At 40.4% G+C, this 72,089-nt stretch overlaps 1 long non-coding RNA gene and 1 pseudogene across 1 annotated transcript; both read right to left on the reverse strand.

Moving 5' to 3' along the window:
* Positions 1–229: 229 nt before the first annotated feature.
* LOC129138608 (uncharacterized) lies at positions 230–54,312 on the reverse strand. The gene is made up of 3 exons (XR_008541920.1): positions 54,204–54,312; positions 22,170–22,292; positions 230–682 (listed from the first exon to the last, which is right to left on the reverse strand). It is a non-coding gene; the product is annotated as an uncharacterized LOC129138608 (long non-coding RNA).
* A 16,682-nt stretch (positions 54,313–70,994) lies between these two features.
* Positions 70,995–71,955, reverse strand: LOC473818 (melanoma-associated antigen 8-like; annotated as a pseudogene).
* Between the last annotated feature and the right edge of the window lie 134 nt (positions 71,956–72,089).

Consider the following 72,089-nt stretch of genomic DNA (forward strand, 5'->3'; position numbering starts at 1 on the left):
CGGTGGCTGCAGACCTCCTCAACCTCCCTGCCTCTCCACCTGCCCAGAACACAAGTACCAGTTCAACACAGTTTTCAATTTTCCCCAGGGTTTTCTCTGTTTTGTTGTTTAGACTTTGTTGCTGATATTGTTGTTTTATTTTTCTTTTTCCCTTCTATATTTTTACACAGTTCATTTTGGGAGTAGAGCACAGCAGCCTGGGCTTGATTGTCACTTTGGCAGCTACAGGTAGGCATTAACTGTTTATTTAATTTAAGTAAGATTTACACCTTTGCCGTATTCTATTCCTCATCAGTGAACATCATATACTACTCCATTTATTTGGGAATTTTTTCTCTGAATCTGTCAGCAAACTTGTACAGTTGCTTCTGTAAATGTCTTGCATATTTTGGTTAGGCTTCTTCTTCTTTATATTTTGGATTTAAATGCTGTTGGGGATGGTATATTTTTCATTTTATGTTCTAAGTTGCTCATCTGTGACAAGTCTCTTGTATTCGCTGCAGTGGTCTTTGTATGCTGTCTTCTGAAGTCTCTTATTCATTTGAACGTTCCATGTGTCTCTTCCTTTGAATTTTCTTGATGGTCATATTTTGAAAAATATGATCTATTTCTTTTCAATCTTCATACCTCTTTTTCATCTTGATATCCATAGCTCTCTTTTTCATTTCAACATTCACTGCAGCTGTGAACGGTAGCAGTGAAAGCATACATCAATGACTTGCTCCTGACGAGAATGGGAATGCTTCTAACATTTCACATTCAAGTATGTTTCCTGTCAGTTTTAGAAAATTAAAGTGCCTTTTAATCTTCATTTGCTAAAAATGTTAATTTGAAAATATCATAAAATTCATTTCAGAGGCTTTTTCTGTATTTTTATTCCTTGCATACGAGCTGCTTGTTCATTAGTCCACTGTTGTGTTGAATATACAATTATCTATTTAGGACATTTGCTGCAATATGAGTGAACACTTGGCTCATATGTTCTTTTTATAAAGGCTGGATGTCTTTATCTTTTTTTTCCCCCCAGTGCAGGAGAAGGAGCCTTGGAGAATTCGTTGAATAATTGCCCGTATTTTGGGATTATTTGGAAGAGTTAATATGGTGATTCGTTTTCCCTGAACACTTGGGGGAACTGACCCACAAAACTGCCTGCCTTAGAACGGTAGAGGGTGGATTGAGCTTTAAATACATTTTCAGTTTGTGGACGTACCATTGGTTTTATCCATTCACCAATTGGAAAAAGTATTGATTGTCAATTTCAAATAAGCTGCTATATATGTTTTTGTGTACGTGATTTTGTGTGTATGAACCTGTTTCCAATTTTCCTTGATAAAACCTAGGAGTACAATTGCTGTGTGTAATGGTAAGTCTAAGTTTTGCTATATTAGAAATAGCCAAAGCCCCTTCTAGAGTGAATGTGTTCTTTTTCTTCTCTACCAGCAATGAAAGAGAATGCCACATCTTTTGTACAATTTGGTATTTTCAGGTTGTTGCATTGTATCAATTGTAACAGGTGGGTAGAAGAATGTTACTGCTGTTTACATTTGTATTTTTATTGAATAATTATGGTAATCATCTTTTCATATGCTTTTTTGTGATCTGTGTATCTTCATTGGTGAAGTCTCGAAATCATTTACTATTTTATTGGACTCTTCATTTTTATGTGGTTGCATGTTATAAGGTGTTTATTCATTCAGTATATGAATCCTTTATCTGACATGGGGTTTACAAGTATTTTCTCCCCATTTTTGGCTTTTTTCCCCATTCCTTTAAGTGTTTTTTTTTTTTTTTAGTAAACATTTTAGAGTAATTTTAAATTTACAGAAAAGTTGCGAAGACAGTTAAGAGGGTTTTCCTATACATCATGTCTAGTTTCTCCTATTATTAACATCATGCAATAATATGATACATTCTTCATAATTCATAAATCAATATTCACCTGCACATTCCTGTCATTGTTTGAGGATCCCATCTAGGATACCATGCTACTTTAGTCATCATGTCTCCTTAGAATCCTCTAAGCTGTGATAGTTTCTCAGACTATTCTTGTTTTTGATGACTTTAACAGTTTTGGGGAGTATCGATCAGGCTATTTGTGGAATTACCCTCATTTGGTATTTGTCTGAGTTTTTTCATATATAGACTTGAGTAATGGCTTTGGGGTAGGAGACCAGAGAGGCGAAATGCCATTCTCATTACACGATATTTTAGCAACATGACTCATCGCTGTTGATGTTGACTGATGAACTGGCTGAGGTAGTGTTGTCAGGATTTCCCTCTGCAAGGTTATTACATTCCCCCCTTTCTGTGTTGTGCTTTATAAAAGAAAGTCACTAAGGGCAGCCATTGGGTAGTAGGGAAGTATGGTCCACCTTCTTGGGAAGGGGCAGTATTGACATGAATGATTTGGGATTCTTCTCAATGGGAGATTTGTTTATTCTCCCCCATTATTTGTATTTATTTAACCTTCAATTTATCTCGGCTGAACTCATGGTAATTTATTATATGTTTGGGGTTATAATTCAACACCAACACCACTTTTATTTTTCTGCTCAGATTGTTCCATCTTTGTCCATTGGAAGCTCTTTCAGTTGGCTCTGATGTCCCCTTCACGTAACTGAGCCATTACATTTGTTTGTAGCTCTGTCTTACTTTATGGTATGACAAGATGATGCAGGCTCATTTTTATATTTCCTGTTCCAGTCATAGAAGAGTCAATTTTCCATGGTTTCTGCTTCCTTTTATGGGAGAAGAGTATTGGAATGTGAGAGGTGGGTGCTTGGCATGCTCATTGTTCCTGAGGATTTGTTATTCCTAGCCACCTCAATTCTCAGAGTAAGGATATATATTTTGGTATATTAAGCTGTGTATATACACATATCTATAATCAGAATTCTTAAACCCAGTCCCTTTGAGAAATAGCTTTAGAAGCCAGACAATACTGCTTCAGTACAGTTTCTTTTAACTTCGGTCCCAGAGACTAACTTCCACAGGTACTTAGGCCAGAACCATATCCCCAGATACTCATTAGAGGTTGTTTCATAGATTTGTAACACAGTTATATTGTTTTGTCATATTCTATACTCCACCTTGGCATTCCTCGACCTCCTAATTTTTTCAATTTTGCATACATTGAGGTTTACTCTTTGTGCTTTAAGGTTTTATGCTTTTTGACAAATGCATAATATATTCCATTTTTTGACAGCATGTCATCAATCATGACATGACAAAATCAATCATTACAGTAGCCTAGAGAATAGTTTCACCTGTCTAATAAATTCCTTCTGCTTATCCTAGTCATACCTTTTCCCCACCCCTGATCCCTGGCCACAACAGGTATTTTTACTGTCGTTATAGTCTTGTCTTTCCAGAACGTCAAATAAATTGCATCATATACTATGTAGCCTTTTTGGACTGGCTTCTTTTACTTAGAATTAAGCATTTAAGATTTATTCATGTTTTTGTGTGCCTAGATAGGTAAATATTTTGGTTGATGAATAGTGTTCTGTTGTTGTTGGACCACAGTTTGTTTATTCATCTGTCTCTTGAAGAACATCTTCGTTGTTTCCAGTTTTGGCCAATTATTAAATAAGCTGCCACACCCATTCATATGCAGGTTTTTTTTGTGGGCATAAATTTGCAAATTAGTTCAATGTATACCTAGGAGTGTCAAGAATTTGTTCAGCTTTGTAAAAAAATCAACTGACAAACCATCTTTGAAAGTGGCTGTACTACTTTGCATTCCCAACAGCAACAAATGAGAGTTCCTTGTTGCCAGGAATTGGTATTGTCAGTATTTGGATTTTGGACATTCTAATAAGTGTGTATCTTTGTTATTTAATTCATAATTCTCTAATAAAGAATGACATTGACTATGTTGTCTTATGCTTATTTTTTATGTGTACATGTTTTTTGTTAATTTGTCTGTTCAGAGCTTTTGCACATCTATTAATAGAGATTTCTTGTTTGTTTTCTTATTTACTTTTAAGCATTTTCTGTATATTCTGAATAGTTCTCATTGTTTAGTTTTATACTTTCTCTGTAGATTTTGGATACAAGTCCTCTATGAGATGTATGTTTTGCAAATATTTTCTTAAAGTCTGTAGCTTATCTTTCCTTTTTCTTACCAGTGCCTTTTACAGAGCAGTAGTTTTGTTTTTAATTTTTAGAATGTCCACCTTTTCAATTTTGTCTTCTATGGGCATGCTTTTGATGTTGTATGTAAAAACCCATCACCAATATCAAGGCCATGTAGATCTCCATTTATGTTTTCCTCCAGAAATTCTATAATTTTACATTTTATATTTGAGTCTGTGAAGTATTTTAAGATAATTGTTTGTGAAAGTTGTAAGGCTCTTTCTAGGTTCATTTCTTTGCATATTGATATGCATTTGTTCAGGTACCTTTTGGTGGAAAGACTGTCATTTCTCCATAGAATTGAATTTGCACCTTTGTCAAAAATCAGTAGACTGTATTTGTGTGGGTCTTTTTCTGGGCTCTATTTAGTTCCATTGATGTGTATCTGTTCTTTTGCCAATAGCATACTTTCTTGATTACTGTAGGTTGGCAGAATAACTGTATATCAAAGCTAACATCAACCATGAGAAACCATTCATATGTCTAGTGATTTCCTTTTATATGATGTAATGAGAATGACATTTTACCTCTGAGATCTTCTCCTAAATGTCCCTATCTCTATTCTTTTTTTTTTTAATTTTTATTTTCAGTTCAAGGGTACATGTGCAGGTTTGTTACATAGGTAAACTGGTGGCATGGGGGTTTGTTGTACAGATTATTTCATCACCCAGGTATTAAGCCTAGTGCCCATTAGTTATTTTTCCTGATCCTCTTCCTCCTCCCACCCTCCACCATCTGAGAAGCACCAGTGTGTGTTGTTCTCCTCTATGTGCCCATGTGTTCTCATCATTTAGCTCCCACTTATAAGTGAGAACATGTGGTATTTGGTTTTCTGTTCCTTTGTGAGTTTGCTAAGGATAATGGCCGCCAGCTCCATCCATGTTCCTGCAAAGGACAGGATCTCATTATTTTTTACGGCTGCATAGTATTCCATAGTGTATATGTACAACATTATCTTTATTCAGTCCATCATTGATGGGCATTTAGGTTGATTTCATGTCTTTGCTATTGTCCATGATGCTGCAATGAACATACATGTCCTTGTGTCTTTATAATAGAATGAGTTATATTCCTTTGGGTATATACCAATAATTTGATTGCTGGGTCAAAATGTATTTCTGTTTTTAGGTCTTTGAGGAACTGCCATACTATCTTCCACAATGGTTGAACTAATTTACACTCCCATCAACAGTTTATAAGCGTTCCTTTTTCTTTGTAACCTCCTCAGCATCTGTTATTTTTTGATTTTTTAGTAATAGCCATTCTGACTGCTGTGAGATGGTATCTCATTGTGGTTTTGATTTGCATTTCTCTAATGATCAGTGATGTTGAGCTTTTTTTTCATATGCTTGTTGGCCGCATATATGTTTTCTGTCTTCTTCTGAAAAGTATCTGTTCATGTCCTTTGCCCACTTTTTAACGGGGTTGTTTATTTTCTTCTTGTAAATTTGTTTAAGTTCCTTATAGACGCTGGATATTAGATCTTTGTAAGATGCATAGTTTGCAAAAATTTCCTCTCATTTTGCAGGTTTTCTGTTCACTTTGTTGATAGTTTCCTTTGCTGTGCAGAAGCGTTTTAGCTTAATTAGATCCCATTTGTCAATTTTTGCTTTTGTTGCAATTGCTTTCAGCATGTTTGTCATGAAATCTTTGCCCATTGCTATGTCCTGAATGGTATTGTTTAGGTTATTTTCCAGGGTTTTCATAGTTTGTAGTTTTACATTTCAGTCTTTGATCAATCTTGAGTTAATTTTTGTATATGGTATAAGGAAAGGGTCCAGGTTTTTTTTTTTTTTTTTTTTTTTTTGAGACGGAGTCTCACTTTGTCACCCAGGCTGGAGTGCAGTGGCGCAATCTCGGCTCACTGCAAGCTCTGCCTCCCAGGTTCACGCCATTCTCCTGCCTCAGCCTCCTGAGTAGCTGGGACTACAGGCACCCGCCACCACGTCCGGCTAAGTTTTTGTATTTTTGGTAGAGACGGGGTTTCACCATGTTAGCCAGGATGGTCTCAATCTCCTGACCTCGTGATCCGCCCGCCTTGGCCTCCCAAAGTGCCGGGATTACAGGCACGAGCCACCGCGCCTGGCCAGGGTCCAGTTTTAATCTTCTGCCTATGGCTAGCCAATTATCCCAGCACCATTTGTTGAATAGGGAATCTTTTCCCCATATCTTGTTTTTGTCAGGTTTGTTGAAGATCAGATAGTTGTAGGTGTGTGGCCTTATTTCTGGGTTCTCAATTCTGTTCCATTCATCTATGTGTCTGTTTTTGTACCAGTACCATACTATTTTGATTATTATAGACCTGTAGTATAGTTTGAAGTTGGGTAGTGTGAAGCCACCAGCTTTGTTCTTTTTGCTTAGGATTGCCTTGGCTATTTGGGCTCTTTTTTGGTTTTACATAAATTTTAAAATAGTTTTTTTTCTAGTTGTGTGAAGAATCTCAATGGTAGTTCAATAGGAATAGCATTGAATCTACAAATTGATTTGAGAAGTATGTCCATTTTTATGACATTGATTCTTCCTATCCATGAGCATAGGATGTTTTTCCATTTGTTTGTGTCATCTTTGATTTTTTTGAGCAATGTTTTGTAGTTCTCATTGTAGAGATCTTTCACCTGCCTGGCTAACTGTATTCCTAGGTATTTTATTCTTTTTGTGGCAATTGTGAATGAGAGTTCATTCCTGATTTGGCTCTTGGCTTGACTGTTGTTGGTGTGTAGGAATGTTACTGATTTTTGTACATTGATTTTGTATCCTGAGACTTTTCTGAAGTTATCAGCTTAAGAAGCTTTTGGGCTTAGACTATGGGGTTTTCTAGATATAGGTCATGTCATCTGCAAACAGGGATAGTTTAACTGACTGCCTCTCTTCCTATTTTGATGCCCTTTATTTCTTTCTCTTGACTGATTGTCATGTCCAGGACTTCCAGTCCTATGTTGAATGGGAGTGCTGAGAGAGTGCATCCTTCTCTTGCGCCGGTTTTCAAGGGAAATGCTTCAAGCTTTTGCCCATTTAGTATGATGTTGGCTGTGAGTTGTCATAGATGAGTCTTATTATTTTGAGGTATGTTCCTTCAATACCTATTTTATTGAGAGTTTTTAACATGAAGAGGTGTAGAATTATATTGAAAGCCTTTTCTGAATCTATGAAATAATCGTGTGATTTTGTCTTTAGTTCTGTTTATGTGATGAATTACATTTATTGATTTGTATATATTGAACCAACTTGTATCCAGGGATGAAACCTACTTGATCGTGGTAGATAAGCTTTTTGATGTGCTGCTGGATTTAGTTTGCCAGTATTTTGTTGAGGATTTTTGCATCACTCTTCATCAAGAATCAGGGTTCTTGCACTGATTCTTATTATCCTTATTATCTTTGTGGGCTTATGTACCTTCAGTCTTTGAGGTTTCTGACCTTTGGATGGATTTTTTCTTTTATCCCATTTGATGACCTTGAATGTTCGATTGTGGTGTAAGGTGAAGTGAGACTCCAGCCTGGGTGACAAAGTGAGACTCCATCTCAAAAAAAAAAAGTCAGCTGGCTGGCTTTGTTTCTGGGGGCCAACACTCAGCACTCAACACCTGGACTGTATGTTCTAATTCTGGGGGACTTGTATTGGGTCCCATCTTTGTTCTCTGGCTCCTCGAGGTTTGGAATCCACTGCACTGTGCAGGCAGAGGTACAACAGCTGTGGTAGAGTGTTTGTGGGTGCCAGGGTGCCTACCTCCCTGCGTGTGTTCACCACAGTGGCGGAGGCAATGCAGCTGGATGGGGGATGGGGGCCCCCTGCTGGAGACTGTGTGCGTGGTCACACTGGAGGTGGTGGTGGCTCAGGGGTGGGGTGCTGGTGAGTGCAGGTCTAGGTGCCTTCTCTATGCCCCACAAGCAGGAGTGATCACTCATGGTGGGGGAGGATCTGCTGTCATATCCCCATTCTAATCAGGAGAAAAAGATAAGACAAATACCACTGGATGGATTTTGTGCTAAAGAGCTGACCAATATTCCTCAAAAGTGTTAAGATCATCAAAAACAGGGACAGTCTCAGGAATTTTTACAATTAAGACAAGACTAAGGAAGCATGACTAGCAATGGAAAGAATTAAACTTTTATTCTGCCCTTCCTGTGTATTTTAAGATTACTCTACAGGCACAGTTGAAGAGGGAGAGCTGTTCCTCACTGAAAAATTTAAGCCAAGCCTAGTGAAGGCTATGCTTAACAAAAGAAACAATATCTAGAACCCCAGTGACTGAACTGATGTAGGTTGAATGAAACACTTTGGTTAAAGGTCAGTGAGGAATCAGTCAAAGGAGGAATGAGACTGTCATCACCTGAACCCACGATCAGTGCTGATATGGTAAAGAGTGAAAAAACCAGAACTCATGTGCTTCATGCTGGGATGCTGTAGGAGACATGGCACCACTGATGAAGTCCTTTTATCAGAAGAGTGAGACCTGCCTCTAACCTTGACACAGAGGCTAACTTCCTATGATCAGAAACACTGGGAAAGAGCAACAAGTTAAATGACACAAGAAGGCAGCATACAGACAAATGAATGGTGGTGAGACATGCTGCAGGACCACAGGCCAGTCTGCTAAAACAAGCCAATAGAATGAAAAAGGACAATGGGATGAAGGCAGACATTGTGGGCAATACGTCTGCTGGAGACTAAAAGAGACCCAAGAGTATGATCTAAAGCAGAACATCCATACACCCTAAGCTCCAGAATGTCCCCTCTGAGGTATGTACTAGTGAAAAGGCATACATTCATTTGGCAAAAGATGTGTCTAAGCATGCCCTCAGTAGCACGCTAGAAACAGCCCCAGTGTTCATCACCCTAGCATGGGTAAATACATTGGAATATATACAAAGGAATACTATACAGCCATGAGCATGAAGAAACCACTGTTACTTCTACAACATGGATGAAGGTCACTAATCTATTTTTGATCAAATATAGCCAGACCCAAAGAGTATCAGCTCAATAATTCCATTTAAATAAAGATCAAAACAGGCAGTACTACTCTATCCACTAAAGTTAGGATAGTGGTTACCTTGGGAGACAGTGACTGGGAGGGGAATGAGGGGGATTCTCAGAGAATATGTTAATTTCTTGAGAGACGATGGGCCCTCCAGGGATGTTCACATGTGAAAATTAAGCAAGTCTATGTTTGTGATCTGTGCACTTCGTCAGCAGGGAGAGGGAGAATTAGAAGACATGAATGAATACAGTGTGCGAATCTAGTGGGTTTGGATCCAAACAGACACAATCCCATATGCCACAATTCCAAATGTTGAAACCCCAAAAGGTCAATCTTTCTAAAGTCTAAATTCCAAAATATCAAAATCCCTAAGCAGAAGATGAGAAAGGTTAATAGAGAATGCTCATGTCAGTGTAACATAGAATTTCAATAAAGCAGTGCCATGAAGAAAACGAATGTGAATATATTCACTGAGGATACCCATGTCCTAAAAGAGAAAAAAAAAAAGCAGCTATATGATGCGATGCATGACTTCAAAATATAGTAAATGATCGTGAAATCTGGCCAGTTCTTAACCACTATCTCCATGCAATTGCCCATAATTTATACCTGTGATGCACTTTTTCTTATGTCATTTTTTAAAGTTTTTGTTTCCTATTTCTTTTCTTTTTTTCACTATGTTAAATTGTCAGCATTATTTTTTACAATGTGTCATATTTCTTTCATCTTGGCATTGCTTCCAGTACTAGAGGCATAAATTGTGTAGAGACTTTTAAAGAGTCTAATTTGTTTTATGCATTTTTTCAAATTAGATTCCACAAAAGTACATTATCACAATGCTTTGTGTGTAAGCATTGTGATGCATGTATAATCTTGCTGAATAAATGAAGAGATGTCTTTTTTTGTTCATGTGCATTTTTGAAAGATAAAATTTCTCAAGATCTTGACTCTAGGTGAAGGTGTGTGCAGTGGTGATCCGTAATGGTTTTTGATTGTAGTTGTAAAAGACTTAGGTTGTTGGTCACAGTATTTCATATGACACCAAACTTATAAAATGAGTTTACAAAATTATCAACTATAGTAATATTTGTTGATACATTTCCTTGTGTGACCTATTTCTTTATGATTATGGTTTGTCCGCTTATAAGAGTTATACCTGTGTGACTGTCATTGGTGTAACTGTTTGTGCTTGCAAATATATGCATGTTATTGTTGTCTATTTCATTATATAAAGTGGCTTATGAAGTATTCTATCATGTTTTTACATTTCTCAAATAAGCCTACATTTTTAAAGGTAAATAAACATCTTCAATGATTTTTAAAATTATTTTTCCCAGAAGTGCATTTTTGGCATTTTGATATTTTGGGATTTCAGCATTTAGGGTTATAGTGATTGGCATTGCATCTTGTGGGATTATGGTGGACTCCTCACTGTAGGCATTGTATTCTGGCCTGCTGGCCCTAGTGTGTGGCCAATGGTCAGCCTGCCCAGTGGGGTTGGCCTACAGGTGACCTTTGGGCCACCCAGTCAGCTAGGAATGAAGGAGATGATTCAGGGCAGGTATATGGGAGTGTAGAGCCCACCCCTGAACAGGAGCGCAGCCTCTGGAGGGCAGAAGGGACCTGCACCATCCATGTACAAGTGGAAGCTTCTCCATCCTCACTCACTCTGTCCTAAACCCCAACTCTCCTCCAGGGCCCTTGTCTGTATTTTAGAAAAGGCGGTGTCCTAATGGAGATGGGGAGAAGACAGGTGGGCCAGGTCCAGTGACAGTCTCTCACTGGCTTCCTTGCAGGCCTCAGCCATGTGGCATGGGGCATCTGGCACTGGGTAACTGTTGATTACAGCAACCCTTCCCTGGTCATGGGGTAGACAGCTGAGGCCAGGGTGAGGGCAGAGCCCTGTTAAATGCAACTGTTGCTGGTTATAAGCTGAGCCAATCACGTACCTTCTCTGCCTCAATTCTTCATCTGTAAAGTGGGAACATAATAGTACAAGTTCAGAGAACTGGTGTGAGTTTTTACCTGATGTCACCCACCTGCATGTAAAATGACTGGCCCAAATGATGTGGTCAGTAAGAAGTAGCTTCTGTTACAGTATGTCTAAAATATGCTTTCCCTCATATTTTAACATTTCTAAACCTGTATATGTCTTCAGATCCACTTGTACACTGATTAATGCATTTATTTTCATTTCCTCCTGAAAATCTGTTATGATGGATGGTTCATCTCACATCTCGGAACTGTGAAGACATGGTATAACTTGTTCCAGGTCTGGCTGGGTAACAGTCAGGGCTACTGGACCAGGGCCTGGATTACTACATGAGTCTGTGGGACTTGGCCCTGGGAAGGTTTCCAACACATCTTCCAGGACCACACTCCCTGCACCCAACCCCAGACCTCAAAGTTTTGCAAGGGACAGTCCTCCAGCTGGAAACCCTGAATGCCCACACTGTGCCTGTCCCTGGACTCCCAGGTTCATGTTTCTAGAGAATGCTGGAGCCACATTCCAAATTCTTCCTGCCATAGCTTGGATTTGCAAGGAGCCTTCCACATAGATATGTAAAAACCATTTTTGCTCACACAATTGTTTTCAAGGTTTGACTCAGCCTAGAGCTACCTACTTAGAAGCTGCAAGCCTCTCTTGAGCCCAAGATATTTACAATTTCCTTTTCTGAATTTCCTTCCAGAAAGCAGCCAGAGGAGGAATTATGTCCCCAGGACACAATTATGTGCTAAACCATGGCTAGGAACTTGTTGATTGCGTAGACATCAACCTTTCGTATGTCCAAGGCCTTGCCCTCTCAGCTTTGTCATCCACTGCACTTTTCTTTTTTGCACACTCAGGAATCTGCCACACCACCTGCCCTTCACCCACCTTCTGTCAGCATTCAATGGGTGACAGGAAACTGCTGCACAAAGTGCTCTGGGGGTCTGTGTCATTTGCTATGTGCAACCCTCCCTTCAATGGGTATTTGGAAGGAGCCCATCTCTCCGATGAGCCAGACTAGACCATGGAAGGGTTCAGACATGGCCCAGGTTCCACAGTGAAGAAGTAAGAGGACCAGAATAGGCTCACATAATCAGACCCTCAGACTCACAACCTCTCTCAAGTAGAATGAGTGTTCTATTGAACAGAGGAGAGGAAGTTGTCTTTGTAGCCAGAAAAGTACTGAAGAGAGTGGAAACAGAAAACAAAAAGCAGGTTGGTCATTTCAAAGTTGCTTTCCATTTAGGACTAAAGTGGAAGAGACTTCCTGATTATGCTGACTCACGTTGATTGGAATTTTCTTTTTTTTTAAATATATATATATTTTTTATTATACTTTAAGTTCTAGGGTACATGTGCACAACGTGCATGTTTGTTACATATGTATACATGCGCGATGTTGGTGTGCTGCACCCATTAACTCGTCATTTACATTAGGTATATCTTCTAATGCTATCCCTCCCCCCTCCCCCCACCCCACAACAACTGGATTAAGAAAATGTGGCACATATACACCAAGGAATACTATGCAGCCATAAAAAATGATGAGTTCATGTCCTTTGTAGGGACATGGATGAAGCTGGAAACCATCATTCTCAGCAAACTATCGCAAGGACAAAAAACCAAACACCGCGTGTTCTCACTCATAGGTGGGAATTGAACAATGAGAACACATGGACACAGGAAGGGGAACATCACACACCGGGACTGGAATTTTCTGAATTATTTTTAACTGGCCCATTTGAAAGTTCAATTTGATTTCATGACAATTAGCGTGAATGACTCCGTTCCGATTTGTTCTTCTGGGGCCTAGTACAGGAGGCTGGTCTGACACAATGGCCTCCCATTAACTTTGTTTCACAATCCCCCCATTTTGGCCAGGGTGAGAGTGTGGCCAAATCAGAGGGCATGAGTGCTACACTCAGTTACCATCAGTTTTGGATTTTTGGTGTTAACATGCCATTTGTATATTACAGTGTCCTTGTTGTCATGTGTTTCTTGGAGCTTTCATCATTCCAGCTGGAGAGAGGCCATTTAGCCTTCAGCAGATGGCTGCATGGAGATTTCTAAGCCTTTTCGAGAGGATGCAGTGAACTAGGGAGAGCACTCTTATGACTGTCAGGAGGATAATGCCAAGAGTTTGGAGTATGCTCTTGCAATGGGAATGACAGAGCAAAGGTTGCTGCCTAGCCAATTGAAGTAGAACATCACACCCAAATGTCTCAAGCCTCTGGTCAGAGATAAAAATTTAGAGGTGTCTCTCCCACCTAAAAGACTGGGCTTCCCCTGTTTTTCCCTCCATATCTTTTACTTTAAAAGGACCATTCAGGCATTTGCCTGTGAACTTAACATGACCCATGTCCTATTTTTCTATATTTATACTGCTCTCTCTCTCTCTCTCTCTCTCTCTGTCTCTGTCTCTCTCCCTTCCCTCTCTCTGTGCCTGACTCTTTGCTTCTTCATTCCTGCCTCATATCATTAGGGAATAGAGAACCGTCCTCCCAACTCTTTGAACCCTCACTGACCAGGATCTGTAAGTAATAAATCTTTGAACTTATTTCCCGTCATGGTGGTAATTTGAATTTTTGCCTTCCATTTGAATATCCTGTGTCTAACCAAGGCCAGGCTTTACCTGGGATGTTGTGGGGAACACAAGATCAGGGTCCATGTGACAGAACCGTGGTCAGGCAGGCATAAACGAAACACAGATTAGACAAGAACCACAGTGACATCTGCCATTATAAACAAATTTCCCACATGAGGGGCTACCTGATCAATGGTTGGACAACTGGGCACAAGAATTATCCTGTGAAAGGCATACTGGAAACACCTACCTTCAGCTCCCCTTCATTTCCAGTTATGCAAACCTTACCAGCTACTCTGGTACTGGAACCTCAGTTTGGCTGGGAATTTTAAAAACAGCCCCTTAGGCAGGCTTCCCATGAATTAAACCAACTGAAATTGAACAGATCAAAGAATGAGCCAGATGAGGAATCTACTTGTTTTAACCAAGCAGCCTGTTTGTCCTATTTATCCACATGCAACTGAAAGTGTTAGCAACTGCAGAGATCCCTCCGTTTTGAGCTAGAAGGTTGCAGTTCTACGATCTACTATCCTATCACAGGGCTAAATTAAAGCAGAGAGTGAGGTCAAGTGGGTCTGGAAGTCTGACTCTATAAAAGGGATTACTAGTAAAGTTTGGATAAACAATTGCATCAAGGATGTTGATAAAGCTAGCTACTGGGTGGATTAAAAATTCTCTTAGGTCATGTAAAAATATGGGTTTGGCATGGCATATCCAACTTTTTATGGAATCTAATCATTGTAAAATTCTAACTACTTTTGACCCTTGAACAACGTAGGTTTGAAATGTGTCGGTCCAGTTATACATGAACTTTCTTCTGCTCATGCCATTCCTGAGACTGTGAGAATAACCCCTCCTCTTCCTTCTCTTCCACAGCATACTGAAAGTGTGGATGATGAGGACAAAAACCCTTATCATGACCCACTTCACTTAATAAATAGTAAATATATTTTACTAAAATATACAAATACGTAAAATATATAAATACAAAACCCTTATGATGATCCACTTTCACTTAATGAATAGTAAATATGTTTTGTCTTACATAGGATTTTCTTAATAACCCTTTCTCTTCTCTAGCTTTCTTTATTGTAAGAATATAGTACATAATGCATTAAACAGAAAAAAATATGTGTTAATTCTTACGGTTTCCAGTCAGCCGTAAGCTATTAGTAGTTATGTTTCTGGGGAGTCGTATGTTATATGTAGATTTTTGACTGCATTGGGAGTCAGTGCCTCCAACCCTCACTTTATTCAAGGATCAGTTGTACAGGTATTATCCTGACAAGTGAATGAGGTAAGCATAAGTAAGAAAAAATTAAGAGAGGTAAGGGTGTCATTGTGATAGAGAGTCTTATTTCAATAAGACTTCAGTAAGTCAATAAGTTTTATTTCAAGTGTGACTTCATAAGAAGTCATACCTTTTTAACTTTTATGTTAGGTTCAGGGGTACTTGTGCAGGTTTGTTATACAGGTACATTGTGTGTCATGGGGGTTTGGTGCACGCCTCATCCAGGTAATAAGCATAGTACATGATAGATGGTTTTTCAATCCTCACCCTCCTCCCACCCTCCAACTTCAAATAGGCTCTTGTGTCTGTGTTCCCTTCTTTGTGTCCATGTGGACTCCATGTTTACCTCCCACTTATAACTGAGAACATGTGGTATTTGGTTTTCTGTTCCTGTGTTAGTTCACTTAGAATAATGGCCTCCAGCTCCATCCATGGTGCTGCAAAGGACATGATCTCTTTTTATGGCTGTGTAGTATTCCATGGTGTATATGTACCACATTTTCTTTTTCCAATCTATTGCTGATGGACATGTAGGTGATCCTATATCTTTGCTTTTGTGAATAGTGCTGCAATGAATATATGCATGCACGTGTCTTTATGATAGAACGATTCCTTTGGGTATATACCCAATAATGGGATTGCTGGGTTTAATGGTAATTCTGCCTTAAGTTCTTTCAGAAATCACGACTGGGTTTTTCACAGTGGCAGAACTAATATACATTCTCACCAGCAGTGTATAAGAATTCCCTTTCCTCTGCAACCTCACCAGTGTCTGTTATTTTCTTCACTTTTTAGTAGTAGCCATTCTGACTGGTTTGAGATCGTATCTCATTGTGGTTTTGATTTGTATTTCTCTAATAGTTGGTGATGTGGAAAATTTTTTCATATGTTTGTTGGCCACGTGTATGTCTTCTTTTGAAAAGTGTCTGTTCATGTCCTTTGCTCACTTTTTTTGGGGGGGGTGGGGTCGGGGAACAGAGTCTCACTCTGTCGCCTTGGCTGGAGTGCAGTGGCACAATCTCGGCTCACTGCAACCTCCACCTCCCAGGTTCAAGCAATTCTCCTGTCTCAGCCTCCCAAGTAGCTGGGATTACAAGCATACACCACCACGCCTGGCTAATTTTTTTGTGTTTTTAGTAGAAGCAGGGTTTCACCATATTGGCCAGGCTGGTCTCGAACTCCTGACCTTGTGATTTGCCTGCCTCAGCCTCCCAAAGTGCTAGAATTACAGGCATGAGCCACCGTGCCCGGCCCCTGCTCACGTTTTAATTGAGTTGTTGTTTTGCTTGTAAATTTGTTTAAGTTCCTTATAGATTCTGAATATTAGACCTTTGTGAAATGCATACTTTGCAAATATTTTATCCCATTCTGTAGATTGTCTGTTTATTCTGTTAATAGTTTCTTTTGCTGTGCAGATGCTCTTCAGTTTAATTAGGTCCTATTTGTCAATTTTTGTTTGTGTTGCAATTGCTTTTGGCATCATTGTGAAATCCTTGCCAGGGCCTAGCTCTAAAATGGTATTTTCTTGGTTCTCTTCCAAGGTTTTTATAGTTTTAGGTTTTAGGTTTAAGTTTCTAATCCATCTTGAGTTGTTTTTTGAATATGATGTAATGAAGTGGTCCAGTTTCAATCTTCTACATATGGCTAGCCAGTAATCCCAGCACCATTTGTTGAATGAGTAGTCCTTTCCCCCCTGCTTATTTTTGTTGACTTTGTCAAAGATCAGGTGATTGTAGGTGTGTGGTTTTATTTATGGGTTCTCTAACCTGTTCCATTGGTTTATATGTCTGTTTTTTGTACCAGTACCATGGCTTCTTGGTTATTGTAGCCTTGTAGTGCAGTTTGAATTCAGGCAGTGTGACGCTTCAAACTTTGCTCTTTTTGCTTCAGATTGCCCTGGCTATTTGGGCTGTTTTTGGTTCCATATGAATTTTAAAAATAGATTTTTTTTCTAATTGTGAGAGAAATGTCATTGGCAGTTTGATAGGAATAGCATTGAGTCTCTAAATTACTTTGGGCAGTATGGTCATTTCAACAATATTGATTCTTACTCTCCTTGAATGTGGAATATTTTCCATTTGTTTGTGTTATCTCTCATTTCTTTGACCAATGTTTTATAATTCTTGTAGAAATGTTTCATCACTCTGGTTAGCTGTATTCCTAGATATTTCATTCTTTTTTTGTGGCTGTTGTGAATGAGATTGCATTCTTGATTTGGCTCTCTTCTTGGATGTTGTTGGTGTATAGAGATGTTACTGATTATGGTACGTTGTGTATCCTGAGACATTGTAGAAGTTGTTTATCAGAACTAGAAGTTTTTGGGCAGAGACTATGGGTTTTCTAGTTATAGAATCAAATTGTCTACAAACAGGTAGTTTGATTTTCTCTCTTCCTATTTTGATGCCTTTTATATGTTCCTCTTGCTTGATTTCTCTGGCTAGGACTTCCATTACTATGCTGAATACGAGTGGTGAGAGTGGTCATCCTTGTCTTTTTCTATTTCTCATGGAAAATGCTTCCAGCTTTTGCCCATTCAGTATGATGTTGGCTGCAAGCTCGTCACAGATTGCTGTCACTATTTGGAAGTATATTCCTTCAAAGCCTGGTTTTTTTTGGGTTTTTAACAAGAAGGAATGTTGAATTTTATAGAAACTCTTTTCTTCATCTATTGAGATCATCATGTGGTTTTTGTTTTAGATTCTGTTTATGTAATGAATCACACTTACTTATTTGCATATGTAGGACCACCTTTACATCCCAGGGATAAAGCCTACTTGATCATGGTGGATTAGGTTTTTGATATGCAGCTGCATTTGGTTTGGTACTATTTAGTTGATGATTTTTGTCTGTGTCATGGATATTGGCCTGAAGTTTTTTTTTTTTTTTCTTGTGTCTCTGTCAGGTTTTGGTATGAGGATGATGCTGACCTCATAGAATGAGTTAAAGAGAGTCCCTCGTCCTCAACTTTGTGGAATAGTTTCAGTAGGTATGGTAACATCACTTCTTTATAATCTGGTAGTATTTGACTGTGACTTTGTGTGGTCCTGAGCTTTTTCTAGCTGGTAGGCTTTTTACTACTGATTCAATTTTAGAAACTATTATTGGTTTGTTCAGGGATTCAGTTTCTTCCTGTTCAATCTTGGAAGGTTGTATGTTTTCAGAAATTTATCCATTTCTTCTAGGTTTTCTAGTTTGTGTGCAAAGAGGTGCTCATAGTAGTCTCTGAGACTTTTTTTTTTGTATTTCTGTGGGGTCAGTGGTAATGTCCCCTTTGTCTTTTCTGATTGTGTTCATTTGGATCTTCTCTCTTTTTTTGTTAGTCTGGCTAGTGTTCTATCAATCTTATTTATTTATCTTCTCAAAAAATCAAGTCCTGGATTTGATTTTTTTTAATGGCTTTTCACATCTCAATTTCCTTCAGTTCAGATCTGATTTTGGTTATTTTTGCTCTTCTGCTATCTATGGGGTTGGTTTGCTATTGTTTCTCTAGTTCCTCTAGGTTTGACATTAGGTTGCTAATCTGAGAACTTTCCAACCTTTTGATGCAATACTATAAACTTCCCTCTTAACACTGCTTTAGCTGTGTTCCAGAGATTTAGGTATGCTGTATCTTTGTTCTCATTAGTTTCAAAGAATATTTCAATTTCTAAGTTAATTTTATTATTTACCTAAAAGTCATTCAGGAGAAGCTTGTTTAATTTTAATGTAATTGTATAGTTTTAAGCGATTTTCTTTGAATTATCTTTTTATTTCACTGTGGTCTGAGAGTGTGGTTGGTTGGCATGTTTTCTTTTTTTTTAAACTTGCTAAGGATTGTTTTATGTCTGATTGTGTGGCTTATTTTAGAATATGTGCCACGTGCAGATGAGAATAATGTGTATTCTGTTGTTTTTTGGTGGAGAGCTCTGTAGATGTCTGCTGGGTCCATTTTGTCAAGTGTCGAGTTCAGGTCCTGAATACCTTTCTCTGTTTTCTGCCTCAGTGATCTGTAATACTCTCAGTGGATTGTTGAATTTTCCAGCTAGTATTGTGTGGTTATGTCAGTCTCTTCATTTATCTCTAAGTACTTTCTTTATGAAACTGGGTGCATATATATTTGGGATAGTTAAGTCCTCTTGTTGAATTGAACCCTTTACCACTTTATAATGCCCTTCATTGTCTTTTTTTCATCTTTGTTGGCTTAAAGTCTGTTTTGTCTGAAATTAGAATAGCCACTTCTGCTTTTTTTCTGTTTTTCATTAGTTTTATAGGTTCTTCTCCATCTCTTTACTTTGACCCTATGGGTGTCATTGTATGTGAGATGGGTCTCTTGAAGACAGCATACCATTGGATCTTGCTTGTTTATCTTGCTTGTTTAGCTAGTTTGTGGATTTTAATTGGGGGAATTTAGCACATTTGTATTCAAGGTAACAATTGATATGTGTGGAATTGTTCCTGTCATCATGTTGTTAGCTGGTTATTAAGTAGACTTGTTTGTGTGGTTGTTTTATAGTGTCACTGGTCTATGTATTTAAGTGTGTTTTAGCAATGGCCAGTAATGGTCTTTCCTTTCCATGTTTAGCATTTGCTTCAGGACCTCTTGTAAGGCAGCCCTGGTGGTAACAATATCCCTTAACACTTGCTTGTCTGAAAAGGAATTTATTTCTCTTTTGCTTATGAAGCTTAGTTTGGCTGGATATAAAATTCCTGGTTGAAAATTATTTTCTTTAAGAATGTTCAATGTAGGCCTCCATTCTCTTCTGGCTTGTGCGGTTTCTGCTAGAAGACCCTCAGTTATTCTGTTGGGGCTCCCTTTGTAGGTGACCTGCCACTTTTCTCTAGCTGCCTTTAACATTTTTTCGTTTCATTTCTACCTTGGGGAATCTGATGACTATGTGTCTTGGGGATAGTGCTCATGTGTAGTATTTCACATGGGTTCTCTGCATTTCTTGAATTTGAATCTCGGCCTCTCTAGCAAAGTTGGGGAAATTTTCATGGATGATATCCTAAATATGTTTTCCAAGTTGCTTGCTTTCTCTCTCTGTCTTTCAGGGACAACAATGAGTCATAGAATTGGTCTCTTTACATAATCTCATATTTCTCAGAAATTTTATTCATTCTTCTTTATTGTCTAAGTTGTTTTGGAAATCAGGTCTTCCATCTCTTAGAATCTTTCCTCAGCTTGATCAATTTAATTGTTAATACTTGTAATTGTATTTTGAGATTCTTGAAGTGAATTTTTCAGCTTTATCAGCTTGGTTTGGTTCTTTATTAAAATGGCCATTTCATCTTTCATCTCCTGAATTGTTTTATTGCATTTCTTAGAATCCTTGGATTGAGTTTTGCTCTTGAAGGTTGATGATTTTCATTCCTAACCATATTCTGCATTCTATGTCTGTCATTTCAGCAATTTCAGCCTGGTTAAGAACTATTGCTGGGGACCTAGTGTAGCTCTGACTTTTTGAGTTTCCAGAGTTCTTGCACTGTTTCTTTCTTATCTGTGTGGGCTGGTGTTCCTTTAGTCTTTGAAGTTACTGTACTTCGGATTTTTTTTTTTTTTTTGCATTTATCTTCTTTTTTGCTCTTAAGGGTTTGATTGTGGTATCAAGTGTGTGCAGTCAACTGGCTTCATTTCTGGATGATTTTAGGAGGCCAAGGCTCAGCTCAGCACCCATGAATTGTGGGCTCTAACTGTGGGGGGCTGAGACTGGGCCCCTAGCTTTGTTCTCCAGCTGCTCAAGGTTAGCAACCTGCCATGCCAGAGGAGAAGAGGTGTTGCTGGTCTGCTGGTCACCACACTCCCATGAGTGGTGCTGGCTAAAGTACATTGTTAGGGAAGTGACATTGGGATCCTTGCCTCCTTACACATGTTAGCAGCCACAGAAACACAGCATGGTACATGCACCATGGCTGAAGCTGAGTACTAGCAGGAACAAGGCTGAGGCATTATAGTGTATACTCATGGCAGTGGCAGCAGCTGTGGTATGACAAGGTATGGGATGTCGACAGGGGCAGGGTTGCTAGAGTCCATGTGTCCGCTCATGCCAATGTTGGCAACAGCAGGGGTGGGACACAGGCGGGCCTGGAGCTGCTGGCTTCCATGAGTGTGTTTGCACCAGTAGAGGTGGCAGTGCAAGGTGGTGGGGCAGAGCTGCTGGTGTCCATGCCTCTGTTCACACCTGTGGCGGCACGGGGGAGGGGGGCTGGTGTTGCCAGCATACGTTTGCACATTCACGCCAGAAGTGGCAAGATATCTAGGTGCCAACACGTCAGCAGGTGGTGTGGTGGGATGTGCTCATGCCAGCAGCAGTGGCATGACATCCTGTTTGCTCATATGCATATCAGCCAAGGAGGGGAGTTGAGGTCTGCCTGCATGTGTGCATAAGCAAAGTGGTATGGTGGTGGCTGTGGGTGAGTATATGCCAGCAAAGTGGTGTGGGGGAGGCTGCAGTGGGGAGAGTGTACAGGTGGGCTGGGACACTTTGATGGGGGCCACTCTGCTGCAGTTATCAAACATGTTCTGCTGGTGAAGGAACTACGATAAAGACCCCGGGAAGCACTGTGGTAGGGCATCCCAGGCTGTACTGCAAGCAGGCAAGGCTAGGCTGGGGCCCTGGGAGATGAGAGCAGACAGGGTGGCACTCAGATTGGACAGGTCCCATGTCACAGGCAATATCATGCTGGTCTGTCCAGGTCTGACAGTCGCCCCAAGGCTAAAGTCTTCTAGAGGAAAATGGTGAGCCTTGTGGAATGGGCATCCCTGGTGGTTCTCCACTGCAGACATTTCAGCACCAAACCATCTGGGCTCTGCACAGGCTGGAGTATTGACCCTACCACCTCTCTAAGTAGCTCTCCCTGCCAGCTCAAGTGCCTGTGGGGGTTGTGGGGTCTCCTGCTGCTAGGATTCCTCAGTTCTATGGCAAGAGCAGACCACTCCCTGCCTGTTTAACTCACCCCTTCCCCAGTTGTCGCTGGTTGCCAGGAATGAGTCCCGGTGCATGGTAGCCTTGTGCAGGGTTCCCAGCTTCCTCCCCCTTCAGCCCAGCATCTGCATCCCATCTCCATCCACTCTCAGTGCTTTCCCTCTGAAGGTCTGCTTGGAGTGTGACAGTCTTCCATATGTCCTAGTCTCTCGGTGGCAGATGATCCTCCTGGCTGTGTCTAGTTAACCATCATGACTGAAACTCTGAAGTCATCAACTTCTTACCCTGGTTTGCAGTTTGAATGTCCCTGGTTATGGCTTCACGGATTGTAGTGAACTCCTGATTGGCTCACATATCAGGCAGGAATGTTGTCCCTTGACACTTACATTGAGGGGTTCACCTCCAGCCTATAGAGGAATGGAGCAGATTTTGTTGTTAGTACAGGACTTGTAGCCAGGTAATGGAGAAAACTAGAACAATTTGGAATCAAGTATGGTCTACAAATAGATAATAATAACTCAAAAACAATGAACAGAGATACAGTCTAATAATAGGTGCACAATAGTTTTTTTTTTTAATTTTCCCAAAACATATTTTTTCTGTCTTCGGTCATCCCCGTTTCTAAGAAAGATAATCAGAGTATGACTATTTTGCTAGCAAAATAAGTTTAGTATCATCAAACTTGGCCTGATTATTTACTTAAGCGCAGTAAAGATTGTGATTAGCCAAATAAGCTCTTTTTAAAGGTTGCTCTGCTGGAGCTTTTAATAAGGATTCTCAGATTACACTTTTCAAAGCCTCTTCATGCTAGGAAGCCAAACCAAGGCAGACTTCAGACTTTGCCTGCTGTACAGATTTGGGTGAATTCCTCTCTTCTCCGGGTCCCCAAAATATTTTGAGGTCCCTGGGCCTTCAGGAAGTGACTTTTTTTTCTCACTCAGTATAAGGCTAGGAACCCTCAAAGCCATGAATTCTATGGACTTTCCCAAATGTGGTGTCCCAATGACTGTCTTGGTAATATAACTAGTATTGCCAACTGTATCCTGTTATAAAGAGAGCAGATTGTGATTGAACTTATGCAAACAATATCGCCATAAAAACTAGAAAATATGTATATTGTTTCTGATTCCTAGAGGGACCAAGTAGACAGAAAAATTAAATGATTTCAATTTTGTTCACAAAATTATACTTTACCAAATTATAGTGAGCCCTAGATACCTTAAAATAAAGAAGTTTCCTTAAATCTGGAAAACAAAACATTAAAATAAAGAGGCAAGAAAATTCCAAAATAAAAAATATGAAAACATTATCCTCATCAGTTCATTTATTCCCGTGTAATTAATTCTTGTTCTGCTTGATGTTGGAGCAACAGTTTCATGAAGTCATCAGTTTCTTCATTAGATTTATGGACATTCTTATCAAGTCCAATGGTATGATCTTAAAGTTACCAGAATCCTGTACTTTTCAGGATCTTTTCCATGAGTCTTTTTGAAGACAAAGCACTTAAGGATTACAGTTGCTGGGCCAGGTGTGGTGGCTCATGCCTGTAATCCCAGCACTTTGGGAGGCCGAGGCGGGTGGATCACCTGAGGTCAGGAGTTCGAGACCAGCCTGGCCGAAATGGTGAAACCCTGTCTCTACTAAAAATACAACAATTAGCTGGGCGTGGTGGCAGGCTCCTGTATTCTCAGCTTTTCAGGAGGCTGAGGCAGGAAAATCACTTGAACCTGGGAGGTGGAGGTTGCAGTGAGCTGAGATCACGACACTGCACTCCAGCCTGGGCGACAGAGTGAGACTCGATCTCAAAAAAAAAAAAGGAAAAAAAATAGGATTACAGTTGCTTGAAAAAGCATTCAAAAATAATTAACTGTGGGTGACAAGACTCGAAATGGTCATGGTTTAAAATCTGATGAGCTCATTCTCAGCAAACTATCACAAGGACAGAAAACCAAACACCACATGTTCTCATTCTTAGGTGGAAATTTGACAATGAGAACACTTGGACACAGGGCGGGGAACATCACACACTGGGGCCTGTTCGGGGGTCGGGGGCTGGGGGAGGGATAGCATTAGGAGAAATACCTAATGGAAATGACTAGTTGATGGGTGCAGCAAACCAACATGGCACATGTATACCTATGTAACAAACCTGCATGTTGTGCACGTGTACCCTAGAACTTAAAGTGTAATAATAATAATAAAAATCTGATGAGAGTGCATTATAATGATGACACTGTTGATAAGGAAATTTGGTTATTTCTGTGACAAACAACATTTTAACATAATGGCTGAAATGATGACTGATAACATATCAGTTTTCTAGGAATCTCATGCAACTTTTGGAGTGCATATTAGTGACATCTATAAAAATAGAGTCAAAGAAGGTTAAATATCACTTTTTATTTGACAATGTGTCCCAATAATTTAACTTATCAAATAAGCCTAATTGGTTTAATATCTCCCTTCCTTTGAAGAGGTTTAGGAGCCCTTTGGAATGTTCTAACATTAATTTAGGATCAAGAAAGACTTAATTTAGGATATGATTTTGAGAAGTTTTTGAAAGACGTCACAAGGTTTAAAGCACTTCACTAAACAGTATCACCAATCATTATGAAACAAAGACAAATACAGATATGTTACATAGCTTTCAAAAGACTTAGGTCTCTGAAGATTTATAAGACTAATTTTTTTTAAAAAAATCAAAATACCTGATAAAAGACCCATAAAAAGACAAAATACCTTATAAAAGACGACAAAAAAATCCTGACAAAACACTGAATTTATTATTTTTTTGTTCCTTAGGTAGATCACTGAAAGGATATGAAAATGTTTCCTAGTCTCTTATCAACCCTCCAAGGAAATACCCATTTTCAAAAGCAAAGATCCGATTCTAGTTTTGCATCAGGGTACTTTTGATATTAAAGCTCATTCAAAAAAACCTCTTATAATAAATTTATTCCGTTTTAGCATGCTTGACCCCACATGAAATTCTTTTCACAATCCTATTATGTTCTTGTATCTCTTTGGTCTTTCATATACTTTTTCACATTGTGGAACAATCAGTCATTCTGTTTTAGGGTAAAAATTGTTCTCTTTTTCCCTTAAGGCAAACACAGCATCATACATATGCCTTTTTTAAAAATAAAATATGCCTTCCTTTCCTCACTTATAGAGTTGTTTTCCTTTATTTTAGTTTTAGTTACCACATGTTAGAATTTTCAAAATCCCTTATGATCTTAATTTTTATGTGAAACTATACAGGAGGCAATTTTGAACTGTCATATGCTAACATTTTATAGATATACTTTTCATATCACAATTTTTTTGTTTAACAACAGACTCAAATATATTAAACTTCACTATACCTATAAAAATAAGCTTCCAAAGTATTGATACTTTATATTTATGTTCAGCAATTAATGTTTCAATAATTTAACTTACTTAGGAATGACTTAGACATTTTATGACTATCTATTATTTCATTTAACATAACATAATATTAAGATGCCCAGTGATGAAACAAGATTTTTTTTTCAAGTTTTATTTTACTTTCAGGGGTACATGTGCAGGTTTGTTATATAGGTAAACTTGTGTCATGGGGGCTTGTTTTACAGATTATTTCATCATCCAGGTATTAAACCTAGCACCATTAGTTATTTTTCCTGATCCTCTCCTTCCTCCCACCCTCTACCCTCCAATAGGCCCTAGTATGTGTTGTTACCCTCTTATGTGGCCATGTGGAAAAATATTTTTGAAACTATGAAAAGCTTACTTATAAAGTTTATTCCATTTATATTTACCTAATTTACTCATTCTTAACAATTCAATTGCTCATTAAGCAAAGCTAGCTATTGGAGGAGTTCATAAAATGCCAACCTACAATGCGTTGCTTTGGTATACTAATCACTTTGAGCTTAAGGCTCTTGAAGAATAGCAAAATGTAAGGCAAGGCTCTCTGAATTCCCCTTATCTATCTAAAGACAGATCCTTCAAAAGGAACTCAACTGTCATGAGTCCTCTGAAGATGACTCTTATCACATAATAGGAGGTCAGAAGTCGACATTACACCCAGACAGACCTCCTCACAAACCATCTGTTCTTCTAAGAGACCATTAATCTTCCCTCCAAATCAGTTACTCTGAGGATGTCTCTTCTTCATCCCCTGACCATTTTACCCACTCCAGTGAGGGGGTTGAATCAAGGGACCCTTGCCCTATTCTTGATCCACCTACCTGATTGTTGCCCTGAGCAATTCTTACCTGAGCACTTCTTACCTTGTCATCTCTGCCTTGTGGTTTTTAAAATTTTTACAGAAAGGGAGAAACAGAGCACACTTGTTTGGGGTACTGCAAAGTTGGGGAACTAGCAGAGAGTTTCTCTGGTCCATTCAACTATTACTAGATTTAACCTTTTTTCTAACTGCATTACTGTCGTTTTAATTCATCCAATTTTTAAGAAAGAAAAATTATCCTAAATTTGCATCTCAAAAGGGATAGTTCTTAGGTAAATCAGAGTAGGAAACTTACATGTCAAAGGCACAGGACTTAGATTTCAGGACTGAGTTCCTTTACTTGCCAGACTGAAAAGGAACAGTTAGGAAGTCCAGTAAAGACAAAATGGTAAAAGGTGAGGCTTGTCTAAAGCAATACTTTCTCCCACTGCAAGAATTTCTGGTGATTTTCTAAATGCCAGAAAGTCGTATTTTGGAGACTGATTTAGTTCGATGTGTGGTATTTTCAACTCAGCTTCTGTTTCTCAACTAAATGACCGAGTTTAAGGCAATGTTCATTAAGGAATAGTGCAGGCAAAGCATTTTCTATAGCTGGAATCATCAGCATGGATAGTTCTGAAAAAGAACCAAGCCTGCTTGTCCTTGACTTAACTTATAAACGCCTTATCTAGCTTCCTTTCTATCTTTGGAGCAGGAAAGTAACTAAGTGAAAATGTTGGCACATTCCATTTTCCTGTTAATTACCTACTTAAACTTTGCATTTGTTTTCTATAAGGGATTTCTTAAAGAGGCAAGGCTTAAAAAAATCTTTTTAGAAGTTTGTGCACATGAATAGTCATCCGTGTGGGGGCCTATTTCAGGAGGCCTAACTTTCTTTTGACAGGTAATTTGGATCTTTATTTCAGTAATTGTCCACATATTGTGGTAAACACTCTTGTTTTTAACAAAATCGATATCTGCAGAAACATTGCTTGACACTTTGTTAGAAGCAAAGTGTCTTTTTCTAATATGATGGATACATATTATTCCATTGAAATAAACAATTGAGAGTCAAGTTTGATAATTGAAAGACCTTGTTGATTCTAATAGAATCTAAAATAACTGCTTTTTTCTAATGATCAGTGATCTTGAGCTTTTTTTGTTCATATGATTGTTGGCCGCATGCGTGTCTTCTTTTGAAAGTGTCTGTTCATGTTCTTTGCCCACTTTTTAACGGGATTGTTTGTTTTTTTCTCGTAAATTTGTTTAAGTTCCTTATAGATGCTGGATATTAGACCTTTGTCAGATACACAGTTTGCAAAAATGTTCTCCCATTGTATAGGTTTTCTGTTTACTCTGTTGATAGTTTCTTTTGCTGTGTAGAAGCTCTTTAGTCTAATTAGATTTTGTCAATTTTTGCTTTTGTTGCAATTGCTTTTGGCAACTTCATCATGAAATCTTTGTCCATGCCTATGTCCTGAATGGTATTGCCTAGGTTGTCTTCCAGGGTTTTTAGTTCTGGATTTTATGAGATATCATCTAATAGCAGTCAGAATGGCTATTAATAAAAAGTCACAAAACAACAGATGCTGGTGAGGTGGCAGAGAAAGAGAAACACTTATACACTGCTGGTAGGACTGTAAATTAGTTCAGCCATTGTGGAAGATAGTGTGGCAATTCCTCAGAGACCTAAAGACAAAACTACCATTTTACCCAGCAATCCCATTACTGGGTATTTACCCAAAGGAATATAAATCAGTCTACTATAAAGACACATGCATGTGTATGATCATTACAGCAGTATTCACAATGGCAAAAATATGGAATCAACCTAAATATCCATCAGTGAGACTGAATAAAGAAAATACACCATGGAATACTATGCAGCCATAAACAAGAATGGGACCATGTCCTTTGCAGGGACATGGATGGAGCTGGAGGAGGAGGCCTAATTTTTAAGCACATTTTTGGGGTGAACAACCTTGTTCATCTGAAATGTTCACATGATGGCCACTGTAAGTCTAAATTATCCTTATTAAGATTGTGCCATTTTTTAAAGAGCTTGCAGATTCTGCTGCCTAATACTTATACACATAAAAGGCAAATATAGCCAGAAGGTGGAGGACACAGGTCTCTGGAAAGTAAAGATCTCAGTAAAAATTGTTTTTTCCATAGGTTATTGGGGTGCAGGTGGTGTTTGGTTACATGAGTAAGTTCTTTAGTGGTGATTTGTGGGATTTTGGTGCACCCACCTGAGCAGCATACACTGCAGCACGTTTGTAGTCTTTTTTCCTTCACCCCCTCCCACCCTTCCCCTACAAGTCCCCAAAGTCCATTGCATCATTCTTATGCCTTTGAGTCCTCATAGCTTAGCTCCCACATATCAGTGAGAACGTACGATGTTTGGTTTTCCATTCCTGAGTTACTTCACTTAGAATGATAGTCTCCAATCTCATCCCAGTTGCTGTGAATGCTGTGAATGCATTCCTTTTTATGGCTGAGTAGTATTCCATCATATATCTATCTATCTATCTATCTATCTATATATCTATATATGTATATATATCTCATATATATCAGTTATATATGAGATATATATATATATATATCTCATAGTTTCTTTATCCACTCATTGATTGATGGGCATTTGGGTTGGTTCAACGACTTTGCAATTGCGAATTGTGCTGCTACAAACATGCGTATATAAGTATCTTTTTTGTATAATGCCTTCTTTTCCTCTGGGTAGATACCCAGTAGTGGGATTGCTAAATCAAATGGTAGTTCTACTTTTAGTTCTTTAAGGAATCTCCACACTGTTTTTCAAAGTGGTTTTACTGGTTTACATTCCCACCAGCAGTGTAGAAGTGTTCCCTGATCACCGCATCCACGGCAACATCTACTGTTTTTCGATTTTTTGATTATGGCCATTTTTGCAGGAGTAAGGTGGTATCACCTTGTGGGTTTGATTTGCATAAGGACATGAATAGATGATTCTCAAAAGAAGATACACAAATGGCCAAGGTCTCATTTTTTATGTTGACTCTTGGGTCTTTCAGAGCTGACATCAAAGTCTAAGAAGGAAATGCCTTGGGATTGGGTCCTGGATTGCTTTCTAGTGAACCTTCCTGCATGGATGCTGTCTTGAAGTTGGTGGGTGACATGGTATTAAACTTGTTTCATGACCAGCTGATCCTAACATGGATGTCTTATTTACAGGTGGTGAGTGCTCTAATCGCTCCTAAGTGCCTAAACCATGCCCACCAGTCAGATCATGGCTGTGACTCTGAGGTCCCCTTGACTAATGTAGCCAATGAATCTCTCATACTATGCACACACACCAAAAGGAACTGGAAGAACCAAATCTCTGCAAATTTCCAAAAGCCAGAGTCACACACTGCATGTGGTAAGCTTCTCCCACCATCAGTTACCTTTAAAACTGCAAGTCTTGTCAGTGACTTGTCAGCCCCACAAACCCCCAAGAAACTCATGTGCTCTCTCACCGGACACATGAATCCTGGAATCAAGAGCCAAAAGTATCAGGGGAATCAATACAAAAATGTGACCCTAGAGGAACTTATAACCCTTGTGTCTGTGAGAGTGAAAGGGGACTCCAAAGCTGTCAGCGGCATCTCCCCTGCATTTGTCAAGGGGTCTCCAGAGTCATCAGAAGTGCCTTTTGGGTCCTATCATGGGTTGCCAGAAACTGCTAAAAGAACAAATAACAGCAAATCAATTTAAAAATCAAACTGGCTTTTATTTGCAATACTAGAATTGGGCAACAGCACATTCTATAAAATAGAATGAGTGTGCTAATCAACCGAGAGGAGGAGATTGGCTTTGAAGGCAGAAAAGGGCTGAAAGAAGCAGAAACAGAAAAAAAAAGAAAGCAGGTTAGTCATTTTGAATTTATGTTCCATTTAGGGTTAAAGAAGATATTCCGCTGACTCAGGGACTCAGGTTAATGGGAAGATTCTGTTTTTTTGTTTTGTTTTGTTTTTTGTTTTTCCCCATTGGAAAGTTCAGGATCATTACTTAACACTCAGCACAAGTGACCCCATTCTGGTTGGGTGTGGTCAGCTGGGGCTTAGGACAGGAGGCTAGTTCACAGCAGTGGCCTCTTGTGTAGGTTGTTTCACTCAAGCCCCTGAGTTAATGGAGCTTTCTAAAGGAGGCTGTGCTAGCTTTCCTAAACAGCCAGCTTTCCTCCCCCTCTGTAGACAGGAACATCTGGATGCTAGTGGTTTACACTGGTTTTCTTTTCTACAATATCTTAAATGATTTTCATAGAAAAGCTTGTCTGTGAGGAATTGTAGTATTAAAATTCTCAATCGATATTTAGTGCTTGGATTTGCCTTCTCTCTCTCTCTCTCTCTCTCTCTCTCTCTCTCTCTGTATGTGTGTGTGTGTGTGCTAAGCTTTTCAAGTATGGAAACTAGAACATGTCTCTGTAGGTGATAATTCTTGCCTCTTGGGGTCCTTGGAGAAAGGAAGTCCACATGGAAAAGAGAGGCAATCTTCAGGTGGAGATACATCCTCAGAGATTTAAAAGCAGTTTTCAGCCTGTGTTATATACACGTACCAAAGATGACCTGTGTGTAATCCCTAGGCTGGATGAACGCCTTGGTTGTCGTTTAGACATGGGATGTTGCTGTTGATTGGCCTTGAGGCTCCTCGGCTATCCTGCAGTACCGCTCGTGTTTCTCTACTCTTTTTCTTCACAAGACTGAGACCTGTTGGCTCCGAAGCCCACCAGCACAAAACTCAATTTTTCACACGTTTGATCGTTTGAAACATGGCACTGCCAAGCAGATTGTTAGGCATTCAGAGCCTACCTGGCTTCCATACCCTGCTAAACTTCACCCCACATCTGCTAACCATAGATAAGATAGAACCTTGTGGTTAGGAGACCTCAAAGCCACTTTGTCCAGCTACTGATACACAGCAGCTAGACCTGTAAGGCCCTTATCCAATTCCCACCTCCTCCAGCACTTCTCCTGCCTTCTTACATGTCTGATGGTGACCCCTGAACTATAAACTCTGGACAGCCCTCTGCTCTGAGGATATCCCCTCCCCAGCACCCTATCCAATCACCACCCAATAAAGCTGCTTTGTGTGGTACAGCCTCTGGTGGTCCTATCATTTTCCTTGATCAACCCCCCCAGGCGCACACAGTGTGAAATGAGCTCTTATGAACTCAGATATCTGACCCTTAGAGGCTGATGATTGAGCTGAGTTGCATGATTTGAGGGGGTCTGTTTGGACAAGGCCAAAAGGCCTTAGGAAAGCACACCAGGCAGGCGTCTCACGGGGACATGGAATGCTGATGTTGTCTGGCCTTGCAGCATCTCGGCTTTCTTGTGCTGGAGAAACCCCCCTGACTGTTTTGGATTCTGAATTCACAGATCTCAACAGGCTGGGCTTGACTCTAAGCTAAAACCCAAATTGTCCACCCTGAGCTGTTTCAGACTCGCCACAAGCTGTGCTGGACAGAAAGCAGGCATAGCTCAATGCAATAAATTAGTCTTTGACACTGGAATCTTGATTGTTCTGGGCCCTACTCCATGGGGTTCAAAACTGTTGCAACCTGCATGCAGCCCTGGGCCATCCACATCTCTTGCAGATGCCCATGATTTAGGGCTTGTTCTCAGGTGGGACCCACTAGAGTGGGACTGCTCATGGGCACTGTATTTCTGATTCAGGCGGATTGCACTTCTAACCAGTCATGGTGGCCAAAAGCTGCACATCGGGAGAGGGCACCCCACAGAGACTGTGATCCCTCTGCCCACTCATGACGGATCAGTCTCAAACCCCCTCTCTGGGATGCCCACTGCTGGTGACTCGTGTTTGACAACCTACATCAGTTACAGGTTGGTATAGCAGATGGACAGCCTGACTTCACTTCCTCTCTCTCCTCCTGGTCCACATGCCAGGCAGTGGGGTTATCAAATGCAGCGATGCCCAGGAAGGGATGAGTTTTTTCTGCTCTGCTCACTGCATAAATAGGGGGGATGGAAAGGGATATGTAAACCCATTTTGAAATCTTTTCAAAATGCAGGATTTTAAATATGATGGGTTTTTCTGTTCACATCTTGTTTTATGACAGTGTTTTTGTCCCTGTTACATACAGCCTTGCTAGGTGAGAAGGCCTGAGAGAAGGTATGAGTGATTGAGGGAATGTAAAGTTTTTATTACTGAGTGAGCCACGTTGATTTTATAAGGGTGGAGAAAAACACAAGATATCTGTGGAGGTGAGAGGGAGAGCACTGTGGTCTTAGTGTTGCAGAACTGTTCCTGGAAGGTTTCCTCCCTTGCTGAAGGAAAACTCCCCATGCTGCCTTTGCAAGCTGCTGCAAGCTCTGTGACTCCAAACTGATGGCTTCACCTGAGCCCATAGCTGACGCCATACCTGACCCCACTGACTAGGGGAGAGAGGCAGTGGCTCCAGCCCCTCCATGTTCCCCACGGAGCACCTGCAGTTGTCATCCACAGCAGTCATGGACAAGCCAAATTGTCTGCAATGAAACCAGGGACTGAACTGGATTATGTGGCCTGTACTGGATACCCCGTGGCTGGCAGCAGCTGCCACAGAGGAAGGCCACAATGAGGCCTTGATGTCCTGTGCTTCCTGACTTAGGTACACTCTCTTGGGGTGCCCAAACCATGGTACACTTGGTGTGTGCAGGGACACGATGTGTGCCCTCATGTATTGTACATCCTGTGTGCCCTGCCTGTCATGACACTGCCTCAGGCCTGGATGACTTTCAGATCAGCTCCAACTTACTGACCAGAGTTGTATTCTACCTGAATTGATGCCCTCGGCTAGGTAAAAGGAAACCATTTGTACTAAAATTTAAGGAGGGAGCTATTTGGTTGTCTAAGATAGTCCTGTGTGGTTAATGGGGTTTGTGTTGACTGGTTCAATCCAGGACTCCTAACAGGCATAAGTGATATCTGTATGCAGCTTGATTACACCCTGCTGTGTCCGGTCCTATTGATAATTTCCTGTAATATGCCTTGACCAATGCGGTGCACTGTGCAGAAAAGACTGCACACAGCAGGCTTCATTCCTCTACTTAGAACAGCCTATTACTTTCAACGTTGTCCATTGGCTGGATTCTGAGGACTTGGATTTGGGAGGGATTTCACTTTTCTCAGAACTCATTATACCTAGACTATGTATGGAAACAAAAAGCTGCACAGTGCTTTCCTCCTGGGAGTCTGGAATTTTGGTCCATGCCTGGGAAGAACCACTTGTGTGACCAGCCCAAGTTCAACTCATGGGTGATGAGGTTTTACTGAACTCCACTGGTTGGCAGCATTTTACATGTGTGGTCACACCTTGCTGTGAGGGAATTAAGTGCGTTCTATGTGACCCTACTGGGAGATGAGATGACTCTGGAAACTTGTGTGTGGTCTCCTGCACTTCTCCCTGTGCACCCTTTCCCTTTGCTGATTGTGCTTGGTACCCTTTCACTGTAATAAGTTGTAGTCATGGGTAGGACTATATGGTGAGTCCTGTGAGTTCCCCGTTAGTGAGATACTGGACCAGATTTAGTGGTTTGGGGTCCCCCATTTCGTCCATATGCCCCATATCTGGCATATCCATCCGGCCCCTCCATCTCACACTCCAGGAAGTTCAGATCAGGACACTACTGAGAGGAATCATAATGGACAAGCTTGCTTGAGTGTTTCTTAGATCTCAGGGACTCTTCTCAATGCTTTTTAAAACATCTAATATATTCCTCATCACTCCCCGTTGAGACAGATTCTATCGTTTCACCAATTTTGTGAAATAAATCCTTGGTTTTCTCTACGCAACTTTTCTGTAAATCCAAATCTCTTCTCATACCAAAAGTTCATGCTTCTATAAAGTAAATGGTACCAGGAGGTTTGGGCAAAGAAACTAGAAGTTGAAGTAAAATCAGTATGGTGGTAAAATTTTTGTGCTTTTTTTTCCTCCTCTGTCTCCAAGACTGAACTCAAAGGCTGCCCAAATTTCTAAATTGCACATGAGGTGTGGACAAAAAGAGTTTTATGAAACAGGTCTCTGTCTATGGCCCAAGAGCTAGGAAGGCAGGCCCATACAGTATACAGGGAATGAGGGAAAGAACATTTGGATCCTGCTGGCCCAGCTCACAGATTAGCTCCAGTCCTGAATCTGTATCCTGTGGCTGCAGCACCAACCACAGCTGGAAAAGCATCTAAAAATCTCAAGGAGGGGAATCCTACTCTCAAACAAGAGATTTTGTCCAAAAAAGTGTGAGAAGATTGGAAGGTGGTAATGAGTAGCACTTTTGCAGGTCTCAGCCCAGGGCACAGGCCAATAAAAAGACTGAGACTTACTCATAGGTCTGTGGAACACTTCCTCTTTGCCACACCTTACCAGTATGTCAGTAGGACTCCTGGGTAATAGCAGGGGAATAGCACTGAAACAACTTCATATCTCAGATTTCATTTAAGAATAAATATCTAGGGAAACTCAACACAAGAGCAGAAAGTTTAACCTCTGAAACCTATGGCTCCAGGAAACCGTAAACACAGTTGCACTCCTAAACAGACAAAAATAAACTGTAACTATAAAGGCTTATTTTCCTCAATTCCATTTACCTAGTACGTTATGTCTGGCTTTCAACTGAAAAAGGAGTTACAAAGCATTATAAAAAAAGAAAATACCCAGTTTGAAGAGACTAAATATCAAACAGACTCAGGTACGGAAGAGATGTTGGATTATCAGTCTGACAATTTAATACCAGTATGGTGAATATGCTAAGGGCTCTAATGGAAAAAGTGAATAGCATGCAAAAATAGGTTGGTAACATAGGCAGGGAGATGTAAACTCTTTGAAGCAGAGTCAAAAAGGATATGCTAGAAGTTGAAAATACTATAAAACCATCAGTAAAAGAAAATGTATACCTATTGGACTTTATAAAAATTAAAAACTTCTGTGCATGAAAAGATATTAGGAAGAGAACCACAATGCAATCCACAGACCAGAAACAAATATTTCCAAATCATATATCTGATAAGAGATGCACATGCAGCATATATAGAGGACTCCTAAAATTCAACAACAACAGAAAACAAACCAATTCAAAACTGTGGAAAGTATTTGATTAGAAATTTCTGCTTAAAAGCTATGGAAGTGGGCAGTAGGCACATGAAAAGATACTTAATGAAACTAATTGTTAGGGAAATACAACTCAAAACCATAGCGATATACCACCTCACGCTCACTAAGATGGCTACTATTTTTTTTAAAAAATGAAACATCAACAAGTCAGGAAATAAGTGTTGGCAAACGTGGTGATATTGGAACATTTGTGTCTTCTGGAATGTAAAACGATATGACTGTTATGCATAACCCTGTGTGATTTCTCAAAAAATTCAAAGTAGAATTACTATATAATTCAACAATTTCACTTCTGAGTATGTGTCCAAAATAAACAAATACACAGACCTACATTTTTGTGTACTGAAAAATATGGTATTATTACTCACAATAGCTAAATTGTAGAAGCAACCCAAGTGTCCATTGCTAAATGAATAGAGAGGCAAAATGTGGTATATGCATACAATGGAAACTTATTCAGCCTTACAAAGGAAGGACATTCTAGCATACATTACAACATGCATGAACCTTGAAGATATTATGCTGAATGAAATAAATCAGTAACAACAAGACAAATACTGCATGATTCCATTTACACGAGATACTTAGAGTGGTCAAATTCATAGAGACAGAAACTAGAAAGGTAGTTGCTAGGGGAGTTGGGAAAAGTGAATGGGGAGCTATTGTTTAATGGTTATAGTGTTTGTTGTGCCAGAGAAAAGAGTTCTTGAGATGAATGGTGTAGATGGTTGCATAATAATATGAATGTACTTAAATATCACTGCTCTGTAAACAAAAACTGGTTGAGAAGGTCAATTTCATGTTATGTATCTTTTATTAAGAAAAGAAAGAAACCCCTACTGTAACAAAAATGAATAATGCCTTTGATTGGCGCATCAATAGACAGGACAGGGCTGAGGAAACAAGCACAAGCCTGATGAAATGTCAATATAAATTTTCAAACCTGAAATGCAAAGAGAAAAAAGAAAGGAAAAAGACAGAACAGAATATTCAAGAACTGTGTGACAATTACACATGGTATAAATATGTATAATTGAAATACCAGAAGGAAAAGAAAGAAAGAAAGGAACAGGAGAAATATTTGAATTGGCAATGGCTGAGAATGCCCCCAAATTAATGACAGACATGTATTCACAGGTCTAGGAATCTCATAGAACACCAAGTAGGATAAAAACTAAAAAGTATACATCCACACAAATCATAGACAAACTGTAGAAAATCAAAGAGAAAAAAATATTGAAAGGAGCTGGAGGGAAAAACAAGTATCAGAGGAATTCCTATTGTTATTTTACTCTATCTTCCTGCTTCCTAGTTTCCTAACCAAGCCCTTTAAAGGGAAATGCACAATAGTATGAGTAGACAAAAGACCCACCTTCTAGTGAGAAGGTCAGAGGGCGTTCCCTGGGATCCAGTGGACATGGTGAAGATCACTGAGAATAATTGATGTGGTTTGAATTTGTGTCCCCACCCAAATCTCATGTCAAATTGTGATTCCCCAGTGTTGGAGGGGGGACCTGATGGGAGGTGACTGGATCATGAAGGTGGGTTTCCCCCTTGCTGTTCTCATGATAGTGAGTGAGTTATCATGAGATCTGCTTATTTGGACGTGTGTGGCACCTCACCCTGCTCTCTCTTCCTCCTTCTCTGACTGTGTAAAACATTCCTTCTTCCCCTTTGCCTTCTGCCATGATCGTAAGTTTCCTGAGGCTTCCCTAGCCATGCTTCTTGTACAGCCTGTTAATTAGACCTTTTTTATTTATAAATTACCAAGTCTCAAGTAGTTCTTTATAGCAATGTGCGAATGGACCAATACAGAAAATTGGTACTGAGAGTGGGGTATTTCTATAAAGATATCTGAAAATGTGGAAGTGACTTGGAACTAGGTAATAGGCAGAGGTTGGAAGAGTGTGGTGGGCTCAGAAGAAGAAAAGATGAGGGAAAGTTTGGAGCTCCCTAAAGACTTGTTAATTTGTTGTGACCAAAATGCTGATGGTGATATGGTCAATGAGGTTTAGGCTGAGAAGGTCTCAGATGGAAATAAATAACTTACTAAGAACTAGAGCAGGCCAGGCATTGTGGCTCATGCCTGTAATCCCAGCACTTTGGGAGGCTGAGGTGGGCAGATCACCTGAGGTCAAGAGTTCGAGACCAGCCTGACCAACATGGAGAAACCCCATTTCTACTAAAAATACAAAATTAGCCAGGCACGGTGGTACACGCTGTAATCTCAGCTACTCGGGAGGCTGAAGCAGGAGAATCACTTTAACCCGGGAGGCGGAGGTTGCAGTGAGCCGAGATCACACCCTTGTACTCCTGCCTGGGCAACAAGAGTGAAACACCATCTAAAAAAAAAAAAAAAAAAAAAAAACTAGAGCAAAGGTTACTTTTGTCATGTGTTAACAAAGAGTTTGGAAGCATTGTGCCCCTGTTCCAGAGATCTATGGAACTTTGAACTTGAGAAAGATAATCTGGAACTGGTACTTATATTTTAAAGAGAAGCAGAGTATAAAAGTTTGAAAACTTGCAGCCCAGCCATGTGGTAGAAAAGAAAAACCCATTTTCTGGGGAGGAATTCCAGCTGGCTGTAGAAATTTGCATACGTAAAGAGGAGACAAATGTTAATTGTCAAGACGATGGGGAAAATGCCTTGAAGGCATTTCAGAGACCTTCCTGGCAGCCCCTCCAATCACAGGCCTGGAGGCCTAGGAGGGAAGAACAATTTTGCCACCAGGCCCAGGGCCCTTCTACCATGTGCAACCTCAGGACATCGCTCCCTGTGTCCCAGCCACTCCAGCTTCAGCTGTGGCTAAAAAGGCCACAGATATGTCTCAGGATTCTGTTCCAAAGGGTGTAAACCATAAGCCATGGCAGCCTCCACATATTGTTAAGCCTTCATGAGCACAAAGGGCAAGAGTTGAGGCTTGGAAGTTGAGGCTTGAAATCTACATAGATTTCAGAGGATATATGGAAATGTCTGCTGCAGGGCTGCAGCCCTCGTGGAGAACCTCTGCTAGGGCAGTGCAAAGGAGAAATGTGGGGTTGGAGCCCCTACACAGAGTCCCCACCGGTGCACTGCCTAGTGGAGCTGTGAGAAGAGGGCCACCATCCTCCAGACCCCAGAACAGGAGATCCACTGACAGCTGGCATCATGTACCTAGAAAAGCCACAGGCACTCAACACCAGCCCGTGAAAGCAGCCGAGGGGGCTGTACCCTGTAGAGCCACAGAGGCAGAGATGCCCAAGGCCTTGGGAGCCCACCCTTTGTATCAGTGTTGCCTGGAAGTGAGACATAGAGTCAAAAGAAATTATTTTGGAGCTTTAAGATTTAATGACTGCACTGCTGGATTTCAGACTTGTATGGGGTCTGTAACCCCTTTGTTTTGGCTAATTTCTTCCTTTTGGAACAGGAGTATTTAGTCCATGTCTGTACCCTCATTGTATCTTAGAAGTAACTAACTGGTTTTGGTTTTACAGGCTCATGGGTGGAAGGGACTTACCCTGTCTCAGATGAGACTTTGGACTGTGGACTTTTGAGTTAATGCTGGAATGAGTTAAGACTTTGGGGGACTCTTGGGAAGGCATGGTTGTATTTTGTAATGTGAGGAGAACATGTGATTTGGGATGGGCCAGGGGTAGAATGATATGGTTTGGATTTGTGTCTCCACCAAAATCTCATGTCAAATTGTGATCCCCAGTGTTGGAGTGGGGCCCTGGTGGGAAGTGATTGGATGATGGGGGTGGATATCCCTCTTGCTGTTCTTGTGATAGTGAGTGAGTTCTCATGAGATCTGGTTGTTTGGAAGTGTGTGGCACCTCCTGCTGCTCTCTTCCACTTCTCTGACCATGTAAGACATGCCTGCTTCCCCTTCACCTTCCAGCATGATTGTAAGTTTCCTGAGGCCTCCCCAGCTATGCTTCCTGTATAGTCTGCAGAACTGTGAGTTAACCTCTTTTTAAAAATAAATTACCCAGTCTCAGGTGGTTCTTTATAACGACACGAGGACAAACCAATAATGGCAGCAAATGTAAGAAAGAACACTTTAAATTTGATAGAATTTCCTGCATCAACCCAAGGTGCCCATGCAGGAATCTTTCTATTAATCTAGGATTGGAGAACTGGACTAGAGATAGAGCATTACCCGGTTCCCAACCCTGAGCAGGACCACTCACAACCCATGGATTCAAATATCATGACAGCAGCAATAGCAGAATGTATAATACATTTTTTCCAGCACACATGCAACACTCACCAAGCTGGATTATCTTCTGAGTAGTGGAACACACAATAAACTGATCACGAGGTCAGGAGATCGAGACCATCCTGGCTAACACGGTGAAACCCCGTCTCTACTAAAAATACAAAAAATTAGCTGGGCGTGGAGAGTGCCTGTAGTCCCAGCTACTCGGGAGGCTGAGGCAGGAGAATGGCGTGAACCCGGGAGGCGGAGCTCGCAGTGAGCCAAGATCACGCCACTGCACTCCAGCCTGGGTGACAGAACGAGACTCCGTCTCAAAAAAAAAAAAAAAAAAAAAATTGAAATAACCGAGTATGGTCTCTGGCCTTTCATGGCATCAAATTTGCAATCAAACAATAACATTAATACAACAGGAAAATCTGAAACCACTTAGAAACTAAATCACACAATCTTCAACAATTCAAGGATCACACTTAATCTCAACAAAATAAAAAATCCACAGAACTAAGTTAAACTGAAAAAGCAACATATCACAACTTGTAGGATGAAGCTAAAACAGTGTTTAGAGAGAGAATTACAGCAGTTAACACTTAGATTAAGACTTTTTAAAGGTCTCAAATAATCTAAGCTTCTACCTTAACTAACTAGAAAAAGAAGAAAACAAATTAATTCAAAGCAAGCAGAAGTAGAAAGTCAATAACTGATATTAAAAAGAGAAAATACATAGGAAAAAAATTAAGAAACCAAAATCTAGTTCTTTGAAAAGATAAAGAAAATGGATGGAACTCTAGTCATCCAGACAAAGTAAAAAGAGAGAAGACACAAATTATTCAAATCAGGAAGGAAACAGGAGTTATCATTACAGAACCTGCAGACATTAGAAAGGTAAAAATGAAATACTGAAAACAAATATATGCAGAAAAATTCAAGAATTGAGATGGAATTGGTGATGAAATTAAATAAATTTCCTCTAAACTCAGAAACTACCAGAACTCATCTTAGCTGAAATGGATAACCTGAATAGTACTCTAGCTAATAAAGTAATTGATTTCATAGTAAAAATGTTTTTGAAAATTAAATATGTAGACCCAGATATGTTCACTGGAGATATCTTACAAACATATAAGGAAAACGTCACACTCATCTGGACACTAATACAGCAAATAAAAGAGAATGGAATGTTTTCTGAATCTTTTTATCAGGTTAACATTACTGAGCTATTACCAGGCCAGCAGTACAAAAAAAAGAAAAAAAAGAAATATAAAGGAAAAAATTAGAGGCCAATATGCTTTATAAACATAGATGTGAAAAATCTCCATCAAAACCTTTTTGAATAGAGTACAGCAACATCTAAAAAGTGGGATTTTTCTGGGAAATGGAAGGCTGGTTCAATATTTGATAATTAAGCAATATAATTCACGATCTCAACAGACTAATGAAACTTATGATGATTTGAACTAAAGCAGAGAAGAGCATTGAAAAAATACAACACATTCATAATCAGAAGTCTCAGAAAACTAGATGTAGAAAGGAACTTAACCTGACAGAGTACATATACCAAACCCTAGAGCAAATATCAATGTAGGGAAAGACTAAATGCCTTCCCCTAAGAGCATAAACAAGAAAAGTATGTCTCCTCTCACCACTCCTATTCAGCAATGTAGTGGGATTCTTACCAGTGAAATCAAACAAGAAATATAAATAAGCAGCATCCAGAATGGAATGGATTAGACAACACTATTTCTAACCTCAGAAGACATCCCTGTCTATGCAGAAAATCCCAAGGAAACTGCACAATAACTTCTCAAACAAGTGGGTGCAGCAAGCTCACAAGATAGAAACTCAATATACAATAATCATATTTCTATGTAATGGCAAAAAAAGTGGAAAATTGTTCTTGCCATTTCTTCAGGTTGTGTCCTTTGCTCTGCCTAGTCTACTGTTCAGCTCATCAAAGTCATTCTTCATTTTCGTTATAGTATTTTTTTTTTTTATTTTTAGCATTTCCTTTTGACTCTTTTTTACAGAGTTTCTATCTTTCTGCTGATATTACTTATCTGCTCTTGGACATTATCTACTGTTTCCTCAGAGACCTCAGCACATCCCTCAAAGTTGTTTTAAATTCCTAGTCAGGGCTGGGCATGGTGGCTTGCGCCTGTAATCCCAGCACTTTGGGAGGCTGAGGTGGGCAGATCACGAGGTCAGGAGATCAAGACCATCCTGGCTAACACGGTGAAACCCTATCTCTACTAAAAACACAAAAAATTAGCCAGGTGTGGTGGTGGGCATCTGTAGTCCCAGCTACTCGGGAGGCTGAGGCAGGAGAATGGTGTGAACCCAGGTGTGAACCCAGGAGGCGGAGCTTGCAGTGAGCCAAGATTGCGCCACTGCACTCCAACCTGGGCGACAGAGCGAGACTCCATCTCAAAAAAAAAAAAAAAAAATTCCTAGTCAGATTATTACAATATCTCTACCATATGAGTCTGTTTCTAATGAATGCTCTGTCTCTTCACACTGCATTTCTTGTGTATTATGGTTTGAAATTTTTTGTTGCAAATTTGACGTAATGGAATGGATAAAAACAATGGAGTTAAATAGGCCTTTAGTGTGAGGCTTTATGTTCATCTGGCTGTGTTTACTGTTTGCTGTAGCTGTAGGTGTCAGAGGCTAAACCTCCCTGTGGTATCCTTCATTTTTCCTCCTTGGTTGTGTTTGGTTTTCCTTGGAGACTTGCTCACTACGATCTGGCATGTACAGTTCTTTCAGTTTCATTCCCCCATTGATGTGGCAGTGAGCTGTGGAGGGAGGGAAAATGTTCTATCCTCCTATGACTAGGTGTCAGGCTTGAATCAGTGTGCCCTGGGCTGTAGCTTTCACTAGTGCTTCTCAGTTTTGTTTTCTCCTTGAAGACACAAAAGGCTGGATGGTGTTGTAGTTGGATATTTCCCTTCCCACAGGTTGGTTAAAGTCTAGAAAAAAACCCAGCAAGTTAGACTCTGGAAAAATAATTTATCTGGTAAGAAGAACAGAACACTCTGGGCATATTTTCTAATGAATTCTTTCCAATCTTTTTACAGGAAGTAGGAAGGGATTTTTCTGACCAACTCTACTGGACTTGGCCAAATCCAAAGGAAAGTTCCAAATTATGGGGAACAAGGTCTCTGAATTGGCTAAATTCATGCAGCTGGAAAAAAAAAAAAAAGAAAAGAAAAAAAAAGAAGAATTTGATTACCTGTGGTGCTTTATTTACATAAGAAGGCCACCTTTTAGTAGACAAGCCAAACTGAAACAGCAATGGTTGTAGTACACTAGCTAAGCTTCTGCCTTTTTTTCACAAGACAGCCTGCATTTGTTCCTAAATCAAGTCCTTTCTGGTTTGATATTTTTGTTACTTTTGAAATATCAGCAGTTTGTCCCAGCCAAAATATGGTAATGAGATTTAAAAGGATTTTTTTTAAAGAGCACAATGGTTAAAAATCAGCTTAATTAAAAGCTAAGATCCAAGATATATATGTTTGTGTGTGCCTGTGTGTGTGTGTGTGTGTGTGTGTGTGTGTCTGTGTATGTGTTATATATAAAGTTTCGGTGCCACAAAAGGAATAGCACTCAAATATAAAATTTTCTTTTTAATTCTCAGCAAGGCAAGTTACTTCTGGTGAGCGCACACTTGGACAAGGGAGGGGAAGGGGTTCTTATCCCTGATGCACGTGACACCTGCTGTGTCGTTCCCCTGTTGGTTAGGGTTAGACTGCAGAGGCTAAACTAATTCCGATTGGCTAATTTAAAGAGAATATCGGGTTGAGTGCTTTGGCAGGAGTCAGGACAGAGCAGGTAGCAGGTAATCTGAATGAGTTAGGGTGGAGCAGGTGATCAGAATGAGTTAGGGTGGAGCAGGTGATCAGAATGAGTCAAGGTGGAGTGGGAAATCGAAAAAGGTTGCTTTACGAGGAAGTTAAGTTTAAAAGTAGAAGGCAAAGAATTGAACATACTGACATATTATTCGAAAAGAAATTTAGAACTCATATCTAACAACCCCTCCCCTTGTATTTCCTTACAGCTTTCTTTTCAAACTTTTTTTTTTTTTTTTTTTTTAACATGTCTTGGCTTAGTTGTTTTGCTTGATTTTCCAAAGAAGAAGCGTCTCCGGATAAAGTGGAGGATAGTTAAGGGAGGTTTTAGTAAGTGCCGTTTTTATGAGCCTCTGCATCAACTTACAGATGCATGGTATGACACAGCACCCGACAAGAATAAGTACACCTATTACGCTGCAAGGGAAATAAGAATCGAGGCTATTATTCCTTTCCATTTACTGAACTACTTTTCTAGCCATCCTGTAAAGGGACCATTTACCCAAGTTGCTGGCTAGCTCATTGGATAGAGCAGTCAGACCTTGCAGTGCCTTTGTTATACTTCCACTAGGGGTGGTGTTGTTTGGGATGAAGGTGCAACACTGAGTTGTAATCATGATGCAAACTCCTCCTCTTTCTGCTAATATCATGTCTACGGCTATCCTATTTTCCTAAGCCATCTGGCCAGTAGCCCCATTTGTTCAGCTATTTCTTTAACAGCATCTCCAGTGTAGTTAATAAATTGCTGTTGGTTGCAATAGATGTAGTTTATCCAATCTACATTTTTATTAATTGTCATCCACCAAAGTATTGACTCAAATCCTGCAGCTATTTGATTTCGGGCTTTAAATTGATCTGGTATTCCCTGTGGGACTTTAATTGTGTCTAAATAGATGTGAGAGTCAAAAGACCCATAAGGGGCTTCTCTTGCTTTATGGTGTCTTATTTTTTCCTTCCTCTGGTTGATGAAATGCCAGGGTGAAAGGGATAGCCAATTGGACTAAAGCACAAGTGCCACTCCAGTTATTTGGCAAAGTGTTCAGTAAAGGTCCACCACAATACTACCACACATCCACTTGGGGATGAACAAGGGCTGACTGATTGATAAGCTCTTGAAAATTCTTAAGCTCACTGCATCCCTTCAGGTCCCCGAGTAATGCTAAGTTTCCTCCCTGTAGTGAGAGACACGAAGTGAACTTGGTGTTGGGAGACAGAAGCTGGATGGCCCTCGGGGTCTCACTCGCAGGGTGCCGGACTTTGGGATATAGCAGAGAGGGAGCTTGGCACGACTTATTACTCCAGGCTGTAGAATCCTGGAAAAGAGCTACCATGCAGCCCATACCTTGTCAACTGGAGGACCACCTTAGTGGAAAAGGGACAATCTGGGCCTCTGGCCTGCCGTGTGCAAAGCATAACAATTGCTTTTGTTTAACATGTGGACCGAATATTTGATCCATTCCAACCAGGCATTTGCATCTTGGTATCCTGTCTTAATTGCCAAAGTTTGTTTTAAGTCTTTAACTTCTATGATCCTCTAGTAAAATGAATGTATAGTTTTAGGAAATTACAAAAACCGGTTGGGGCAGTCCATCCTTGCTCTTTAGTGGTCCAGAAAACGTTGGACCAACTACTGCATAAAAGCTGTACATCAGGGAGCAAGACTCCTGGTTGGCACTGGGGTCTTTATCGAAATCTCCCCGGATTAAATGGTCCTAATTTACTAATGCCCAGTCTGAGGAGAGTCAGGAGGGACAGAGGTACTTTTCTGAAGTAGAGAGCTGTCTTTGACTTGGCAAGTCCCCACAGGGTGTAACAAGGCAAGCATCAAATCCAATAGTTTGAGGTGAAATTGACTTGGTTATGTTAATAACTAGATGGTCAGCAATAGAGTGAGGAAAGAAGAAAGAGTAATAGAAGAGGTGAAAGAGAGTTAAATTTTTCTTAGCTTTAGTTTGGTAGGGTTTTTCCCTGAGACTATGGCCCACAACTCTGGAGGGGGTGGCACTTTCTTGACTTGGGTGTGATGAGTCCATCCCTTTTTCGCTGTACCAACAGCAGTCTTGGTGGTTAGCAGTACAAGGTAGGGTCCTTCCCAGAGTAGCTCGAGTTTTCCTTCTTTCCACCCTTTGATGAGAACGTGATCTTCAGGCTGGTGCTGGTTTACTGTAAACCAGGGGTGGTACCTGTGCTAAGACTTTTAGTTTTGAGGGAAAGGAAAGTGGAAGATAAACCAGGTATATAATTTCTAAGAAACTGACCTTTTGTTTTAAATGTGAGGACATCAGCAGCGGACTTTATAGTCCTTGGTGCCTTCTTACTGAGAAATTTCTTTTCGCACCCATTTTTATTAGTTTTTAGACCAAAGAGAGCCAAACATCATTTTATATTTGACAATGCTTCCTGTATGATTTTTATACCAGATAAGCTAAATTTCACCTTTATATTAGTGTGTTATTAATGTTAAACTTAGTTTTAATAAAACTTTATAGACATACTTATTCGATTTTTAATGTCTGACCATAAGGTAAGATTTTTATAGACTCTTTAACCTTTTATATTTTTTGTTAAAGAGCAGGTTAGTGCTTTCAGAAAAACCTGCTGTGCTTTTATTTTGCTGTTGTTTGAAATGCTGGTTCCCCAGTGCTGTAAAGAAATAGCACTTGAACATAAATTTAATTTATTTAATAAGGCCATTTTTACTTCCTACAGAAAGGGTACACTCGCCAGCAGTTTTGCCATGAGAGTACACCAAACAAAGGAGACAGGGTCATTTATAACCTGACATGTCCACCCTACTGCTGTGTCTGGTTTCCATTGGCTGGAACGGGACCTCACATTCTTTATTTGTCCCGATTGGCTAGCAACTTAGAGCTTTTTAAAAGAGGCAAAGGTAGAGGAGAACAAAGGAAGGAGGAAGTAACTTGTGGAATGCTGAGAAAGGTAAAAACACTTTTAAATAAGGAAGAGGCACAGGCTATGACCTGATGCTTGCTTGGACCAGTATAAGCATGCCAGGGCAAATACTTAGGAGCACAGGTCTTTGAATAAATTTTGCTTCTAAGAGAAGTTACTATTTATTCCTAATTAGATAGGGAGGAAAGTCTTTGAAGAGGAACCTCTACTTTACTTTTTACAATATTCCCCCTTTTTATTTCATAATTTCTCTTCAAACGTGTTTAATATGTTTTGACTTAATTGCTTTGTCCCTGTAAAAGAAGTAATTTTTTTTTGAATAGGGTGGAGGAGAGTTAGGAGTTAACTCTATAAGAGTGGCAGAGACAAGTTTTTGCATAAAACTTTGAAGGCAGGGAATAATATAACAGTCTACAAGAATAAGTACACCAATAATAAGAACGAACAAGGTGAGAATTGAAGTTAAATTTTTTTTTAATTTATAGTTACCTATTAGAACAACGTGGATTTAAATTTTGCATCTATTTGATTTTGTGCTTTAAAATTATTTGGCAGTTCTCACAGGACCTTAATAGCATTTATATAAACCTGAGGATTAAAGGACTTACAAGGAGTTTTCCTTGGCCTGCGGTGCTTTGTTTTTACCTTTTTAGATGGATGAAATGCCAGGGTGAAGGGGATAGCCAATTGGATTAGAGCACAAGTACTGCTCCAATTATTTGGCAAAGTGTCTAGTAAAGATCCTCTACAGGATTACCATACATTTGCTTGGGGATGGCTAAGCATGGACTGATGGGCAAGCTCTTAGAAAGGCTTGAGCTCTTTATATCCTTTTATGTTTCCAAGAAACACCAAATCTTCCCCCTGCCATGAGAGGTACAAAGTAAACTTGGCATTTAGAGGTGGAAGCTGGATTGCCCTCGGGGGCTGGCCCACAGGGGGTTGAACTTTAGGAGATAGCAGAGAGAGCTCAGTAGGATGGATTATTCTAAGCAGTGGGATTTTGAAAAAGAGCCACCGTACAGTCCGTATGTGGTCAATGGGGAGACCATTCGAATGGAAAGGGGATAATCTGGGCCTCTGGCCTACCGTGCATACAAGCGTCATAATCGCTTTTATTAACGGATTATTTAATCAATTTCAGCCAGGCATTTGCATTTTGATATTTTCTCTTGACGGCTGTTTGTCTTAGGTCTCTTATTTTGATAATAGACACCCTAGTTTTATTAGACGTAGGAGCAACCGGTGTGAGATCTAGAACTGAGGCTACTGAAGAAGGGGAAGACGGGGGAATAATGCATATTTTAAAAATACTTATGGGGGTCTTTTCCATTTACGTCAATCCTTATACTATAGAAGCGACTAAGGGCAGGTTTAGAGTTAGTTAAGGTGGAGGTGGTGACAGAGAGAAGGACGGGGTTATATTGATAAGGCTGACAGTTAGAAGGGGTAGTCCTTTTAGTGAAATAGATGAGGGATTTTAGATCTGCACAAACCTTTTTCGTGGAAGTTTAACTTTGCTCCTGAGTAGTTTAATGGATGTAGTCCCATTTACTACAAGGTTGCCAGCCTGTAGGAGCAGAAAATTGGCATCTTGGCTGCATGTGATTACAACAATGAGTGCTAGGGGTAACCGTGTCAATTAGAGGGCTGGGACATAAATATTTGTGTGAAAAGACTAGCTGTTGTTGATCTTTTACATTTCCACAAGGTATGACAGCGCAAGCATTAAAGGCAATGGTTTGAGGTGAGTTAGATTTAGTTACATTAATAACAAAGGAGCTAGTAACAGAATAAGGAAAGGAAAGGAAGCAATATAGAAGGTATATGAAAATTAAGCTTTCTTTAACTTAGTAGGGCTTGATCCTAGTACAGTAACCCACGATTTTGAGAGGAAGTTTTTTTTGACTCGAGTATGGTGGGTCCATTTTTTTTTGTCTTGGCTGTGCGGACGGCAGTCTCAGCAGTTAACAGCATAAAATAGGGTTCTTCCTAGGCTGGCTTGAGTTTGTCTATCTTTTGATGAGGACGTGGTTTTCAGGCTGGTGCTGATGTACTGGAAATTCTAGGGGTGGCACCTGTGCTAAAAGACTTTTAGTTCCAAGGGAAGGAAAAGTGGAAGATAAGTATATAATTTTTGCTGCATATTCTGGGGCTTGAGGCCTCATGGTGACACCTCCTGCTCCATTCTTGCTCAGTGCCACCTAGGGGACGCTGTGGTCCTGCCCCTTCTTAATGTCTTGGCCTTCTTGTGGCCTTCACTGCCCCTGTGCACTGTGACCTTGAGGATGAGGGGCCTTGTGACTTACCTGGCTGCCTTTGGGCCTTAAGAAAGCTAAACACCATTTTATATTTGACAATGTTTTTTATATGATTTTATACCAGATAAGTTAAATTTTATCTTTATATTAATATGCTATTAATGTTAAACTTAATTTTAATAAAATTTTGTAGACATTATCTAATTTTAATGTCTGACTATAGTTAAATTTTATCTTTATATTAATATGCTATTAATGTTAAACTTAATTTTAATAAAATTTTGTAGACATTATCTAATTTGAATGTCTGATTATAAGGTAAGACTTTTATAGACTCTTTTTAACTTTTTATAATTTTTGTTAAAGAGCAGGTTAGTGCTTCAAGAAAGATCTATTGTGCTTTAATTTTAACGTCCAGTTCAGAAAAACTGGATGATACCCCTTTAACTTTAGCCAGTATGTTTACACACAGAATTTCCTTTACAATTAACTTTTTAAAACTTGCTTAAACCTTTAAAACAAAAAAACTTTTAAACCTTTAATGTAGGTAAAAATCCACATTCTTATGCCTCCTTAAAATCCTGTTATTAAAAGTATATTTTATGTTTCTTACATACCTTGTACATAAACTTTTTAAAAATAATTTTACATTCAGGAGGCCTAATTACTTTTAAATTATACAATATTTCTTGCATAAATTCCCTTTTATAGCTTTTCTTACAACTTTCACAATCTGCAACATGTCTTAACTTTGTGCCTTCCTTTTACACTATTTCTTTTTCTAGTTTCACCCTCTATGTCTTTGATTTCTGTCTCTTCCAGTTTCTCTTACTTACCCTTTCCATTTCTCTTTCTCTCTCATTTGCACTGTATTTCTCTCTCTCTCTCTCTCTCTCTCTCTCATCCTCTGTCATCCTTTGTCATCCTGTTTCCCTTTCTTTTGCCGAGTTCTCTTGCTCCTGCCGTGAGCGGGGACCAGCCACGGCCGCCCCCCATGCGTGCGCGGCCAGCTGTTTCTCCTGTGTTCCCCCCCCCTTTACTTTCTTTTTTTTCATTTCTTTTTACACTTAGTTTCTCGGGCTGGGTGAGATTTGCGTGGCTGCAGTCTGGGCCTCGGGCAGTCACCAGCCTAGAGGCTTGGCAGATGCCTGCCGCAAATTGCAAGAATTATGCCCTATTCACCTCCTCTGCTCTCCTCCCAGCAAGGGTCCACCGCCCTCTTTTTCACATAGACTGGGGCTGGGGAGAGGGACTTAACCCTTGGCGTGCCTGCCTCGCTGTTTGGCTCTGTGACTGCTGTTTTTGCTTGCTTTCTCTCTTCTCTCCTAAGTTCTTTTTCTTCTCTGCTGGTCTTTCCTTAGTCTCTGCCAGCCACCTATGCTGCTGTTTTTCCTTCTCCTTTCCCTTCCCTTAGGGGAGGGACCGGCGGCAGTGGAGCTACTCTTTCTTCCCCTGAGAAGAAAGGAAAGGGCGGTTTCTAAATATTTTTCTTACTTCCGGAGGTTTGTGTGAGGTTCAACTCCCCCACCATGGGGATTTCTCACCTGTTTCTGAGGTTCAACCCCCCCCCCCCCCGCAAGGAATTCTCAGCTCTTTCTGAGGTTCAACGCCCCTGGGGATTTCTCACCTCTTTCTAACCTCCAGGACATCCTGACTAAGGAATACTTTACCACCCCTGCAGTTTTTTTACTTTACCGGTTGCTGCGGCTTCTCCTTCCTTGGTCTGTGCACAGAGTCATCACTGCAGTATGTGAGGATCCTTTAAGTTAGGTTGCTGGCCAGTTTCTGTTTTCTCTCTCTCCCTCTCTCTCTCTCTCTCTCTTTTTATTTTTGCATTGCTGAGAGTACAAGTTTATTCATCACACCGGGTGGGTCTCAATTTCTCACCCATGAGACGCTTGCAATGAGGTAAGGGAGCACGCTCCATCATGAGAGACGACTGGAGACCACCCCCAGAGGAGAATGTATCCCCATAAGGCCCATCAAATTGTTTGAAATGCTTGTTCCCTAGTGCCGTAAAGAAATAGCACTTGAACATTATTATTTGGTAAGGCCATTTTTACTTTCTGCAGAAAGGGTACACTCGCCAGCAGTTTTGCCACGAGAATACACCAAACAAAGGAGACAGGGTCATTTATGACCTGACGCATCCACCCTACTGCTGTGTCCGGTTTCCATTGGCTGGAACAGGACCTCACAGTCTGTATTCGTCCCGAATGGCTAGCAACTTAGGAGTTTTTAAAAGAGGCAAAGGTAGAGGAGAACAAAGGAAGGAGGAAGTAAATTGTGGAATGCCGAGAAAGGTAAAAACACTTTTAAATAAGGAAGAGGCACAGGCTATGACCTGATGCTTGCTTGGACCAGTATAAGCATGCCAGGGCAAGTATTTAGGAGCACAGGTCTTTGAATAAATTTTGCTTCTAAGAGAAGTTACTATTTATTCCTAATTAGATTGGAAGGAAAGTCTTTGAAGACGAACTTCTACTTTACTTTTTATTTACAATGTCCAGTTCACAGAAAAACTGGATGATACCTCTGTAACTTTAGCCAATATGTTTACACACAGGATTCCCTTTACAACTAACGTTTCAAAACTTGCTTAAACCTTTAAAACAAAATATTTTTTTAACCTTTTAATATAGGTAAAAATCCACATCATTATGCCTCCATATAATCCTTTTACCAAAGGTATATTTTACTTTCCTTATACACTTTGCACGTAAACTGTTTCTTCAATAATTCTACATTCAGGAGGCCTAATTACTTTTAAACTATACAACATTTCTTGCATAAATTCCCTTTTATAACTTTTTTTTGGTCATGACTTTCACAGACAATTCTTCCATATGCCTCAACTTTCTGACTTGCTGCAAACATCCTTTTCTTTAAACAACCAGTTAATTTACTTTAGGACAAAAATTTACCATATAACATTCTTTTTACATAAATTCCCCCCCCCCACCCTTTTTTTCCTAAAGATGATAACCATTCTTTTCCAAAGCGAACTTCCTTCATGTCTGTGGACTAGACTGCCTAAGACCATAAGATTAGAAGTTAGGATAATACATGTTACACTGTTAACTTTTAACAAACTTTACTTTTGTTGAAAACCTTGTAAGTTTGGGATTTCAATTATCCTTTGCTGTTAACAAGACCTTGTTTAGTCCAGATTTACTTAGAATTGGTATAGATGGTTCTTTCCTGGTTCTTTAAGTACTTTAAGGCTTGGCTGAGTGGAAACAGCTCTCAGGTTTGATTAGACCAATTATTAGGCCATTTTCCTAACTCTGCTTTTACAAGAGTTTCCCCATCAATTACTGAATACCTATTGTGTCTTTTTCCCTCAGTCACCAGGGAGGAACCATCTATTGTCCTGTCCTGAAGGGAGTTCCTCCTAGGTATGGTCAGACCTTTGTATGGTAATTAACTAAGATTTAGAGCCCCTGTTAGGAAACCTGCTGGGTTAAGGGAATTATCCGTGGTTAATGTTAAATCATCTTTTTCTAACAGAAGAGTCCCATACTTTAAGATTTTTGAGTTAGTAAGCTACCTTTCTGCTTTTTTTTTTTTTTTTTTTTTTGACTTAAGATAGTTCTGAACTTGTGAGGTGTGCTCACAATGAAGTTTCCTCTGAAAGCGATTTTTCTACTTTCTTCTGCTAGCAAAGCAGTTGCTGCTACAGATTAAATGCATTTGGGCCATCCGCAGGTTAAGGATTTTAGATAGGAAGGCTACGGGTTTTCAGTGGCCTAAGTGCTTTAGGGCTATGCCCTTGTTTACACTGACAACAAGGTGGTATTGGAGTGTTATAGGGTCGTGGAGAAGACCTTCAATTATCAATTATAGGTTTTAAATTTACCCTGGCTTTTAAAGGAATAGGGTACACTGTTTCTTCTTCACTACTTCTATCTTTCTTTCTTTGACTTTCTGTCTCTCTCTTTCTCTCCCTTTGACTCCCTCTCTGCCCTCTCTTTCTCTTTGACTCCCTCTTTGTCTGTCTCTTCCTCTCTCTCTGCCTCTCTTTTCCTGTCTCTCTTTGACTTTCTGTCTCTCTCTCTCTCTGACTCCCTCTTTGTCTCTCTTCCTGTCTTTCTCTGACTCCCTCTTTCTCTGTCTCTTCCTCTTTCTCTCTCTCTCTTTGACTCCCTCTTTGTCTCTCTGTCTCTTCCTCTCTCTCTGACTCCATCTTTGTCTCTTCCTCTCTCTCTGCCTCTTTCTCTCTCTCTCTTTGACTCCCTCTTTGTGTCTCTCTCTCTCTCTTTCTCTCTTTGATTCCCTCTTTGTCTCTTCCTCTCTCTCTCTCTTTCCCCCCTCCCTCTCTTTCCTCTCTGCTGTTCTTTCCCTGCCTCTGCCAGCTGCTTATGCTGCTGTTCTCCCCTCTCCTTCCCCTTTCCCTAGGGGAGGGACTGGCAGGAGTGGAGCTACTCTTTCTTCCTCTGAAAAGAGGATGCCCAAGATGGACATTAACTCGACCCAGGTGTACAACTGAGGTCCTAAGAATTGGTCAATTTGGTCTGCCACTCTGTAAGGGTCATCTAGTAGTGATTTAAGCTCCTTTTTTAAAACTGTGGACTTCTGAACTCGGTAGGGTAGCATTTACAAATCCAATGCCCCCTTCCCCCCTCCCCCCACCCTCCTTGTGGTACCTCTTTCAAAGGTAAGAGGATCAGGGCTAACCCCTTATGTACAGAGGGAAATGGGAAATTCTGAATATCTTTTTTACATCGTTCTACCTCATACTGGAGTCCTTTTAGACAGGGGTATTTAGGTCGGGAGGGAACAGACTGATGGAATGGTAATTCCCAAGAGTCAGGGTTATAAGGAGGAGGGATAACATGAGTAGAGGGGGATTTGGAATGGGATCTGAGGTGTCAGTGGCTGTCTGAGGGGAAAGACTGGGGACACTGAATGGGGGAAGATAGTCTAGAGGATCTCATGCGCTGGAATGTTTAGGCGTGAGAGCTGGCTCCTCTGACTTTTCATTTTGAGGTGCCAGATTGAGTTCTTCCCTATTTGTTTTTAAGGGAAAAAGGAGGGCAGGTCCTTGTCTCCATAGCCTAGTTCTTCTTGAGACACTGGACTTTTATCATTAACATATCGGATTAGAAGCTGACACATTACATCCTCATTCGACCTAAACTTTAGCCAGAAGATTGAGGGTTTGAGGATGGGTCCCTGAGTTCAAATAAAACAGCAATATTGTATCATTTGTTGCTTTTTCCTTTTTTCTTTTAGTGCCTTCATTATCCTTCCAGTGTTTTAGCATGAGACCTAGGGGGCTATCCGGGGGGATATCTTTGTTACCATCTTTATCCTCCTTGCTCCCTGTCTTGCTTGGGGCATTTCCCATCTTGATGGTTTTGGGGTAAGGTTCAAGGTTCAATTTCCCTTACTGGGAATTTCTCACCTTTTGGGGTGAGGCTCAATGTCCCCACTGGAAATTTCTTGCATTTTGGGGTAAGGCTCAATTTCCCCACTGGAAATTTCTTGCCTTTTGGGGTGAGGCTCAATGTCCCCACTGGAGATTTCTTGCATTTTGGGGTGAGGCTCAATTTCCCCACTGGAAGTTTCTTGCCATTTCTACTACTGGAGATTTGTGTGAGGTTCAATCCCCCACTGGAAGTTTCTTGCCATTTCTACTACTGGAGATTTGTGTGAGGTTCAATCCCCCACAATGGGGATGTCTCACCACTTTTTAACTTCTAAGCCACCCCAACCAAGGAGTACTTCACTGCCCCCGCCCCACTGCAACTTTCTTACCTTGGTCCTGACCACCAAGGAAATATTTTTCCAGCTCCCACAGCTTCTCCTTCCTTGGTCTGTGCACAGAGTTGTTGCCACACTATGTGAGGATCCTTTAAGCTAGGTTGCTGGCCAGTCCCCTGCCCCCACGTTGCTGAGAGCCCAGGTTATTCCTCACACTGGGTGGGTCTTGATTTCTCACCCCTGAGGCTGCCACAAGGGGGCGGGGTGTGCCTCCTCACAAGAGAGAACCAGACAACGTCCCTAGAGGGGAATGTAATCACAGGCAGCCCCTAAATTGTTATATATAAAGTTTCAGTGCAGCAAAAGTAATAGCACTCAAATATAAAATTTTATTTTTAATTCTCAGCAAGGCAAGTTACTTCTATAAAAGGGTATGCCCTTACAGATGGAGCAATGGTGAGCACACACTTGGACAAGGGAGGGGAAGGGGTTCTTATCCCTGACGCATGTGGCCCCTGCTGCTGTGTCATTCTCCTATTGGCTAGGGTTAGCCTGCACAGGCTAAATTCAGATTGGCTAATTTAAAGAGAATGTTGGGTTGAGTGCTTTGGCGGGAGTCAGGGCAGAGCAGGTAGCAGGTAATCCGAATGAGTTAGGGTGGAGCAGGTGATCAGAATGAGTTAAGGTGGCACAGGTGATTGGAATGAGTCAGGGTGGAGTAGGTAATTTGAATGAGTCAGGGTGGAGTAGGTAATCGAAAAAGGTTGCTTTACGAGGAAGTTAAGTTTAAAAGTAGAAAGCAAAGAATTGAACATACTGACATATTAATTATTTGAAAAGAAATTTAGAACTCATATCTAACGTCTGAGAAAAAAAGAAACAAGAATTTTAAAAGGTAAATATAGAGCAGTTTCAAGATGGCCGAATAGGAACAGCTCCAGTCTGCAGCTCCCAGCTTGAGTGATGCAGAAGATGGGTGATTTCTGCATTTCCAACTGAGGTACCAGGTTCATCTCACTGGGGCTTGTCGGACAGTGGGTGCAGTTCACGGATCGTGAGCTGAAGCAGGGCGGGGCATCACCTCACCCGGGAAGTGCAACGGGTAGGAGAATTCCCTTTCCTAGCCAAGGGAAGCCATGACAGACAGTACCTGGAAAATTAGGACACTCCCACCCTAATACTGCACTTTTCCAACAGTCTTAGCAAACAGCACACAAGGAGATTATATCCTGCGCCTGGCTTGGAGGGTCCCACGCCCACGGATCCTTGCTCACTGCTAGCACAGCAGTCTGAGATTGAACTGCAAGGCAGCAACAAGGCTGGGGGAGGGACGTCTGCCATTGCTGAGGCTTGAGTAGGTAAACAAAGCAGCTGGGAAGCTCGAACTGGGTGGAGCCCACCGCAGCTCAAGGAGACCTGCCTGCCTCTGTAGACTCCACCTCTGGGGGCAGGCCATAGCTGAACAAAAAGCAGCAGAAACTTCTGCAGACTTAAACGTCCCTGTCTGACAGCTTTGAAGAGAGTAGTGGTTCTCCCAACACAGAGTTTGAGATCTGAGAATGGACAGACTGCCTCCTCAAGTGGGTCCCTGACCCCCGAGTAGTCTAACTGGGAGACACCTCCCAGTAGGGACTGACTGACACCTCATACAGCCCGGTGCCCCTCTGAGACGAAGCTTCCAGAGGAAGAATAAGGCAGCAACATTTGCCGTTCTGCGATATCTGCTGTTCTGCAGCCTCCTCTGGTGATTGATACCCAGGCAAACGGGGTCTGGAGTGGACCCAGGCAAACTCCAACAGACCTGCAGCTGAAGGTCCTGACGGTTAGAAGGAAAACTAACAAACAGAAAGGACATCCACACCAAAACCCCATCTGTACGTCAAAGACCAAAGGTAGATAAAACCACAAAGATGGGGAAAAAACAGAGCAGAAAAGCTGAAAATTCTAAAAATCAGAGTGCCTCTTCCCCTCCAAAGAAATGCAGCTCCTTGCCAGCAACAGAACAAAGCTGGATGGAGAATGACTTTGACGAGTTGAGAAAAGAAGGCTTCAGACGATCGGTAATAACAAACTTCTCCAAGCTAAAGGAGGATGTTCAAACCCATCGCAAAGAAGCTAAAAATCTTGAAAAAGGATTAGATGAATGGCTAACTAGAATAAACAGCATAGAGAAGACCTTAACTGACCTGATGGAGCTGAAAACCATGGCACGAGAACTACGTGACATATGCACAAGCCTCAGTAGCTGATTTGATCAAGTGGAAGAAAGGGTATCAGTGATTGAAGATCAAATGAATGAAATAAAGCAAGAAGAGAAGTTTAGAGAAAAAAGAGTAAAAAGAAACAAAGAAAGCCTCCAAGAAATATGGGACTATGTGAAAAGACCAAATCTACGTCTAATTGATGTACCTGAAAGTGACAGGGAGAATGGAACCAAGTTGGAAAACACTCTTCAGGATACTATCCAGGAGAACTTCCCCAACCTAGCAAGGCAGGCCAACATTCAAATTCAGGAAATACAGAGAAAGCCACAAAGATACTCCTCGAGAAGAGCAACTCCAAGACACATAATTATCAGATTCACCAAAGTTGAAATGAAGGAAAAAATATTAAGGGCAGCCAGAGAGAAAGGTCAGGTTTCCCACAAAGGGAAGCCCATCAGACTAACAGCGGATCTCTTGGTAGAAACTCTACATAGAAGCCAGAAGAGAGTGGGGGCCAATATTCAACATTCTTAAAGAAAAGAATTTTCAACCCAGAATTTCATATCCTGCCAAACTAAGCTTCGTAAGTGAAGGAGAAATAAAATCCTTTACAGACAAGCAAATGCTGAGAGATTTTGTCATCACCAGGCCTGCGTTACAAGAGCTCCTGAAGGAAGCACTAAACATGGAAAGGAACAACTGGTACCAGCCACTGTAAAAACATGCCAAATCGTAAAGACCACTGATGCTAGGAAGAAACTTCATCAACTAACAAGCAAAATCACCAGCTAACATCGTAATGACAGGATCAAATTCACACATAACAATATTAACCTTAAATGTAAATGGGCTAAATGCTCCAGTTAAAAGACACAGACTGGCAAATTGGATAAAGAGTCAAGACCCATCAGTGTGCTGTATTCAGAAAACCCATCTCAAGTGTAGAGACACACATAGGCTCAAAATAAAAGGATGGAGGAAGATCTACCAAGCAAATGGAAAACAAAAAAAGACAGGGGTTGCAATCCTAGTCTTGGATAAAACAGACTTTAAACCAACAAAGATCAAAAGAGACAAAGGCCATTACATAATGGTAAAGGGATCCATTCAACAAGAAGAGCTAACTGTCCTAAATATATATGCACCCAATACAGGAGCACCCAGATTCATAAAGCAAGTCCTTAGAGACTGACAAAGAGACTTAGTCTCCCACACAATAATAATAGGAGACTTTAATTCCCCACTGTCAACATTAGACAGATCAAGACAGAAAGTTAACAAGGATATCCAGGAATTGAACTCAGCTCTGCACCAAGCCGACCTAATAGACATCTACAGAACTCTCCACCCCAAATCAACAGAATATACATTCTTCTCAGTACCACATCACACTTATTCCAAAATTGACCACATAGTTGGAAGTAAAGCACTCCTCAGCAAATGTAAAAGAACAGAAACTATAACAAACTGTCTTTCAGACCACAGTGCAATCAAACTAGAACTCACCATTAAGAAACTCACTTAAAACCACACAACTACATGGAAACTGAACAACCTGCTCCTGAATGACTACTGGGTACATAACGAAATGAAGGCAGAAATAAAGATGTTCTTTGAAACCAATGAGAACAAAGACACAACATACCAGAATTTCTGGGACACATTTAAAGCAGTGTGTAGAGGGAAATTTATAGCACTAAATGCCCACAAGAGAAAGCAGGAAAGATCTAAAATTGACACCCTAACATCACAATTAAAAGAACTAGAGAAGCAAGAGCAAACACCTTCAAAAGCTAGCAGAAGGGAAGAAATAACTAAAATCAAAGCAGAACTGAAGGAGACAGAGACACAAAAAACCCTTCAAAAAATCAGTGAATCCAGGAGCTGGTTTTTGAAAAGATCAACAAAATTGATAGACTGCTAGCAAGACTAATAAAGAAGAAAAGAGAGAAGAATCAAATAGACACAATAAAAAATGATAAAGGGGATATCACCACCAATCCCACAGAAATATAAACTACCATCAGAGAATACTATAAACACCTCTACGCAAATAAACTAGAAAATCTAGAAGAAATGAATAAATTCCTGGACACATACGCCTTCTCAAGCCTAAACCAGGAAGAAGTTGAATCCCTGAATAGACCAATAACAGGCTCTGAAATTGAGGCAATAATTAATAGCCTACCAACCAAAAAAAAGTCGAGGACCAGACAGATTCACAGCCGAATTGTACCAGAGGTACAAAGAGGAGCTGGTACCATTCCTTCTGAAACTATTCCAATCAATAGAAAGAGAGGGAATCCTCCCTAACTCATTTTATGAGGCCAGCATCATCCTGATATCAAAGCCTGGCAGAGACACAACAAAAAGAATTTTAGACCAATATCCCTGATGAACATCGATGCAAAAATCCTCAATAAAATACTGGCAAACTGAATCCAGCAGCACATCAAAGGATTATAAATAATGCTGCTATAAATACACATGCACACGTATGTTTATTGCGGCACTATTCACAATAGCAAAGACTTGGAACCAACCCAGATGTCCATGAATGATAGACTGGATTAAGAAAATGTGGCACATATACACCATGGAATACTATGCAGGCATAAAAAAGGATGAGTTCATGTCCTTTGTAGGGACATGGATGAAGCTGGAAACCATCATTCTCAGCAAACTATCGCAAGGACAAAAAAACCAAACACCGCATGTTCTCACTCATAGGTGGGAATTGAACAATGAGAACACTTGGACACAGGGTGGGGAACATCACACACCGGGGCCTGTCGTGGAGTGGGAAGAGGCGGGAGGAATAGCATTAGGAGATATTCCTAATGTAATAGGAATGTAAATGACGAGTTAATGGGTGCAGTACACCAATATGGCACATGTATACATATGTAACAAACCTGCACGTCATGCACATGTACCCTAGATCTTAAAGTATAATAATAAAAAAGGTAAATATACATACATATACACATACACATACATATATATATGTATAAAGCAAGCATATATATATATATATATATCAGGCCTTTATGCTTTCTTTCTCTTCTAGGATATTATTTTTTTTGACAAAAAGGGATTTTTTTTACCCTTCTCAGTCAACTGAATTCTGTTTTCTCCATTTATTTCTGCCTGTCTCTTTCTTCTTGCTATTCTCTGCTGCATAATGGACCTTAAATAATTTTGAGGTTTGTAAAATTAGATTTTTTTCTAATTTCAAAACAGCTCATTAGTTATCTTATATATGATTATATATTATATATTTTATATGCTTATATATAATTTATATGATTTAATTTTCTATATTTAATTGACTTAAAGACAAAAAAGTGCTAAAAGACTTTATCAGAAAAATAGAAGCCCAGATGCTTTTTTTTTTTTTTTTTGAGACCGAGTTTCACTCTTATTGCCCAGGCTAGAGTGCAGTGGCGCGATCTCGGCTCACCGCAACCTCCACCTCCCAGGTTCAAGCGATTCTCCTGCCTCAGCCTTCCTGAGTAGCTGGGATTACAGGCATGCGCCACCATGCCCAGCTAATTTTGTATTTTAAGTAGAGACGGGCTTTCTCCATGTTGGTCAGGCTGGTCTCGAACTCCCGACCTCAGGTGATCTGCCTGCCTCAGCCTCCCAAAGTGCTGGTATTATAGGCGTAAGCCACCGCACCTGGACCCAACTGCTTTTTAAAGTTCACAGGCAAAAATCTCTAAATGGACACATTGACAAAAAACATATGCAGATGGAAAATAATCATAAGACAAGATAATCAACATCATTCTTCAGAAGGAAATTGTGAATTAAATAAAAGTGAGATACACACGTATTAGGATGACTAAAATCCAAAAAATCGAAAATGCCAATGGCTGGCAACGAGGAACAAAAGACACTGTTGGTCATCACTGCTGGGAATGCAAAGTAGTAAAGCAACTTTCAAAGACAGTTTGTCAGCTGTTTCCATTACAAAACTGAGCACAGTCTCTTCAATCCTAGGTATACATCCAGCTGGTTTGCAAACTTATGCCCATGCAAAAATCTTGCATACAAATGTATGTGGCAGCTTACTTCATCATTGTCAGAAACTGGAAGCACACAAGATGTTCTTCAGGAGGTGAATGGAAAAACTGTGTTCCAACAACAACAGAACATTATTCATCAACCAAAAAAATGACCCCTGAGGCACAAAAAACATGAATGAATCTTAAGTGCTTAGTGTTAAGTGAAAGAAGCCAGTCTGAAAATGATAGATAGTATATGATCTAATTTACCTGACATTCTAGAAAAGGCGAAGCTATAAAGACAGTAAAAATGTCTGTTGTGGCCAGTGATCTGGGGTTGGGAGAAGGTATGCCTTAGATAAGCAGAAGGGATTTATTAGACTGGTGAAATTATTCTCTAGGATACTGCAATGATGAATTACATTATGTATTCTAGAAATAAACAGTCCTAGCCATGAGTGATCAGATAAAACCCAAAACCAGAAACTCATTTTTTTCTAAAATGGTGATATGGTTTGACTCTGGTCCCCACCCAAATCTCATCTTGAATTATAATCCCCACATGACAAGGGAGGGACCTGGTAGGAAATGATTGGACCATGGGGGCAGTTTCCCCCATGCTGTTCTCATGATAGTGAGTGAGTTCTCATGAGATCTGATGGTTTAAAAGTGTTTGGCAGGTCCCCCCTTGTGCTCTTTCTCTCCTGCTACCATGTGAGAGGTGCCTTGCTTCCCCTTCACTTTCTGCCATGATTGTGTTTCCTGAGGACTCCGCAGTCATGCGGAACTGTGAGTCAACTAAACCTCTTTTGTTTATATATTGCTCAGGCTCAGGTAGTTTGTTATAGCAGTGTGAAGGTGACTAATACAAATGCTTTGTCTGAAAGATTTTCAGAAGAAAAGAGGGAGAAATGTGAAAGAAACATAAAAATGTGGGACCCTAGTTCACTATGCCAAAAGAAGAAAATGAATCTGAAAGGTGAGTCATGTAAGAAGCTGCCTTTCCTTTTGTTCCTAAGCAGATAGCTACAGATAAAAGGTTAAATATATCCACAGGTAGCTACTCTACGTTCACTTTATCTTACGTAAAGTGCCAGTTTAATGAGGGAGAGAGGAATACATAACTGGTTATGCCCCTACCTGCTCCTATTCCTCTTGCAACATGTGCATTCAGTAATGTGACCATGCCCTCCCTCAATGTCCTCCAGCTTGCTTTTCCCCTTTAAATATTGAAGCCCTCAAAATCATCTCTGGAGAAAGGCACAGACCTACCTCCTGGGCATGCCCTTAAGATTGGCAAAATAAACTTCCAAATTGATTGACACCTATCTCAGATACTTTTTAGTTTTCAGATGAAATTCAGGGAAACAAACTAAATGTAAGAAATTCCCAAGACACATGTCTTTTCAAGAGCATACCTCTCCTAGTCAACAGGAGATCTACCAAAAGAAATGTAATAATAAAAAAATAAACTGAGGACTCTTTTCTCACCCTCACAAATAATTTTAAGATTAAAAAAAATTAGACTAGTGAAGAGAAGGGAAGAACAAGGAACAACTTTAATCTCTCCCTTTCATTTTTTATTTATTTTGGTTTAGCTTATGCAAGATTTTGTATCCATGAAAGAATTTAAGTTTATTCAAAAAAAAGTATTAATGATTTAAAGCCATTAAAGCAAAATAAATTGCTAATGGGGTATCATTGATTGAGTTAAGCAATACAAGTTTTTCTGTATTAGTAATTGATATACATTTAATTTTTTAAAAGACACCATTTGAATAAGGTCACCACAAGACAGATTTACATACAACTCTTTATTGGAAAAAAAACATAAGAAAGTATATTATGTGATCTGTACAGATGTACTCTTTCCTTGATCATATGAAAATGCAGTCTTTTTAGAAGGTTATAGTTATTAAATTTAGAGAAGTACCAAACAACAAATCACTTTAAGCAAAACTCTTCATTTTTCAGAAAACAGTATGATTTCACATTTTCTATTTTGGCATAGATTTTAATTCTTTCCAGTGGAACCTAAACCTTCTGAAGGCCTTTCAGCTTCATCCAGAGCTTGAACTTCTGTTTACGGATAAAAAATCCATTCACAGAAAACTTGTGCAATTTGATCACTTTTTTTGACTTCAAACCTTTCTTTACCCAAATTAAGCACTACAGCCCCACCATTTCCTCTATAACCTTCGTCTGTGACACCAGCTCCTGTATCTATAAAGTGTTTTGCAGCCAGGCCAGACCACTGAGCCACTCATCCATTGCAGCCAGCAGGAAGAGCAGTTTTCACAAGCGCTTACTCCGTAGATGGTATTGTATAATCGTAGGCACTATACAGGTTATAGTCTGCGGTCAGCCAAGACCCCTGGTTCAGGGCCATAGCATGCTTGGAGAGCAGGCAAAGCACAGCTACATGCTGCCCTCCTGGCAGGTCAGGCCTGCTTGCTGGGGGAGAAATGGCAGGTGTCTTTTCAGAGCAGGGCATAGCAGAGCAAAAGGAAAGCAGAGGAGACAGTCCAGGGAACAAGAGAATACAGGATGAGCCAACATTTGCTTTGATTAAGTGACAATTAGCACCAGTGTCTCCATTCTGTATAGGTCTGTTCTGCTAGGGCCTGGAGACAGACCTTAGTCCAAAACAATCACCTAACATGAGTTCACTTATCACAAATAACTAAATTTCGTAAATGGGGAAAAGATATCAATAGACACTTCCCCTAAGTGGACATATGCATGACAAATAAAGACATGAAAAATCATTGTTCATCATATCTATTAGAGAAGTGAGAATTAAACCATAAAGAGATAGCATAACACATAGTTTAAAATGACTGAAAATTTCTCAAAAAAGATATTACTAAGTGCTAGCAAGGATGAAGACCAATTTAAAATCTGATGTGTTGCCAGTGGGAATTATGAAATAGTACAACCACTGTGGAAAATGATTTGGAAATTTTTTTTCTGACTTTACAATCTTTACTGCATTTATTTTTTAAAAAATTTAATTATGTTTTGGTTCTTTGGTTCTTCCCAACTTTTATTTTTGTTTCAGGGGGTACCTGTGCAGACTTGTTGCATGGGTATATTGCGTGTCTCAGAGGTTTGGTGTACTGACGACTTATCACTCAGGTAGTCATCATAGTATCAGATAGGTGGTTTTCAAATTGTCACCCTACCCCTAGGCTCCACTCTCCACATTGGTAAAATAGTTTCCAGTGCCTATTGTTCCCTCCTTTGTGTCCACATATGCTCAATGTGTAGCTCCTACTTATAAGTGAGAACATGTGGTATTTGGTTTTCTGTTCCTGCATTAATTTGCTTAGAATAATAGCTCCAGCTCCATCCATGTTGCTGCAAAGGTCATGATTTTGTTATTTTTAATGGCTGCATAGTATTTCATGGTCCATATATACCACATTTTCTTTATCCAGTCCACCATTGATGAGCATCTCAGTTAATTCTATGTCTTTGCTACTGTGAATAGTGCTGTGATGAACATATGTGTGCATGTGTCTTTATGGTAGAACAATTTATATTCCCTTGGGTACATATCCAGTAATGGGATTGCTGGGTCGATTGGTAATTCTGATTTAATTTCTTGGAGAAATTTACAAACTACTTTTCACGATAGCTGAAGGAATGTACATTCCCACCAGTAGTGTATCAGTTTCCTCATGACCTCAGCAGCATCAGTTTCTTTTTTGACTTTTTATTAATAGCCATTCTGACTGTTGTGAGATGGTATCTCATTGTAATTTTAATTTGCATTTCTATGTTAGTGACGTTGGACACTTTTTCCTATGCTTGTTGGCTGTGTGTATGTCATCTTTTGAGAAGTGTCTGCTCATGTTCTTGGCCCATTTTTTAATGGGGTTGTTTTTTCCTTGTTAATTTGTTAAAGTTCCTTATAGATTCTGGATATTAGACCTCTGTTGGATGCGTAGTCTGCAAATCTTTCTCCCATTCTGTAGCCTTTCTGTTTGCTGGGTTGATAGTTTCTTTTCACGTGAAGAAGTTCTTTAGTTTACTTAGGTCTTATTCTCAATTTGGGGGTTTTTACAATAGCTTTTGGAATCCTCATCATGAAATCTTTGTCAAGGCCCACATCCAGAATGGTATTTCCCAGGTTTTCTTCTAGGACTTTTATCGTTTTAGGTTTTTCATTTATGTCTTTAATCCATCTTGAGTTGATGGATTAAAGATGAATTCATCTTGAGTTGAAACTGGAAGGGGCTCAGTTTCAATCTTCTGCGTATGGCTAGCCAGTTATGCCAGCACCATTTATTGATAGGAACTCATTTCCTCATTGCTTGTTTTTGTCAATTTTGTTGAAGATCAGATGGTTATAGCTGTGTGGCTTTATTTCTGGGTTCTCTAACCCGTGTTAGAGAAGACTATCATGTTTTGGTTACTGTAGCATTATAGTATAGTTTAGAGTCAGGTCCTGTGATGCCTCTGGCTATGCTCTTTTTGCTTATGACCTGTGTTAGAGAAGACTATCATGTTTTGGTTACTGTAGCATTATAGTATAGTTTAGAGTCAGGTCCTGTGATGCCTCTGGCTATGCTCTTTTTGCTTATGATTGCTTTTGACTATTCAGGTTTATTTCTGGTTCCACATGGAATTTAGAATAGTTTTTTTCTAATCTGTGAAAAATGTCATTGGTAGTTTGTTAGGAATAGCGTTAAATCGGTAAATTGCTTTAGGCATTATGGCCATTTAAATATTATTGATTTTTCCTAAGCATGAGCATGTAATGTTTTCCCATTTGCCTGTGTCATCTCTGATTTTTTTCAGCAGTATTTGTAACTGCCACTTTAAAGGCGTTTCACCTCTCTGATTCGCTGCATTCCTAGGCATTTTATACTTTTGTATTATGAATGCGATTATGTTTTTGATTTGGCTCTCCACTTGGATGTTGTTGGTGTATAGAATTGTTGCTGATTTTTGTACCTTGATTTCGTATCTTGAAACTTTGCTGAAGTTATTTATCAGATCTAGGAGCTTCTGGGCAGAGACTATCGGGGCTTTCTTGGTGTAAAATCATATCATCTGCAAGGAGAGATAATTTGACTTCCTCTCTTCCTATTTGGATGCCTTTTATATCTTTGCCTTGCCTGATTGCTCTGGCTAGGACTTCCATAATATGTTGAATAGGAATGGTGAGAGTATGCATCCTTGTTTTGTTCTGGTTCTCATGGAGATCACTTCCATCTTTTGTCCATTCCATATGATGTTGGCTGTGAGTTTGTACATAGATGGCTATATTATTTTGAGGTGTGTTCCTGCAGTGCCCAGTATGTTGAGGGCATTGTCCAGTGTGGACACATGCATGACAAAGAAGCACATGAGAAATTATTCTACATCACAGCTATTAGAGAAATGCATATTAAGGCATAATGAGCTACAGTAACATATATTTGAAAATAACTAAAAAAAATTTTAAAAGACATTACTACATGAATGTTTACAGCAGCTCTAGTCATATTTGAGAAAACCTGAAAATTACACAAATATATTTTTGTGGATAAATGGACAATGAAGTTTTTGTGTATCCATACTATGAAATAACTACTCTGCAATAAAAGGCATGAACTACTGGTATGCACAACAAGGTGTATCAAACTCAAAGGTGTCTTGCTGTGTGGAAAGAGCCAGTCTCAACCAGGTACATATTCTATTTTTTCTATTCATGTGACATTCTTGAAAGAGAAAACTGAAATAGTGAGTACAGATGAGAGGTTCCCACTGTTAGTTGTAGACATGTGGGTATAACTGTAAGTGTATAGCAAGTAAAAGGGGTTTCTTTTGGAGAGGAGGGTGACGGAATTGTTTGTATGAAGATTGTGATGGTGGTTCCATGAATCTACACATGAGCAAAACCCACAGAATTGGACAGAAAAGGAAAAAAACACTGTTTGTCCATTTAAATAATAAAATTGAAAATTAAAAAGAAAGCTGGAAAAACAGAAAAGTAAACTTCTAAAAACTTTATGGGAAGGAAAATTACCCTGGATAAATAGGGACATTATGCAATGATAAAAGAGTCAATTAACAAAAAATACATCATAATCCTGTTAGTTCACCTAAAAGCATTGTTTTAAAATACATGAAACATCTGATAGAATTGAAAGAATAAATAGTCAAATCTACACTTGCATTTGGAGATTGCAAAACTCCTCTCTGAGTAAATGATTGAAGTACACAGAAACTCTGCAAGGTTATAGACCAACCCGAATAACACAAAGAACCAACTTGAGCTGACTGGCTTTTACTGAACACGTCACAGAACAACAGCAGAATAAATATTGTTTTCAAGTGTATGTGGAATTTTTACCAAGATAGACCATAAAACAACCCTTAACAAATTTAAAATAATTGAAGTTGTACAAAATATACGTTTTAATACGAAAAAGTATGCATTTCAAATTATACATTTCAATTTAATAATTGAAATTGTACAAAGTGGAAATTTTAAAGATCCAGAATAAAATAAAATAAAAATATAACAAAGGACATATTTGTAAAGTCTCCATGTAATTTTAAATAAACAACACATTTTTACTCTTCTTTGTTTAAAAAATTATTAAGGAAAATGAGAAAATATATTCTGATAAATAAAAATGGTAATATGATGTTTTAAAATATGTGGAAATCAGCTAACGTAGTGCCTAGAGGAATTTTTATCTCCTTGAGTGCTTATGTAAGAAAGTAACAAATGGCTCAAATAAAACATCTAATCATTGATGTTAAATAATTAGAAAAATAAAAGTAAATTAAACCTGAGGAAAACAAAAGGATTGGGATGATATAGACAGGAAGAGAAAAATTAATGAAATTGAAACTTCAGAAACTTCTGGAAACAATAAATGCAATTGATGAAACCAAGTGTTATTTTTTTCAATAGATCAGACTAGCTAAAATGTCCCATGGCAGTATGAGAAATTTGAACAATATAGTTGTGGAGAAACAACGGCTATGAACGCAGCCAGAAGTGGAAGAAGCTACATACAAACTCTAATTTGTTATGATAACTACACTCTTCATTTCTTATAGACGGTTCTGAGAAGACCAGTTTTGCCTTGAAATTCTCTGAATTTGCAAGTGTCTACCACGTAGCAGATGCTTTCAAATGCATTAACCCGTCAAATTGAAGAAGATCCTGCAAAAGTTAGCAGGGAGATTTCACCTTCCATACTCCATAGCATTTACCGCACTTCCCTTTGCAATGCCATCCATCATCTCAGGAGGCTGCGGATTTCCTCCTTCCACCTGATGCAGGGGCAGAATCTTACCTGACATATCTGCTTCTCTCCACATAACTGTTCTTGCCTAAACACCTGTGCAGGTGCCACTAGTCACACTGAAAGCCAGTATGTCCCTGGGTGCAGATGCCAGACAGGAGGCAGTGGAAGAGTGATTCATCATTCTTTTCAAATTCCAGGTGGCATGTCCATCAAGGACGCATTTCTCATACCCCGGGAGGAGCCCAGTGTTTGTAAGAATTCAGCTTTAGAGGATGGGTGCTCCTCTTCTACCTCTTATGAGGGAATGGAATTTCTGAGCACTATCTATTTGTTTGCCTGTTCAGTTCCCAGCTTCAGATAAGAAGCCCATTAAAATCCTACTGCAAATATGTGAGTGGCTTAAAAATCTACTCTCCACCTTCAGGGCTGTTTCCCAAGAGTCAGGAGATTATGGGCAAAGTATAGTCTATTCACAGCCCATTGGGAAAATAAAGAATGTGTATAGAACTCCCAGGGAGGGAGGACCAGGTGGCTGTGGCTGTGGGACAGGACCGAAGGTGAGCCGTGGGAAAGCTAGGGGGGTTCTGCAGGGGATAGGGATGCTCCATGTTCTGGGGAAAGCAGGGGATTCTGTGCAGCCTCCTGAGGCAGCAAGGAAGAGCAAGCACCAGGCTGGGCCTCTGAGTTGGAATGGAGGGCACGTGAGGGCGACCAAGGGAAGGGTGTTGTAACTCGGGAAAGTGTTGGGGCCAGACAGACATGCTGGCTGGGAGTGTACTTGTCCCTTGTGCCTTTGACGGAGGAACCAAGATGTGGATGAGCATTTGTAGGCTCTCCCATAACATCTTTCATAGTAGGTGCTCAACAGAAAGCACCCAGCAGTCAGCTCCCAGGGGCCCCAACACATGCCACCCAAATTCTGTTTGATTCTCATTGTCACCTTCTTTTGGCCTGCTTTTAGTACTTTGTCCCCAGGGTCCTTCCTTTTGTCACCTGAGAGACATGATGCAGTGGTGAGAAATGAACTACTGCTCAGGAAGTGGGCCTCAGGCTGGGAGGAGTGGGAACAGCTTGGGCTCCAGTGGAATCAGACTAGAGATCTGGTTCCGGCCCTGTTACTTACTACCCTCGTGATCCTGGGACATTCTCAAGCCCTGTGAGCCTCAGATTCTTCGTCCGTGAAGCATGGGTAATAAGCCTTGACCAATAGGGCTGTCGGAGTGTATGTAATGTAAGTGATGCACCTGGCTCAAGTCCTGACACAAATAAGAAGTTTACGGAATGGCAGATGGCTTTTATTTCTAGTATTTGACCCCAGATCCTAGTATTCTGGGATTTTCTTATTGTTGTTGTGGTTCTCCAGGACTTATCAGAAACTATGCAGGCGAATAGGACATGGAACAATTACTCGGCCAAAAAAAAGGAAGTTTTGTCAATGAATTTCAGTTAGTTTACCCTCTCACGGGGCATACTTCAAAATTTCAGTGTGCAGAACTCTCCCCCAACTGGAATGCAACTCAAAGCTCTTAGAATATGAGTCAAGAATAAAGTCCTTCCCTCTCTCTCAGCTTCTTTTACATCCAAACCACTTTTTTCATTGATTATGTCACGACCCAAAATCTTTCCGTTGTTATAATTGGCCAAATTGTACTTCAGATAAGCTAGTTAGAATGTCTCTTTAATAGAGTCAGCTCTGGCTCTCACAACCAGGAAGAAAAACACCTGGCCAGTGGCATCTGAGCCTCACATCCCAGGAGATTCACGCTTCTCTCTAAGGAAACCCTTCCGGATAATGGGTATCCATCATCAACTTCGTGTGCCGTGTTCAACCGCACTGAGACAAGAGTGCAGGACACCTCCCATTCCTGCCCCAGGAGGAGATGCCTCTCTGTTTCATCCACCATCCAAAAGGAACTGCTGAGCAGGTTTCCCTTCCAAGCTTTTCTCTCATCCTCTGAGAATCTGGCTCTGGTCCTACCCCATTTCACTAGAATCAGCTCTCCCAAAAGGTACTGCAGTTTCCCAAAGCCCAAAAGGCCTTGGCTCAGGGCATGTACACTCCACCACTCTCACCTGTTGCCCCACACCCTCACCCCTCTCTTATTTTTCCTCTAGATGTTGGAGGACATCTGTCCACCTTAGTTATATGACTGCAGATCCTAGACTCACCCACCGTAAGGTTAGGGGTGGGCCTGGCTTACCTTAGCATCTCCAATACTAACCCAGGGACTTACAAATAGCAGAAGCTCAATGAATGTTTCAGGACGAAATGAGTCAGTGAGCAGGGGAATGCATTTATTCATATTTAATTCAATTACATTCTCAAAGAAGCCAAGCTAATCCAATATATATTAGCCAAGCAAATATGTATTTCTTAACTACACAGAATACAAGAAAGACAAGAATTAACTATAATTTAATTTTTTTTTTTTTTTGAGATAGAGTCTTGCTCTGTCGTCCAGGCTACAGCAGTGCGATCTCGGCTCACTGCATGCTCTGTCTCCTGGGTTCACACCATTCTCCTTCTCAGCCTCCTGAGTAGCTGGGACTACAGGCACCCACCGCCTCACCCAGCTAATTTTTTTTTTTTTTTTTTTTTTGAGACGGAGTCTCGCTCTGTCGCCCAGGCTGGATGGAGTGCAGTGGCGCGATCTCGGCTCACTGCGAGCTCCGCCTCCAGGGTTCACACCATTCTCCTGCCGCAGCCTCCCCAGTAGCTGGGACTACAGGCACCCGCCACCACGCCCGGCTAAGTTTTGTATTTTTAGTAGAGATGGTGTTTCACTGTGTTAGCCAGAATGGTCTCGATCTCCTGACCTCGTGATCCCCGTGCCTCGGCCTCCCAAAGTGCTGGGATTACAGGCATGAGCCACCGTGCCCAGCCAATTTAATTTCTTTATTTCTTTATCTCACCCATTTTACCGCTTTGTTCTTTCACATTATAAAAGGTACTTAATCCTCTGCTATGTTATGTTGTCCCAATTCAAGAAATAACATAGATTTTCTTACATAAATAAAAAACAATGCACTTACTTTTAACTATATAAAAAACAGTAAGTCTGCCTACTGTCATACATGAAATGAATGTTGAAGTTCATTACACCATCCATTAAAAGGAACATTTGAACGACTGCAAAAGGAAACAAAGATAAACCTCCAAATCGCCCAAGAGAACAGGAACTGAGAGATGGTCCACCTTGTACTCCCTCACACCCAACACACTCCCCACTACTGAGAACATTGACTGCTCTCTTCAAACACAGAGTGAAGAATGGGCCTCATGTAACAGGACAGGGAAGGTGGTGGATGTGTGGAACGTGCACTGGCCCAGGCCCTCCCCCAACCTGCCCCACTGGCCCTGGCTGCAACTTCTGCTCAGACTCCCTCTTCCTCCTCTCCCAAAGCCTCTTCATGCAGGGATGGGTAGGAAATGCTCTCTTTAGTACTGACCCTGGCTGCATACTCCAGGACTTTCACATAGCTGGTTTCAATGAGGGCCCTTGGACCCCACAGGAACTGGTAGCACGGGGGATCACTGCTGGGCACCTGGCGGTATTGCAGGTAGTTTTCCTGCACCCAATCTTGGGTGAGCAGCTTCCTCAGCTGCCCAAAGAAACTGCTCCATCCCATCATACACCATTACACTCAACGCTTCCCAGATTGCCTCCTCAGGGGCACAGTGGCCCTCCATTAAGATCATGGTCAAGACCATAATCAGAAGGCCGGTCTCGGGCATGCTCTGATCATCACCCAGCAGGCCATTGTAGGAGAGGCCCAAGCAGGTGACAAGGACGTAGGAGTGGCCGCGGGGTCCACTTCCTTCACGTCAATGCCAAACATCAGCTGCATGCACTCTGAGGCTTTGCCATAGATCACAGGAAACTAGTGCTTGTAATTTTTGATGACACTGTCCAGCATTTCTGCCTTTGTGACCAGCTCCTTGACTCGATACTTGTGCAGCAGGAAGCGAACCAACTCAGCCACCTTCCCATTGGAACAAGGACGCCAGGTGAGTGGGGTGTGTCTAGGTGGTTGGCCCCTCCTCTTCCCGGCTGCTGGTGCCCTCACTGGATGGGCTCCATAGAGTGTTGTTGCTGATGGTCAGGGAAAAGGAGGAACCCTGAGACTCAGGGGAGGACTGGGGGACCCAGCAGCAGGCACCTCCTCCAGGGTGCCTTCAATCAGAGTGAAGGAGGAGGCAGCCTCGTGCTCCTCGGTGGCGGGGGCCTGCGCACCCACCAGGCCCAGAGCCTCCTGTCCTTGGGCCTCAAGGCCATCCTCAGGCTTGCAGTGCTGACTCCTCTGCTCAGAAGACATGATGACTCTGGTCAGGGCAGCAGGCTGGAGTGCGGGCAGCAGCTGGGCGATGGGGAGGAACCCACAGATCTGGGGAGAGAAGGAGCTTGTGAGGGGCCTCATTTGCGAACCACGCCCTGGAGGCCCTAACAAAGGCCTACTTACAGATCTTCT

This window comes from Pan troglodytes, chromosome X, assembly GCF_028858775.2.
Source record: "Pan troglodytes isolate AG18354 chromosome X, NHGRI_mPanTro3-v2.0_pri, whole genome shotgun sequence".
Lineage (NCBI taxonomy): Eukaryota > Metazoa > Chordata > Mammalia > Primates > Hominidae > Pan > Pan troglodytes.